At 35.7% G+C, this 72,089-nt stretch overlaps 1 protein-coding gene across 1 annotated transcript; it reads right to left on the bottom strand.

The window, feature by feature from the left end:
* Positions 1–26,378: 26,378 nt before the first annotated feature.
* On the bottom strand, positions 26,379–44,027 carry Spaca1 (sperm acrosome associated 1). Its single transcript, XM_047557186.1, has 7 exons — positions 43,781–44,027; positions 38,221–38,277; positions 33,187–33,288; positions 32,369–32,475; positions 31,425–31,560; positions 27,091–27,211; positions 26,379–26,535 (listed from the first exon to the last, which is right to left on the bottom strand). Exons 1-7 carry the CDS (start codon positions 44,025–44,027, stop codon positions 26,379–26,381), a joined length of 927 nt encoding a protein of 308 aa, XP_047413142.1.
* Between the last annotated feature and the right edge of the window lie 28,062 nt (positions 44,028–72,089).

The raw sequence follows: 72,089 nt of genomic DNA on the forward strand, positions 1-72,089 counted from the left end.
AGAGCAGTGTCTGGAAGTCTGAGGGACACTGCTGGCCTGCAGAGGAGGCAACCTGGTTAGGAAAGATATCAGGGAGGGAGGCAAGGGAATAAAAGTGACAAAAACTGAAGTTGAACTTGTATTTTTTTTAATGAACTGAGCTGTGCCTGGAGTCATGACAGAGTCTTAAGTCATCCACAAACACTGTTCCTGGAAAACTATAAACACACCAGGGTCAGAACAGCACTGTTACAGAGCAGCCAGGCAAAGGCTCATGTAATTGGAGCAGAGGGAGCCCCAGGAGAGGGATTGGAAGCAGGAGGTAAGGGGCAGCAGAAGCGATGTGGAACCACACAGAAATTGAGTCAAAATTCCATTTCTTCTCATTTTTTAAACCTACCAGTTCCTAATTGCAATGTGTTTCAGTGGGGCTTCCAAACTGCAATCCAATAATTTCAATATTCCTTCACAAAGGGAAATATTTTAATGTAAAAGGGAAAAGGTCAAAGATGAAACTTTCTTACTTTCTGCATTTCTATTATTTGACAGTTATTATTTATATCTATTAAATTTAAATATGTAGAATAGGTTTCATTTTCTCTCATCTCAAATATAGTGACTATGTTAACTTCTACACTACTTTATAGCATATCACCAATTATTGATGTGAGATTCATTTTTTAAAGTAATGAATAATAACCAGAAAATGAGTTTAGCTTGTTTTGTCTTGATGTGAACATTACTGCAGTACATTTTAACATATTAATCACAAAGAAAAATCTGATTATTTAGTATTTGCCAGAAGCAACCCAAAGCATTTATGATCCTATTTTTCAAATCTCTCTTCATTTTTGGTCTACTGAGATTTTTGTCAAGATTTTAAAGAAGTCAGAGTTACTTACATAGGTGTTTTTTAAATGATGCATAATTTTGGTTCCCACATATTCTTTATATTTTTTTTTTCTGGAGAAAAATATACCAAGTTTGCATTTCTTTGTATTACATAGAGATTAAACTAGATAACTAATGTCATTTAGAGTTTTAAACATGTATGACTTTATATGAGATTCTTAAAAAAAAATTCTTACATAGATGGAACTCCTTCTCAAAGCAATATAGTTTCTGCCCCCCCTTTGGGAAAATATTTCCTATATTGTTTACTTCATATTGATTTATATAAGAACTATACTCTTTAGGGATTTAAAAGACTACAATGTTTTCTGAATTGAGAAATACTTTTTTATTTGTTGTTTTCAGATATATATGACAGTAGAGTGTATTTAATCAACACATTACAATGACATTTTTATATGTAGTCATTTACAACATTCATATTCATACAAAGAAAAATGATAAAGGAACACAGAAAAATATTCAAATAAATAATAAATATACAAGCCCTTTGAAAAGAGAATTCCTAAATATGATGCATGAGTCACAAAAATCAGTGAGAATTATCAGGAGACATTAAAAATAAAATTCATAAGGAAATTAATGATAGTATTTTCAATGACTCCATATCAGACATTTAAACACAATTCAGTTTTATTGTATGTCTTGCAAGGTCCCTAATACTATGGAGACCACAGAAGTATATGTTTTTTTCCTCCTAATACCTATTATATCATAGAGAAACAAGATTACCAAATAAGAAATAAGTTGAAGAAAACATAATACTAAATTTTATGCTATTAGGTCTAGTCATCTACATAAGATTAAATGACTTTCAGAGACAGGTTTTTTTTTTAAAGACATAAAAATAATAATTTTCTCCCAAGAAACTGAACAAACCCTCAGAACTCTTCCAGTAGATCAGTCTTGTGTTCCAGAGGCACATTTGCTGGATTGTTGTCTGCATTAACTGTGCATTCCATTTTCATCTCCTCTTCAATTTTTAAATGAGAAACATAAAATAAAAGAACAACAATAACATTAAAAATAAGAAATATATTTATGCAGTGTTACTATGGATCTAATGTTGATTAATAAAGAAGTTCCATTGGAATTAATTTTAACTCCAAGTAATGGATTCACAGTAACAATGTTTTTCTAAAAATAGAAGTTTGTTTCACTCTAAACTAAAATCCCAAAGGTTTAAGAGCTTATGAATCTGCGCTATATGATTTTCAGAGACACCCAGGCTATCTCCAGTTTGCAGCCTACCATCTCCATGGGGACTCTGTCCCCATGGTTCAAGCAGTCCTAAGTTCAGTCTGATCCTCCCTCCTAGTGTGTAGATTGATGAAGAATGTATAGTTATCTTTCTTTAATCTTTCACAACTGTAAAGAATGCTAAATACTGGAATTATTTGAGTCTTATAGACATTATTCATGAAAACCAAAGACATTTTAAAGTTGTACTTGGAACAAGAAGACAAAGACACTATTTGATTGATTTGGATTAATGGCATGCACTAGTATGAATGACAGAAAGAAAGTAAAATATCTCAAATCCTATTTTGCTTCCATCTTCCCTGTCAAAAGGAAATGCTAATTTTCGAGGCAAAATTAATACTGATTTGAGGGAACTGCAGCCCAAGTTAAGCAAACAGACAATCAGGAAGAATTTAACTGCTTTAAATGACATTTCCCCTTTCATGAATGACTCAACTTTCAAGGCTTTGTATGCAACCAATCAACATTTATTTAGCACATAATATGTGTTAAATAGACACTAGGGGTTTGAGAGAGAGAGAGAGAGAGAGAGAGAGAGAGAGAGAGAAGGTGCAACGTGGAGAGGGAGCATGTTGTCTCAGACCTCAGGGACCTTACAGGTTAATAGATATATGCAAATTTCCTAGGCTGTCAGTATATCTGATGTCTGAGGATCACAAATAATAGAAACCAGGTTTAGCTGGATTGTTAGAGATCAAGGTGATCCCAACAGAAAGAGAAATTATACAGACACTTAGGAGAATGAAATTTAATAGTAATAAATAAGCTTCAAAAGCACAAACACAGAATATAAGAGAAATTACTAAATACATGTATGGGAAAGGGTAAAGGGTTTTAGCTTATTTCAAGTGCAATGTGGTTCACAAAATGGTAAGAGCAGAAAAAAAGCAATGAATTCCTAAATTACATTTAGATATAAATAGAATCTGGAAGTGGAAGAAAACAAACCTACTCTGCTTGCATATGATCAGAACAGCCAGAGCATTGTATTCAATGTCAAGGCCTCACTTTAAGTTCATTGTCCATATCCTGTAGGGATCTCTTGGAAGAGCATGTAGGAAAAGATGATGATAAGTTCAGGAAAAGGGTTACCTAAGAAGGGGATAATCTTTCTAGTCTGTGGGAAAGAAATTTTCCATGAGCCATATTGATTGTTTTCAAAACTTAAAAAGGTTGTATGACTGACTAATAATAGGAGGAACTTTCTAACATTTAGAGCTATTTGATAAATAAATGTATTTATTTATTTAGGAATTCTATAGGTTTTTAAGTCTCCTGATTAATTCTCTTGTAGGTTAAGCACAGAATAAATATGACAGGAAGAGAAACAGAAGACTATGAAAATAGAAATTATAGAGATAAAAAATTTAAAAATACATACACATGTAGATTGTCAATCAAGACTAGATCAGTTAATCTAAAACTATAAGAATAGAATTTATTGTAGAGAAAATGAATGGAGAAAATAATAAATGAAAACAAACTAACAGCCTATCGATGACCTGTAAGACAATATCAAATAGCAAAATATAAATGTAACTGGAGTCATGGAAAAGGTGGGGAGGAAGATGTGGATAAAAAAAACATTTGAATAAATAATGGTTGAAAATTTTCCAAATGCCTTAAAAACAGTAAATCCAAAGATCATAAAGCCAATGAACTTCAAGCCAAGAAACACAAGAAAGACCACACTATTACAATCATGTTGCTAAAAATCAGTGACTTAAACTGACTGGAAAAAAAGACATACTATGTACAGAGGAGTAAAGACAATATAAGTCTTACTAGGAGCTATCTGAATCAGGAGATGATAGAGCAAGATTTTTAGTGTTGGAAAAATAAAACCCTATTGACTGAGAATTTTACACATACTGAAAAATAACTTTCAAAAATGAAAACAAAATAAAGATTTTTCAGACAAAATCTGAGAAAATACATTGAAACTAAAAACCATGTGTTACCAAAAAAAAAAAAAAAAGTAAAGGAAGTTCTTTAATAATATAAAAGGGAAATTTGGAGCTATATAGAGGAATTATAAATGAATGGGTAAGTATGAGAACTTCTTCATGTACTAGCATGTATAGAAGAAGTAAAATATAATAATAAAAGCACAAAGGATAGTAGGGGAAGTGGAAGTATATAACTGTAAGACTCCTATATTATCTGCCCAGTGATATAAAATTATTTGAACATATATTATGATAAGTTAAATATGTATATCATAAATCAGAAAGCAACAACTAAAAATATTAAAACAAACAGAAATGGATAATTGGCAATTAAGAGATGAAATAAGCTCTCTCTGCCATGATGTTCAGTCTCACCTCAGGCCCATAGCAATGGAAATGGCAATCATGGTCTGAACAAATGAACCATGAGCACAAAATAATACAGAAACTGGTACTGAGAAATGTGGTTGTTGCTGTGATTAACCTGACCAGAAGCCTTTGGAACTGATTTGCAGGAGGAGATTGGAGGTTTGGAGATGCAGGATGGAGAAGTCTTGGATTGTAAGCAGAGCTTAATGGACAATTCTGGCATGAGCTCAAAAAACCAGACGGTCAATAGGCATGCAGACTGCTAGTGGGGTTTCAGAGGGAATTGGGGTTCCTGTTGGGAACTGGACTAGAAGCCATTTATGTTACATTTTGGTCTACCTTTTGCCTATGTACCGAGACTTTGTTTGAAGTTGAGTTTAAAAGTGATGGATTAATTAATCTGATAGAGGGAATTTCAAGGCAACACAGTATTCAGGTGGTGGCGTGAGTATTGCTGGTGGGTTTTAGCCAGATTTACTGTGAGAATTGAAACTGAAAGCAGACACAATTTTTAAAACTTGTAGTTTGGTCAGAGAATAACAGGTAAAACTAGGACCAAGGAAGTTGTGGTTGTTGAAGAGATTACTGTTACTAAAGAAAAGCTAAGTGCTTTGCACAGAGACAATAGGACAAATGCCTTAAGGAATCATCAAGATGACACCCACTTCAGGTTCAAAAGTGTAAATATGAAGGCTCATTTAAGGGAACTTGGGGATACATTGCTAACCCCAGGGGGCCTGGAAAATTGTTTCCCCAAGATTCATTTCAGCGTGTTCGGCCTCCCAGGCACTCAGATGCCACTGCAGTCATGTTCCAAAGGGCCCTGGCTGCTGCCTGAGCTGGCAGCACCTGTTGGTGTCATCTACATTCTGGCTCCCAGGAATGGGAGGTACTGGAGTTAGGGGGTCACAGAGGCTTCCACCAAGATTTCAAAGGAAAGCCCCAGAGGCCAAAGTGTAGCAGAGATAGAATCCCTGTGGACAGCCCCTAAGATGGAAATGCCTGAAACTATGAGAAGGAATCCAAAACTTCAGGGGAGACCCTCAGGATTAACAGACGTCATTACTGTGGAACATCTGCTGAGGAAAGTTGCTAGCTGTAGACTAAATCAGTCTGAGAGAGAAGCCAGGTGAGCTACAACCAGCAAAGCCATGATAGGTTTGGGGGTGCTGTCCAAGCCCTTTAGAGCTCACTTCTCACTGCCAGGTGCCCTAGAAACTGGATGTGGAGCTACAGGACTTGTTTGCCCAGCTGAATTTCAGTCTTCTGATCCTATCCTTTTTTATGCTCCTATTTCTCCCTTTTGGAATGGGAATATTTACTCAGTGTTATTATATATTGGATATGTGTAACTTGATTTTGATCTTTAACAGGGACTTATAACTAAGAGTTTGCCTTGAGTCTCAGATGAGATTTTGGACTTGGACTTTTGGGCAAAGCTGGAACTGGTTAAGACTATAGGGACTCTTGGAGATGGACTAAATGCATTTCACATTGTGAGATGGGCATGAGGTTTTGAAGACCAGGGATAGAATGTTATGGTTTGGCTATGAGACAACCCTGCAAAAGCTCATATGGCAATGCAGGTAGGTACAGAGGTGAAAGGATTAGATCATGAGAACAGTAACATAATCACAGTAACATTAATCCATTTGATGGATTAATAATTTAAATGGATTATTGGGTGGTAACTGTAGGCAGATAGGTTATGGCTGGAGGAAGTAGGTCACTAGGGGTGTTCTCTTTTGGACTACATTTTGTTCCTGGCTTCTGGCATATGTGTGCACACACACACAAACACTGTTTCCTGGCTACCTGAGCTGAGCAGTTTTCCTCCACCATGGTTTTATGCCATAATGTTCTGCCTCACCTCAGGTCCACAGCAATAGAATCAGCCAACCATGGGCTGAACCAATGAAACCATGAGCCCCCCCAAAACCTGTACTTCTCTAACTTGTTCTAATCAGGTATTTTGGACTCAGTAATAAATGGCTGACTACCACAAGCATAAAAGTGAAATGAAAGCCTTGCTTACATAATAAGATGTTGCTTAAACTTTGACCATGAGCCATTGAGTCTTATCTTTTTAGAGGTTTTTATTATGGTTTCTAACATTAAATCCAAGTCTGCTTTTTATGCTTTATTCTTTATATATGCTTAAGATGCTTACATTTATTAAACTTAATAAGATTTTTAAGTGAAAAAAGTAAACAAAAAAGAAAGTAAAATAGAATTGTAAGAAAAAAGGTTTGCTTGATCCAAAAATGCCCAGGAAATTAAAAACTTAGTAGATCCAAAGGGAAACAAATAGCAAGATGGTAGAGTCAAACCCAACCATAAAATACTTACATTCAATGTAAGTGGTATGGAACTCCAATTAAATTAAGGTAATTAATTTAAACTTTAATTAAAAAGCAGAGATAATTACATTAGATAAAAATAAGGTACAGCTATGGGTTGTCTATTAGAAGTCAACTTATAAATATAGAGATAGAATCAATATTAAAAGATAGCAAAACAAATATCATAAAGACATTAATCAAAGCAAAGTAGAAATGACTATATTGATATCATCCAAATTAGATTTCAAGAAAAAAAGAAATAACAGGGTTAAAGATATTTCATAATGATTAAGGTTCATCAAGAGAATATAGCAATCTTGGCCTGGAGCAGTGGTGCACACCTGTAGTCCAAGCAACTCGGGTGACTGAGGCAGAGGATCACAAGTTTGAGACTAGCCTGGCCAATTTAGTGAGAAATAAAATAAGTAAAATTAACAAAAAAAAGAACATGGGGTGTAACACAGTGGTAGAGCACCTCTGTGTTCAATCTCCAGTACCAGGGAGAGAGAGAAGAAAAAAAAAAAAAGAAGATGAGAGAGGGTAAGAGAATGTAACAATCCTAACTGTGTATAAACCTAATAACAGGGTTTCAAAGTACATGAACCAAAAACTTAAAAAACAGAAAACTCTACAAACAAAATTAGACATTTTAACACTCCCTTCTCAGAATGTATAGAATAGGCAGACAGAAAAGTTATTATCATTACTAAAGACTTCAAAAAAACTATCAACCAACCTGACCTAGTCTTTGATTTTTGAATATTAAAACAACTTTGCATTCCTGGAATATGCATTTCTCATGATGTAGAATCCTTTGTATAATTCCTAGATTTGATGTGCTAAATCAAATTTTCTTAAGAGTTTCTACTCTACCTAAAAATAAAGGTATACATTCTTCTCAAGAGCATGTGGAATATTCACCAAAATGGAGCATAGTCTGGGGAATAAAACAAGCCTCAGTACATTCAAATGTATTGAAATGTAGGTTTGTAGATTTATTTTCTGACCATAATGAAATTAAACTAAAAATTAATAACAGAAAATACCTTTAAAGAATTTTAAAGGTATTAAGCCACATACTTCTAAATAATTCTTAGGCCAAAGAAGAAATCACAAAGGAAGTTAAAAATACTTTTTAATTGAATAAAAATTAAAACAAATGTATTAAAATGTGTGAGATGTAGATAAAACAGTGCTCAGAAATAAATTTATACCATTAAATTCTTAAATTAGAAAAGAAGAAAAACCAAGTTCAGTGAAATAAACTTTCTCTAAAACTAGAATGAAAAGAGCAAATTAACCCCAATTTAATCAGAAGAAAGAATATAATATGGACTAGAAAAAAATCAGTGAAATAGTAAACCAAAAGTAATACAGGAAGTCAGCCAAGGTAGAAGATGGAAAGAAAACAGAATTGCTAATCCTCCTGTTAAAACTGAAAGGGGGGAGAGAGGAGGAGGGGACAGAGAGAAAGAGAGAGAGAGAGAGAGAGAAATTACTAATGTCAGGAATCCAGGAGGGACCATCACTAAAGCCTATACAGACAATTAAAAGAATAATAAGATGTTATGAACAATCTTATGTTCATGAAGTCAAGACTTCCTGAAACAAATACTTAAATTACACAAACTACAAAAGCTCACCAAAGAAGAAATAGGCAACTTGATTAACTCTCCACGTATTAATTAACTTGAATTCATAGTTTAAAAACCTTCCTGTAGAGAAAACTTGAGGTTCAGATGACTTCACCGACCAGTCCTATGGAAAGTAGATTAATGGTTGTTAGAAACCTGGGGAGATTGTGGGAAACTGACTGTAAAGGATCTAAACCAGAAAATTTCAAAAGTGACTTCTAAAATGCTGAAGTTTCACTGCCTTTTTTTTTTTTATAAGTTTAAATTGAGTTAATTTGGCAACGTTATTGTTCTCAACCTTACCCAGCCACCTGGTTGCTTTGCCAAGTGCATTTTCAAAACCATTAGGCAATATGCTGAATACTTTAGCAATTATAACGTTAAAATGTAGGTTATAGAGAAACAGAAATACTTTAGACTACAGCTGAGATACAGTATCTCAAGAACATATGTGAGATTCCCAGATGGCCCAGTCTCAAAGGAACATATGTAGACATACACTTATTATGAACCGTCAGAAAGTCTTTAAGATTAATCAGTTTTCAGAGAGACAGGGAGGGAGGGAGAAAGAGAGGCAAAGAGTGTACTGAGCTCTTACTGTTCAGTATGCCCCTTTTAAACCTTATTTTCTGTGTCTTAATGATTGTCTGAAGACCAAAATTATTTTACAGATTGTGTTAGACTCACTTTAAGGAACTAAAGTTGTTGGATTTTTTGTTTTGTTTTGTTTGTGTGTGTGTGTGTGTGTGTGTGTGTGTGTGTAAATGGGAGGTTGAGGGGAATGTTTTCTCTAAAAAGTTTTGTGTTGAAAGGACTTTAAATTTAAATTCAAGGCATATATAAGCAGATAAGTAAAACTATCTGAAGCAGATACTTCAGTGCTTTTTTGATTTACCCTTTAGGATGCAAATATCTTCCCTTATCTCTTGTTTCTCCAGGTCTTCCTAAAATTCTTTTTATTTCCATTATTCATCACAGTTTCAAGGATATATAACCTGTAGAAAATCCACTCTCTGAGACCTGAAATTAAAGTTACAAACAGGTATTTTACAAAAATCTGGCTGAATCATGAGTCTTTGTTTTCCTTTGATTCATTTTTCACATCTTAACTACTCAAATAGAGTTTATGTTTCTTATATTCCCACATCATTTGTGATAGTTTTAATTTTTTAAAAGTCTTTAGTATTTCTACCCCCACTCCTCTCTTTTGGTACTGGGGATTGAACCCAGTGGTGCTTGAGACATTGCCTTGCTAACTTGCTTAGGGCCTCACTAAATTACTGAGGCTGGCCTTGAACTTGCAATTTTCCTGCTTCAGTCTCCCTAGTTGCTGGATTACAGGGTGTGCCACATGACCATCTAATGTAATATTTTCTGTGAAAAATAACAAAATTGGTGAACATCTTAAAATTGAATAAAGATGGTATTTTCTGACTATATTTGTAATTCTCTGCAGAAAATGTAGAGTTCATCCTATGTAGAGTTAAAAACTTCATATTCATTTTCTTTGCTAAGAAGACATTAATAGGAATAATATATAGAAATAGTAGTAGTAAATATGCACATTTCCCATTGTACTAAACAAATTTTCTTCTCCCTTCCCATCTGTCCATCTCTTCTGTACCTGGTGTCACCAAATGACATAGCCAGACTGTGCCAGATTTTTCTGTGGGGTTGGAAATCCCCAGATGATTGCCAATCCAATTACCCACCCTAGTGATTATATAAGGGAGGAAAAACTGAGAGATTATTTTCTTGGCAAATTAAAATACTTTAAGCCTGTCATAAATAATGAGTAAAAACAGATACAGAGGTTATATTTCACAAATTTCTGATATCCTCTTGAGTACCATAATATGCCATAATGTATGTTGTCCATGACACTAGTGTGAGCTAGCTGTATTAGTTCAGGACTAGCATGATCTTAATCAAAACTGAATATGTAGTAAATGAATCTCATGTTTATAAAGTCAGGGTATTTGCAACAATGACTTGTCATGTTCAATGCAACAACTTAAGGACAGCAGATTTTGAGTCCATCAAACTGTCTTTCTGTATATTTAATTATAGTTTTGCATGCTATAACTGGAAAACTTTATACAAGAAAGAACAAAATTATACAAATGCCTGGGGGAAAATGTTATTCAATATTAGAAAAGAAATCAGGTTTGTCTAATCATCCATCATGTTGCCAGACTCACACTGTGCAAATGTATACTTAAGAATTAGATGTTCATTTCTTACCCTTCCTGTCAGGTTTTGTTTTTTGTTTTTTGTTTTTTTTTTACACTTCAGTTTTATTTAATATCCAGATGAATTCCACTGAAGTCAGTAGACTAAACTAACTTCTCATCATTGAAAGTGTAAAGATGCAATCCATAAAAAGACACCAAAGGAGACCAAATAGCAATGTCCAATTTGAAGGTGACTCCCATCCTGCCTTTAATGTAATTAGGATCTTTTACTCTCTTCCCTAGCTTTTCACCTGAAGTTCCTTGCCTTGGTCGAGTTAGAGAAGGAGTAAGACAGAGGGTTGTCTTCTGAGTATTCAATTAAGTATGCTACATTTTGAAGCTATTCCTGTTTTCTTTTACCCAAAATAAACATTAATCCAATCTAAGGAAATGAACACTTAAATTTTTAGTTAGTTTTTTTTTTTTTTTTTCCTAATTCAGGTATCACAGGAAACTTTTTTTTTCCCTTAAAGCCATGTGTAACTGTTGAGATAATAAATGCTTTATAGGGATTTTTCTACCTGGAATGTTTTGGAAATAACTCACTTAAATATTAATGGATTTCAAGGAAATGAAAAGGAGGGAAAAGGACAGAGGCGATTTCCAGGTGCTCACTGGGGCCAAAAAACAGCTTACTAGTCCTCTGATGAGAAAGGCAGCAGCTTCTGTAGACATGGCAGGATACAACTGGAGGTAGAGATGGACGCCCACCCAGGCTCAGGGGAAGGGTAGACACGTGAGAAACGGAAGCCGTCATCACCCCTATCAGAAATGGGAGTTAGCACAGTCACCTTCTTGACAGGGGATCTGGTGGGACCTCTGCTCCAGGATTAGAAATGAATACACTGAGTATTGGAACATCCGTGGAAACAAGAACTTTAAATGGAAAACTGAAGCATAAGGAAGCTGGCAGATTGTCCTTGGTGGTGACAGGGGAATGAAAGCTTCCACAGAGTAAAGGGCATTTCTGGGCGGGGAGTCCCTGTTTTAAGGCTGTTTGTTTTAACATTGTCTTAGTAGGGAAAGTTATTAAGAAAAATTAAACAGCTTCCCCCATTTTTCTGAGAAGTATTTGGCATTTTCAGAATGTTACAGTAATTTGAAGACTTCATGCCTAATCTTCCACCAGTACTAGAAATGAGGCTCTTTTTCCTATCTTCATTTCCCCTTCTGCCTGTGACCCTACACACCTGAAAGAGAAAGAGAGTCCCCAGAATCTCCTGGCAGTGATTGAAAGTGACTGATAAGAAGGAAGCATAATGGCCAAAATAGGGTGTGAAGACTGAGAAAGAATATAAAATACAGCTCTAAGTTTCCTGGCAGCCAACATAAAGAAGGAAACATAATAGTTGGAAGAAAAAGGCTTACCAATTCTTCATAATAGTTTATCCTCCTGTCATACAGAGGAAAATTTTGTTTCTAGACATTTACTAAGAGGCAGGGAGTGGGTCAATGAATGATATACGTAGTCAAAACCTTGCAGAAAATTTGAGGGGGTTCAGAAAGTCATTTGTACAGCAACTTTTGATAAAAATTCTACAGGAGGCACAGAGCATTGAGGTAGAGCAGAGAGAGCTTCAACATTAGTGTTGAGTGAAATTTGACCAGGCAAAAAGGAGAGAACTGGATCTTCTTGAAGCAAAAGCATAAGGTTTTGAAGGGCAATTATATGTCCCAGGAATCACCAAGAGTGTGATAATGATGGGTCAGAACAGAGAGAGCATAGGGAAAGAGGGTAGCAAGGACCAGAATACACATCTTGGGTCCCCTGTCCTTTGGTAGACTCTCTCCAAGTGTGTGTAAATCATGAAGAGTGGTGTCTGTGACTTTTTCAGTTCAATAGATTTTCCCTTACTATTCCTAAGTCTTCACTCAAATCTAAGACCAGCCCTGAGCAGCATGAGTCTTTTTGTGCATGGGCTCAGCTCAGTGTCAGTTGGAGACGCTCTTTGATTTGTGTCCCCCAATCTTTCAGATAAATTCCTGGTTTTCTTTGGTCTCTATGTGAAAAGATTGATGAGAAATGAGAAAGAGGACAACTGTTAGTAAAATTGAGTCCCCTAGGGACACAAATAGCCACTCTGCAGCACAGCAGGGATTCCCAAAGACGACCTGACTTGAGACACTGAAGTTGAGATAAATGGCTCCAGTGTGATTTCTCTTGAGATTATTTGAACCAGACATAGGAAGCTGGGGAGTACCAGTATGAAAATCAGACAAGTGTGTTTTATGTGGCTACGAGTTACGAGACCATCTTCATTAATGACCTAACAGAATGAATACGGCTTTGTGTGAGAAACCTTATGTGGGAAAGGGACTACCTTTAAACAGCATCCTCTGTGTGGTTTTGTGATTGAAGTTAGTTCTGTATATGCCCAATATCATCAAGAATTTGAAAATCACATCCATTAGAAAAAAACTAGAAAATACATCATCAGATTAGAACACTAACAACCCTCATCCTCAATAAAGCTTCCTCACCTCTCATACCTAATTTCACAGAAACCAAGAAGGATGCAAGATTGTGAGCTCAGCTGTAAACAGGCAATTTCAGCACTCCCATGGAAGTATTCCTGGGTTATCCTGAGCTTTCCTTTTACATTCCTTTTGTGAGTTTTCATTTTCAATATAAAAATTGTAGACTAGAATTGAAAATTCAATAACAGCATGCAATCGTCTAAAAAGGCTTGAAATTGTGACTTGTGAGCGATGGCTCTGACTACTTCTCCAGGGTGAAATTCCCACAAATCACTTATTGATGAATCAATTGCCCAAATGCCAGTTACCATTACAAGATGTTACCAAGAGATATGCTAATTTCTCTCCAGAACACTATTGCTTTATGTCCATTGCTAATCATGGAAGGAAAAGCTGTGCAAATTTCTTAGATAAAAATAATCCCAAAGCTAGACATATAATAATCCTTGCCCTGTAAATTCCATCCTAACAGTCACTCGTGTTCATGATAATAGAGTTTGAAGACATATTTCAAGCTGTCAGAGAGAATTCCAAACCACATGCATAAATATGAACTAAATATTCTGAGTTATTTCCTGAATATGTCAGAAACCTTTTGAAGCAGACTTAATACTTTTAGAACCCTCATGTCTGAATACAGCAGTGCAGTCTTAATGTAATGACTAGTGCTTGAATAATCTGAAGAAATGATCGTGTCCTCCAAATTTATCCAAAGGTTGAGAAACGTTTTTGCAATAGGAAAATCCATTTTAGCAGATAACTTCTGTTAATAAAAGCCTAATTCAAATCATGGTTATATACTGAGGCTAAAAATAAATGCAAATGTCTTTGTCTAGTTTTTAGTATACTTGGACAGAGAAAGCAGCTCTCTTCATCATATTATTTGAGGGTTGTTTTCTTCAAAAGTATTCACTATCTGAAATTGCTTAGAACTAAAACATGATATCCAAGAAATCCCTACAAATACATATCCTTGGGAGAGTGAGCACTTATAAAGTATTAATGTATTAGCATAAATTAGTTGCAGAATAGTTACACTTTCATCTTTGGGTTCTTAACAGTGATATTGCCTTTATTGCCTTCTAAGTGATTGTATTTTGTGTGTCTGTGTGTGTAGAAGCCAGGAGCTCCTCAAAGACTTTGAATGTCTTTATTTATCCCCTGGTCTTCTTGACCTCCTAGTGTCTGACAAAATGAGAAGCAAATGGTGCTTAAGAGGTAGTTATTGAACAAAAGAATTAATAAATAAATATAGCAATATAATTTATTGGTTCAAAAATTCAGAGGTAAAACTATAAGAGAGGATTTTTCTTTTTACAATTGAAACTATCAACTTACTTTAAAATAAATTATTTCAGTATAAAGTTAGCCCTCAAAGAAAGGTTAGGTTGTAATGGAAGAGAACATATTAGAACAATCACAGAAGAGTTATGAAACTTTATTCTAGTCCTATGTGGTCCATCCTGTCACACTTCATCCATTCTATAATTCCCAGATTATCTCCACTGTATACCATCTCTGCATTGAACATTTCCAGAAGGAAAGCAAGAACTACATTCAGTAGTTGCTTTGTACTTTAATATGAAAGCCCTGCTCCTGGAAATATTACTTTTCTTAGAATAAGCACAGTTATTTCTAAACTTATAGAGGTAGAGCCAAGAAACCTTTAATCTGTGATTACTTAGCTGCTTGTTGTCATAATGAAAAGAAAAAAAATTTCCCTGAGACGTTTCAGTGCACATACTACATATGGTCCAAGGCATCCAAGATAAGCTCGACATTTGTTGCCACTGTGGTTATCCAAGCTGTTTTGACATGTTTCTAAGTGAATATACTACTGAGGTGAAACCAATGCATGTCTGGTTGAGGCAGAACAAGAAATTGTACCGTCAAGCTAGGATGGTTTAAATCTATAAGTAATGGAATATGTTTAAAGGGGAAGGAAATGTGCTGTAGTGGATAGAATAACTGATAGCCCAGGGCAGGGAAACTTGAGGATTGGTATAACTTAGTGGATCTACTTTCTTTGCTCTTGGATTCTTTGTTTCTGAATATACCATATGTTAGCCTCATCCTTAAGTAAAATGACCACATTTAAGTAGGATGACCACAGCACTTCCTATATGTGCAGGACAATTACAGAGGATGACTGAATTCTTTCCTGAGATGCAGAAAATATTTCCCAGAAACTTTTCAAACTTCATGTGCCTTCTCCTGAACCAGTTTCATACTTTGGAATGTTCCATGCCCCAAAACTGAGGTCATTCCCAGTCTTGGGGCTTCCAGACATGAAATGCACATCAAGAAAAAAAACTATCATTCACCGCCACACCATCAGTGTGCCAACACTATACATAGCAAACTATTAAATACAACACTGATACTTTTAGCTACAATGAAACTTTTTTTCTTTTGAAACCCACCCAAAATAACAAAAAGGAAACAACAAAGAGAGGATAGCAGCCCTGAATTGCATACTATAAAATAGCTACCAATCATGATAAAATTGTTGTAAAAATAAAGGACATTGAGTGATAACATATACTTTCTCAGACTTCAAGCAAAATACAGATGAGCTTCTTAAGTGTCAGCGTCCAATAAGACCCATACAAGCATACTGTGATTAGAGAGGTGAGATTTGGTTCTATGTCAGACAACTGAATTGACTGCAGGAAAACAGGTTAATGTCATGTGAGAGAGGTTGATAAGACAAGAACAAGACACGTGAGCCAAGAAGATTCCACAAAATCTCTGAATAGACATTTTGAAGAATAAAACAAGACATACTGTTATGATTTGGATCTGGAGTGTCCCCCAAAAGCTCATGAGTTAAATTAAGGCTTCGTCCCCAGCTGATGGTGCTATTGAGAGTTGGTGGAAACTTTAGGAGGAGGGGCCCAGTGGCAAAATGTCAGGTCACGTAGGGTGTTCCCTTAAAGAGAATATTGAAACCCTGGCTCCTCCCCTGTCTCTCTTTTGCTTTCCAGCCATGAAGTGAGCAGCTTTGCTACACCTCATACTCCCTGTCAAAATGTTCTGCCTTACCACAGGTCCCCAAACAATAAGACCAACTAACCGTGGACTGAAATTTCTGAAACCATGAGCCAAAATAAATTCTTCTTATTTTAAGTTGTTTATCTCAGATATTTTGTCACAGTGATGGAAAGCTGACTAACATATATATGAACCAGAGAAAAGTATTCAACAGTATAATTTTTTAAAATCTTCTGAAATAGTTGATAAAATTGAATCTACAGGTTAGAAGGAAAACCTTAACCCAGAAAAATGGTACAGAATAATTAACATCAAGCTATATCCTGATAAAATTATCCATCTTCAGGAACCAAAAAGCACTGTATAAACAAAAAGAAATTTTGAGTTCACCCACAGGTAGAATAAGTTTCCTAAAAGGCAGAAATAATCAGGCTGACCTTAGACTTCTCTTCAGTAACAAGGCCTTAATAGTGGATCTGTATCTACATGCTCTCTATTCAAGAAATGCAAGAGGAAATGGGGCTTTTCTTTAGATTAAATGCTGCCAGGAAGCAGCATTTATTTTGTAATTGGGTATCCCAATAATTCTTATCAAAAAAAGTGAAGAGAATGAAGTTTAACTAAAGTTGTTACTGGTGAAGAATCAGTAATTACTCAGACAGAATAATGGAATGTTGACCATTTTTTTGTGACATGGAAAATATTCACTTTTGTCAAATGCTTTTCTATGAAATGATTAATGTTCAAAGAATACAAATGATCTAGTTGTAAGTATCAGATCAGCTCCTGGACATCAAGCACTACCAGCTTCTTACTTAATAGTCCATTGTAGAAGTTATATTGTGAATGCAAAAGCCTAGGTATCTTCCTAGTCTTGGGAATCCTGGTACTCCTTAAGAACCTGAACCCTGACAACAAAATTAATACCTGAAAGTTGCTATAATGGGCAAATATGGTTCCAAGATTTCATTATGTTATGTTTCTGATGTTCTAATTTTGTGAGTGTGGGTGCAGTGGTTATAGAAATTATTATACAGTCATAATAATAACAGCTATCATTTATGATATCCTAATATGTACCATACAGCTCATTAGGTACTCTATATTTGGATTCTATTTACCTCTCTCCAAACTCAATGAGGTAATTATAATTATAGATAATGAAAGAGAAGTTCTGACAGTGTACATAACCTCTCCAAGGACACACACAAAATAAGTGTAGAGAAATACATTTCTACATCTCTCTAACCTCAAATCCTATGGTTTTTCTATTGATAAGTGTTAATAAAAGGTTTCAGAGCCTGCTATTTTCTATTATCTAAACAGTATGGGAAATGCTAAAAAAAGACAGCAGCAACAATAACAGAGAAGGTAAATTTGTTAGAAACAAAAACATTTTGAGACCATCTCATTCCCCAGTGTAAGGTTTTCTTTCTTCATCTTGAATTTACTGGATTACCCTGATATATGCATAATGTTCTTCTTGTCATCCCAATAAATTGGTTTAGAATGAGTTTCTCTCCCCACCCACTAGTGGGTAAAACTTAGGTAACAAGTTTCTCCAAAACACAGTGAGGATCCCACCTGTGATAATGTGAATCAGATTACCTCAAAGAGCAAAGTCCTTGACTGAGATAGCAAGAGAAAATTCTCTTCTGTTTCCTTTGATATATGGACTGATTAGCTGGGGAGGCCAAGGCACTTTGGGTTGACAATTCTTTTAGATTTCCCTGTCTTGAGTTGCCCTGGAATTAGAATATCACATGGAAATCTAGTTGATAAACATTTCCCAAGAATCAGCTCACCAAAGAGACTTTTTATCTTTTATTAATTTTACCCCAGGTCTCTAGGAAAATACTATGACTACTAAAAGAGGGGTTGAGTCCTTAAGGTGGTTGCACACTTTCCTCTGCAACTTTCCCTGGATTATAAATCTCTGCTTGCCTTCTAGAATGGAGAAGACACAGCAGAAGAGAGCTCAATGGTTACATTGGATTAGGGGTTGGGATGAAGAGGTAACCTGATCTCAGAGCTTGTAGCCTTCCAAGTGTCTGCAGTGTCCAAAGGAGATCCACAAGTTCCAGGGAAAGACACTTCAGGCTGCAGAGGAGATGACCATCTGACTGCAGCCAAAGCCTGGATGAGATCCTTTGTTTAGACAGAAAAGAATAAAGGAAAAGGATGAAAGATGAACTATCTCAAGAATTGTGTGAACCAATCAGCAGTAACAAAGAATTATTAATATTTTTCCATTGGGGCTGATATTGACATATGAAGTTTTGACAGAGAAGCAAAATCTGACATTCTTAATCAAAATTTTAACCGAACTGTCACTCTTCCCTGTTTCACTGACGGTACTTCTTTTCACACCCTGCACAGCCATGCCTCAAACTCCCCATCCACTTGACTAAAGGAGTCCAGTCCTTGACAAGGCTTCCCTCATTGATTATTTCTAGAACCCACAGGAATGCTTACAAGTTCTGCAAGCCTGTCCTGCCTGTCCCCTATGGTCTCTTGACCCCTCATCTGCTCCATTTCCTGCAACTGCTGCCCTCCTCCTCTCACCACTTCCCCTAAGTGTGAACACAGGTCTATTCCTCAATATCTGAAGCTCAGACAAAGCTAGTCATGTTTACCCAAATCTTACTGTCAGCTTAGGAATCACAAAAGGGAATTAAAGTACTGAAAATTTTTAAAATTTTATGAGGTTGGATCATGGTCCCCAGACTGTGCCCCATAGGGTCCCATGTTAGTCTCTCTGTAGGTCATTTCCTTCTTCCCAGTGCCAGCTCCAGCTTGACCTTATCTCTACTATCTAGTTCAAGCCCTTTCCACAACCATCACAGCCTCCTCTCTCCCCAGCTCAGAACAGCTTCTGCTGGGATATAGCTCTTCTCAGAGGGAATGAATTTGAGCCTGAGCTATAAACCTCATTGCCTCTTATGCTTATTACTTAAAAATTTTTAACTTCATTTTCGTTTAGTCATAAAACTAAAATAGATGTTTTCTCAATTCAAAAGGGGGGCAATTTTCTCTAAAAAATAGAACTTTGATGGAAGTTTGTGAATTTTATCCCCAAAGTGTCAAAGATCATGGAGGGTGTGTGTGTGTGGCTTCATGGGGGTCCAACCTCAGGCAGAGTACCTTGCTAAATGAAGTAGAAATAATACATTATTGACATTACCATAAATGTTATCATTGCCATTGTTGATATAAAAAAAAAGTTGATCCTGTATATCAGATTTAAATAAAATGATGGTGTACTTCTCCCAGTATCCTCTTTTCTGTAAAGAAAAACCTCTGTGGGAGATTATTATGGAGTTATATCAACAAAATAATAAATTAATAGCATAAAGGCAATTTTTTCCCCTAACAAAAATATTAAAGCCTGTTGTAAACCCTGCATAATCACAGAATGGTCAGTGTTTTTTGGTTCAATCAACACAGCAGAGGAATTGGGACTCAGTTGCTTCCTGAGGGAAATTAGCACCACTTGAAGCCAAGGTCTTTTGTCCAAAATTGCTACCTAGAAAACTTCTTTTGTCACCCAGCTTCATCTGACTTATTTTGCCAAAACCCTTTCAATTATTAAGCAATCAGACACAGTGGAATGAATCCAAAATAATTTTCCTATGTACTTATATGAATCCCACCATCACATACATCCTCATTATGTCCATAAGAATGGGGTTCTAACTAGAATAAGATATATTCCATGCTTGTATGATTATATCAAAATGAATTCTACTGTCATGTATAACTAAAAAGAACCAATTAAAATTTTTCTGACTAAACCCAAGAAACAAGTAAAAATAATAAGGAAAACTAAAATCTTGTCCCCTTCTCCTCAAAATACATCTTTATGAGAAATCTTTGACTTGCAAGGTCTTTTTTAAAAAATATTTTCAGTTGTAGATGGACACAATACCTTTATTTTATTTTTATATGGTGCTGAGGATTGAACCCAGGGCCTCACACATGCTAGGCAAGTGCTCTACCACTAAGCCATGACCCCAACCTGACTCTTAAGTTCTTTAGAACATGGATAAAACTAATTTCTAAATAAGTCCCCATCTATAAATAACACAATGTTACAACTGGCCTAAAGATCATTAGAGTTCTATTTACTTGTATAGATTTTTCTAATTGCAATTTCATTTCTCAAATAGATTTTTCTACAATAGTAACATTTGTATATTGTAATTTTAACTGATATTTTTTTCTTGTAATACATGTTTTAAAAATACAGTACATAAGTTTAATAAATTGTCTATAAATTTTTATAAAAACTTAAATAAATATGCAATTATTTCTGTATCTCATGCTTCTTTTACTTTTTCATGAAATGAGCTTGGAGCTGGTTTTGCCAATTTCATTCAGTGTGATTGTGTTTATTAATGATGTGAATCTTAACCATCAGTAGTAAGTTATTTTCTCATGCTCCAAGTTTCCATTTCCCTTGTTGAGAAGGTCATATCTTTATATTTACATAACTCCTTCCACATATGCCCTGACCTTTCTCTGTGGGGTTTTGCATCCCAACCTAGTACCTTACAGAAAGGGTCACAGACCCCTGATTATTCACATAATTCCTTTTTTCTTTTTAGTAATATCCTCCCACCCTCCTCCTGCTTCCATAGTCACCTCATGCTGCTCATTGTAGCTCTTCAGATAGCTGAGAGAATCAAGGTAACCAGCCGACAGTGTGTCTGTAGCAATACAGCATCCAGAGCTATGACCTCCAGACTTCTGAAGTTATGAGGGGGTTTTACTTCATTTGCATTAAAATGCTACAAAATGGTTTTCATTAGGTCTCTCACCCAATTTCTAACCTTAGAGCACATTTGGCAGCACAATCTCATTGGGTTCAATGCATTTGCCTACTACATTTTGTCTTCACTTTTCAAAACATCTCCCCTACTTCAGTTCAGAATTTCTGTTCATTTATGTCATCTTGAATGTAGCATCCTCCTTCTTTGTGGTATGTATGAAGGGGGCTGGACTTAATGTCAGAAAATCAGGGTTAAAATATATCACCAACTACTCACATAATATTGTGAGGGTGAGATGTTCAACTCACCTCAAACTTGTTTCCCATCTTTAGAAGAAGGTTTTACACAGATATGGTAAAGATTCAATGAAATCATTGGCCAAGCATATAAACTCCTCAGGTCTGTTGATTATACTTGAGCACATCTCATATGGCACTAGAAAGGTTTGTCAAATCTTTTTTAGGTTAAAACTTAATATGTGTACAAGCAATAGCACAGCCAATTCTTCAGCTGTCTCAGAGTTTGTAACACTCCTTTCACCAAGTCATCAAGTACCATTAAGAGCAATTCTTCTCTCCCAGCTTGTGCTACAAATTCCAACCATGTTAAGATCTGAAAGCACCATCATCATCATCATCATTTGTGAGGATTATAATTTTTACACATCCACTACGTGCCAGGTACTGTGCTTGGTGCAGTTACAATCCTCAAGGAGTTTATATTTTAGGTGAAAACACAAGAAATAATAAATCAAGGAAACATAAATGCAATGTGAGAAACCAGTAGAGAAGATTAAGGGCAGTAGAGATTGCTGTGGGGTTTGGTGGTTGTGGAATAGAATGTTAACTCTCCCTCCTTCCCCACTTTCAGCATTTCCCCTTCTTCCTTTCAATATTAAGACTTCTGAGCTCACTGGCATCTAGGTGTGGGCAGGTACATACTGCCCAACCAGATGTGTTCTGTGCTGAGCATAATTTCCTAGTCACACATTTTGGAGGAAGCTGCTTTGTTCTCAGCTTTCTGTTTTGTCTGCAGGTAGAATGTGGACTTTTACATTTTGCCGGTATTAGTGTTCTCATCATGAGAGCAGAATGACAGGATAGATGATCTGAGTTCTCTCTTAAATAAGAGTGGGCTACCTATCACAGACTACCTGCCTAACTGTAGACCATTACACAGTAGAAAATAAGTCTCTGTCTTATATGAGTCTCTAAATACTTTGTTCTCTTTAGTGTAGTGACTTAATCTGTATAGTGGTAAAAGGAAAAATTCATGAAGAAATGCCTTGAAGTGTGGCTAGGATTGAAATTAAATAAGAAGTGAAGAGTGAGAATTATAAGGAAAAAGAAAATGAAAGCAAAGATGTGGGCATAGCACATGACACACTTGAAGGGGAATTGATGGATTGATTTTGTTGAAACTTAAAATACACTCACAGAAGGGGCTAAAAAGACAAAGTTCAAGTTGTGTTATGGTTTAGTTGTGTTATGGTTTAGTTGTGTTATGGTGTGAGACAATGCAAAAAAGTTTAGAGGCAAAATGACTGGATTATTAGTGTTTTAACCTAATTAGTAAATTAATGCCAAAAGGGATTAATTGAGTGGTAACTATAGGTAAGGTAGGGTATGGCTGGAGGAAGTAGGTCTCTGGGGTTGTGCCTTTGGGATTTATATTTTATCCTTTTTGAGCAGAACTCTGATTCCAGGCATGATGTCCTGAGACACTTTCCTCCACCACACTCTTCCGTCATGATTTTCTGCCTTACCTTAGGCCCTGATGAATGGAGTTGGCCATCTATGGACTGAGACCTCTGCAACCGTGAGTCCACAAATAAACTTTTCCTCCTCTAATTGTGCTTATCAGGTCTTTTGGTCATAGCAACAAAAAACTGAAACACTATAGAAGAATTGAATTAAAGCTAAAATTCTTCACATAGAAAATGGAACCAATGTTTTAACCAATGTTAAAACCTGTATTCAGGGTACTAAATAGCCAGAGGCAGCCAGCAGAGATATGATCTATGATGGTTAAGGACAGGTGAGCCTGAACTGGGATGAAAAGGAAGAATGGATTCTGGGGAGATCTTGCTGGCCTCAGTGACTACTTGCATAGGTAAGGGTGAGATTTTGAGCTTGGATGATGGAGGGGGTTGTATTTATTTATATATAAAGGAAATTTCCATTTTATATATTCTGAGATGAAAACTATGCATCCATGAGGAAATATTCATTCAGCAGAAATGCAAAATTAAAGCTGTAAGGATCTGTTCAGTTTGGAGATATATAACTAGAGACATCCAAAGGAAAGATTGAAACCATTGCAAAAGGGATGACAGAGAGATTGGTAGAAAACAGTGCTATTGAAGGTCAAGGAAGGATCTTAGACAAAACAGTTGCTATTTGACATGGAAGTTGGTGAGGAGTTTAATTTGGCTGTGGGGTTCATGTTCTCTTTATGTACATATCCTTCTATCTAGCTTTACTTCAAATCTTTTTTCCCTTAAATCTGTTTTTTTATTTCTTTCTCTTGCCAAGATACTCATCACATCCTGCCTTGATTTACACAAAACCCTTCTCACTGGCCTCTTTCTCATCAGTTCTCAACTCCAATCTTTGCCAAATGCTACTGCCAAGTCCATCTTCCTTTCCTGCTGTTCAGTCTATGTTTCTCCCACTCTGCTTTGGCTTCTTTTCACCTTCCAGGCTCCCTATGACTCTGCATCTGCCTATAACTCTTCCACACCCCCATCCTACACAACCATCCCCTCTTCCTCTGACCCTCTCATCACTTCTGGCATCCTTAACCATCAAATTCAACCTCTCAAAATTTAAGGTCAACACCCCACATCATCCTCCAGTGCAGGTCTCCCAACTCATGCACATCAACATGGCTCCTAGTCCTGCTGCAAAGAAACCCAGTGTATTTGCTTCCTTTATGAAGCATGCTAGTTCCAATAACGATGGACTACATGCGGCTTTCCTTCAGAATTTACGAGAGAGTATAGCTTGCACTGTACTCTTTCCTGTCCCTGCTACCTCCAGGGCCTTACTTATATTGTTTGTTCTGGAAGAATATGATTTCATTCCTGTCAGATGATTTCTATTCCTTGTAAAGCACATATTCGAGTTACCTTGGGGTACCGCATAAATAATACAAATCTTACAATGCCTCTCTGATGAGAGGGCTTAACCCCAACTGGTTTGTCCAACAGTACCTTGAGTTTTGTGTCTCAGGAATGCCTGGGAGAAAACCATATCTGTCAGAAAAGGGAGAAGATTAATGTACAGAAGGAAAGCTGTGATGTTCCTATTGTCCTCAACAAACAATGCTCATGGAGAAAAAAAAGAATATATTTGAGTGAATAAGAAATTCAGTGAGCATTATAGGTAGCTCTACATAAACTCCTCTCCAGCTATGGAACATTCTCAAGGACATATTCTACTGTCATCATAGAAAGCAATCGTTTGTATTTCCACCCTTGAAACTTTTCTCATTCTAGGTTCATTTAGCATATTACTATAATGTAAATAATTTTTTAGTGAAGATACACACTATAGAACCAAAATGTTTAATTTCAGGACAGTTACAAATAGATACAAAGAATAATAAACTAGTATATATGTCTCTAAGAGCATGATTTTAAATAATTGTTGCTTAATTTTAATTTCTCATAGGCAGAACTACTTGAATACCTACCATTTATTTAAATACACTTGATATTTTCACAAAATGTTAAAGTTGAGTATCAGAGAAAGGTTCCTTTTTTCATTTTATTTCCTTTAAATGTTAATAAAACTTGATACTCAGCATCCAAGTTTTATTTTCAACAAGAATCAAAAACTGTCAAAGATAAACTGTTTTCCATCATACAAATGATGTGATCACAGATAATAAAATTGCACAAACCTCAAAGCCTAAATAACCATATAAATGGATTCTATGTTTTTTGAGACAGATGGTGGATCACAACAGTGATGGGTTATAAATTCCAAAAAGATTGTCCTCCAGAATAAAACAAAAATGCCTGAAGAAGCAGATTTAAAATATAAAGTGGAACCAAAATAGAAAAATGACATCAATTTTTAAAAGACCAAAAAGACAGAAACAGAGAACATATAGATTATAATAAAAGTACTCTGGGAAGAAAATCATTTTGAATTGAAATATTATGCTTATGTTAACAGAAGGAAATGTGAATGTATTTCAACAAGGTGAGTAATGTTATCTGCTTCATTCTGTGTCACATCCAAGAATGCAGAAAATTGTAGGCCATGTCTATCAACCACCTTATCACCTCCTGTTGGCCTACGATATGCTCACCAACCTTGGTCATTGTTGGGAACTCTTGACTTCCTTACGTAGTTCTTTGGCCATATTACATTACAGTGAATTAGAAACCATTATGGAAGGGAATTAAGTTCTTTTTGATGGGTCATTTCCTTACGCAGCCTATTTCTAGAATACAGAAGGGAAGTATACCATAAATGCTGATTTAAAAAGTCTTCTGTGCAGGTGTGCAAAGAGTTAATGGTATCATCAGATAAATCTCAAAATAACATCAGTGATATTGGCATAGAACTCATCTAAACAGAAAAAATTAAAAGCATTTTATGCTACTATCACAGCCAGTGAAACTCAATTTCTGATGAAGTCTACTGAATCAAATTATCTAATATCTGGGTATCTTGTGTGCTAGTTGATCATGACTCTGTCAGCACAAAAAGGCAGTGATCATGTTCCAAAATAAGTATCTTGGCTCTAAGATGTTATCACCCATACTAAGTGCAATGAAGGCACTTATCAGCAGTCATTCAAGAGTTCTTAATTCACTGTTCCTGTGAGAAATACAGGTTGTTAAATTCATATCATTTCCTTAGCTACTTGCAAGTTCCTGTCCAGTTCTTTCTTAGATATTTCCTTTATACAAACACAATTAAATTATCTAATATACATAAAATGCTTTGAGCAATGCTTGGCACATAGTAGTCACTAAGTCTCAGTTATCATCATTATTATTTCATGTCTTACAAGTGATACTTTGTATGTCACATGCCTTGCAGAGACTCTTTAGCAAGTTCAATCCAGTGCTCCCAAGGAGGAAAAACTCTAATATCCAAGGCATGTTTTACATTACAGTTTTCTTATTTAGAGTAGAAGGGCAAATGATTTTAAAAGTGATCAAAAATATATATACATATCCACCTTTAGATAAATGTCCCCAAAGATATTACCTGACGTGGTAAATTTTGAGAACAAATTAAAAGTAAATTTTGATAACTGTACCACAGATTAACTGTGCCACTGATTAAACAGCCTATCCTCACATTGAATTAGTTCCAGACTGTGGTAAATTTGTTGCAACATTATTAAAGTAGTTCAGTATATATTTTATTTTTATAATAATGAATCTGATATGCTCTAATATCCTTTTTTGTCATATGTCATCCACACATCATTCATTCCATTCACTTAAAGCATCATCTTCATGTCCAGGTATTTCTGTTGGTGACTGATCAAGAGAAGTGGAGTCTTTGTATCTCATAGAACTCAGCTCTGAGTGTATCTCAGTTGTAGAGGCTTTCGCCCCCCAGAAAGCTTTCACTGCTGCCCTAGGGGAAAAAACAAAAATGAAAACAAAAACCACAATATGAAGTGAAAACAAAGACTTAATGTTTTTTACATTTTCTCTATATAGATGTTCCTTTTATTCACTATTCAATTTTAGTTTGTAATGCATTGAGCTAATAGATGAATGCTTGGACTTACCAGGGTATAATGCTTATAGAGATATTATACATATTTTTATATAAATGAATTGGTAGATTACAATAATCAAGTTTTAAAGTTGTGAGAAATACAACTGGATAACACAAATATTCATTAAATAAATTTTTAAGCAATTGCTTTGTAAAATCCTAATAATTGCATTTAAATGCTCTCTCATGGCTAGGGAAACAAGTCATGAGATCATTTTTAAAAGTATCCACATAAGAGATGGGGTAGCCTGAGCTAGCATTGTCACAGGAGGAATGACGGGAGCTGGACAGTTTCAAGACACGTGCCAGAGATATCATGGTCAGGATTTTACAATTCACTAGATGAGGGAGGGGGAGATGAGGAGGATGTTAATCAAAGGTGACAATGCATCCTGGTCATTCGCCTACCAATTAATAATTATGAAGATCAATACGAAGATCACAAACACACAGATAATGACTCCTATGGTCAGCACAAAAACTAGGACTGCATCAGTGTCTGGTCTGCTTGATCTTCTCATCTGCAATTCTAAAGAAAACACACCTGATGATTATTTCTACTGGAAACAAAGAAGGAAATTAAAATCTAAATGGAAATTTTATATTTGAAAAACAACTGTAGGAAAATACAAAAAGAATTAGTAGAAAGAAAATTGTTAACCTGACCTTGTTGTGCATGTTCAAAATATGCATGTTCAAACATACAAAAAAGTTGAAAGAATATAACAACAGACACCTAGATTACCACCACCTAGATAGTCCCATTAATATTTTACTGTTTCCTCCATCCATTCATTCATCCATTCACTATTAATCCATTAACTTATATTTTCATGTAGTCTAATATAACTAGCAGACATCTGCACAATTTCCCCCAAATTCTACAAGTGACCTATCATTAGCTAGAATTCAAAATTTGCTTTTATTTTTTCTTTGAGGTAAAATACATGTATAATGAATTGCATAAAGATCTTAAATGTACATTTGCTTAGATTTGGCAATGGCAAACACACATATGTAATCAAATGCTGATCAAGATGAAGATGTTCCCATATCCCAGAAAGTTCCCTTGAGCCCCTCCCAGGTTAATTCCTGTCCCAGCCTCCAGAAGCAACCAGTGTTGGATTTGATCTTGTTTCCCACCAAAATTAGTTCCGCCTTTTCTAGAACTCCCTGTGAATGGGCACATTCTGCAAGTGGCCTATCATTAGCTTTGTGCTTTTTTGTGTAAAGCTTTCTTCACTCAGCACAAGTGTTTTAGAGATTCACCAACACTGTTAATATATAATTACTTTTTCTCTTTTTTATTCAGAGTAATACTACAATTTATTTATCTTGCCACCGATGAAATGTTTGAAGGTTATTATAAAGTCCTGTGAACATTCTTGTAGAAGTCATTTTGTGAATATATATTTTCACTTCTGTTGGATAACTAAGAGTGGAATTGCTGAGTTGTAGGGTAGATGTATACTTAGTCTTCTAAGAGCTGGTGAAGATTTTCTCAAACTGATTATATTGGCTATATACGTGTTGTGAGTTTCTCCCAGATTTTGGCTTGGCTATTCATTTTCCAAGTGATTTTTTTTAAGTGAGCTTAAGTTTTTAAATTTTAATGAAGTCTTACTACATTCAATATTTCCTTTTACGGTAGTCATTCTGTGAGTCTTGTCTAAGAAACCTTTTCCTACTACAAATCATGCAAATTTCCTCCAATGTTTTCTTCTTAAAGCTTTATGGGTTTAATTTTTATGCTTAGGATTATGATAACTCTCTAATTTTTAATATATGGTATAAAATTGAGGTTGAGGCTCATTGTTTTCTATACAAATATCCACACACCACTCTTAAATTAAGCCTTCTCTCCCATATCTGTCTACTCTTTCTTCAAAATCAGGCTATTAAAGAAACAAAGCTGGTTTATAGAATGTGTGGGAACACTGCTACACCACTGCTTTCAACAGTGGAAACTGTTGAAAAGTCAATTTATATCAAGGATAACTTGTTTTGTGAATTAAATTGCTTTCTTATGGCTCTTTCTATTCCCCAAATTCTAGAATCATTAAAAAAATAATGCTGAAAAGGACCATAGAGACCATCAGACCCAAATATAATTTTATACAGTTAAGTAAAGCAAGGTCCAAGGAGATGTAATGATTTGCAAAAATTATGTTTTGACTATTTTAATATTTTTATTTTGGTAAGTGTCAGTCAATCAGAAGTAGTCTCCTCTATGGGAAATCTCCATTGATTATTTTTCTGAATATTTTTTTCCTGTCCTTTAAACACCATGGATTATTATAACTCTCCATTTTTCCTAGTAATTCTAGCGTATAAACTCAATATGATGATATTAAAGAGTTCCATGTATAATCAAGAAATTATATCCATGTTTGTATTCCTATTTTGATGGATTTAAAAGTCTTTTTTATCTTGAAATAATTTTAGATATACAGAAGTGTTTTTTTTTTTTTTAACGTAAAAGACACCTTTGTGGAGAAATGCAAAAATTAGTTTCAATTTCTGTACTACCCTTCAACATTAGCCAGGAGAGGGTGGAAAGTGAAGCGTATAAAGATTTTAGTTCATTACAACAGTAGTCTCTCCAGAGTTACCTAGGCCGTTTTTACATCTAAATTTTTTAAAAGGTTGAAATTTTCTAATGAAAAATAGGTCCAATTTCAATACTCTCACTCTTTAGATATAAACGAAGCTTATGTGTAATGTCCTAGGGACACCATAACAAAGCACCACAAACTAGGTGACTTAAAAACAACAGAAATTTATTGTTTCATAGTTCTGGAAGCACAACATAAGGCAGGGGATGTGATGTAAGAGCATGATCCCTCTGAAGGATCTAGGGGAGGATCGTTTGCTGCCCCTTCCAGCTTCCGGTAGCCCGACGTTTCTTGGTCTGTGGTAGCACACATCCAGTCTCTGTCTCTGTTTTCATGTGCCCGTCTGCTCCTATGTCTATGTCTTCACATGGCATTCTTCTGCCTTTCCCCTCCTCTCTCTGTCTCTGTCTCTTTCCCTTCTCCAAATTTCCTTCTTATAAGGACACCAGTCACATTGGATTAAAGTCCATCCTACTCTACTAGGATCTCATCTTAACTAATTACATCTGTGTTGATGCTATTTCCAAAAATGGCCACATTCTGAGTACTGGAAAGGCAGGACCCCAAAGTCTCTTTTCTGGGAGGAGGGCACACAATTTAACTCATAACAATGCCTATATATGAAAGACAACTCTTCTGGGAGTGAAAAAAGGTGATATATAAAAATGGAAGCCAATACAATGTTGTGTGGACATTTCTGTGATGTCCAGTCAAAAGGGTCTATTGCAGTGGTATACCCAATTGTCATTTTTGAAAGAATCCAATAGTGTGCATGTACTAAGACGACAAAGCTACACCACCCCGGGCTCTACAAGAGAAAGAAGTCAACTTTGCCTCAATAAAGGACAGGTATTTTGAGGTCTGTGTACCTGTCCTTAGCTTACACCCTAGCAAATTGCATTCTCCTTTCTAATCATGAGAGGAGTATGTACTACCTTGCAACATTAGCCAAGAGAACGTGGAGAGTGAGGAGTTTGAACTACAAACTACTTACCAGTCCTCCCAGGGCCCAGTAAGTGCACACAAAGGCCAAGAATGGTCCAGTTGCACTTATAATATCATAAACTAAGGCTAGCTGAGATATTTTTTAGCTTGATGCTTTGCTCCTGTTTTGTCTTTCTTTGGTACTTTATTGAAATTATTTTTTTAGTGTTATTAGCTTTAACCATGAATTTTTTAAGTTGCTAAATAGCACATCAAAAGAAGTTTAAATAGTAAATAGTTTATTTTTTAGAATCACCCCCAAAACACTTTGCCCTGTTTTCATTTGAATAAAGATACCACATTACACTATGTGGTATCTCTAAACAAAAGCAGAAGCCATTTACCTGGGCTTCAAAAGTAGCTTTGAGAAATCCACAAACTCTCTTAAAATTACATATAACTTTTCCATGTTTGTATATTGGACATTTTTTCTCTTAAGAAGATCCAGAGCCTTGATTGGATTCTCAAAAGAACTTGTGACCAAATCCCCCATGCCCCTAACAAAAATGATAACATTATAAATGGTTAAGAGCAACTACACAAAAGGAAATGATAACCTGGATAAAGAAGACATCATACATTAAACCGAAAGGACATACATGCAGATCCATCTTACAAGGGAAACAATTTATAACATGGAAAAGTACATTCAGAACAAGATTTGCCTTTTGTGATATATTTTGAGAACTAAATTATTGCATTCTCAAAAAACATTTTCTTCGAATGGATTTTTTTAAAAAAGTGCTCTGACTTCATGTTTCTTAATTTTATTATTTTTCTGTGCCAACAGTTTTATAAACATTCTTGAGAATTCCATTAATCCACTTTCGCGTTTATGATGGAAGTAGATGCAAGAATATATTTCAAGTTAAAAGACTAGTCATTAAAGACCAGTTTCCCAAAGTGAGCCACATTTGACTTTACATTGTGAAAAAGAAGTTAAGTATTAGTTGGTAGAAAAGCTTCAATTATATAAACCAGTGATACTCAGTATAGTCACCAGCAGCAACAGCATCACCTACTCAAAAAGAAGCTCTAAGTTGGGGCTGGATAGAGACTTGTGTCTTACCAAGCTTTCCAGGTGATTTTGATGCTTTTTGAAGTATGAGATATAAGCAAACCAAAATTTTGCTAGGCACTTACCATTTGTTGTATAGACTGTGAATTTAACAGATGCTACTAGTTCAGAATTATCCAAGGTATCGCACTGGAAAGCCAAGGGGTGAACATCTCTTTGTACTTCCAGGATTGCTGAATCATTTCCAAGTATAACAGGTTGCTAGTAAAACAAAACAAAACAAAACCCAAACAAAGTATCAATGTTCTTCACTTAAGGTCAGAAAACCATTTATTTCATTCAAAAAAACAAGAGTCACTGACTCTCTAAGTCCAGTATGTTAATTAATTGTGCATGTGGATTTTGTAGTCAGAAAATCCAGACTTCAGCTCTCAATGCTACCACTTCCTGCCTGTGTGACTGTAGACAAGTTATCCTGTACACATCAGTTAGTTATCTATACAATGGTATAGCAACCATAGGGTTGTTATATACTGAAGAAGAGATTCTGACCAGGTGTGTTGGTGCACATCTGTAGTCCCAGCTACTCGGGAGGTTGAGGCAGAAGAATCGAAAGTTGGAGGTCAGCCTCAGCAACTTAGTAAGACCCTAGGCAATTTAGCGAAAACCTGTCTCAAAATAAAAAAAAATGCAAAGGGTTGTGACTCAGTAGTTAAACTACTCTGGGTTGAATCCTCGTTTCTTGGTAAAATTCTTTAATTAGTGTTAGCTACTGTCATTAATATACAACTTCCTATATAAATCAATGAAACCCTCATTTCCAAAATAGAACAGTTTATATAAAGTGAATGTTTTAAAGTTCTATTTATAGTTGACTTTAAGACATATAGAATGTCTTAAATCTCACTCAACAGTGAAAAATTTTGAAGTCCAATAATAATAAAGTTGCATGATTTTTAACTTCTCTTTTGCAAACTGATTTTAAAGAGTTTTCTGAGAGTTATCTGAACTGGGATACAAATGTTATCACTTACTAGCAAGCACCAGATGACATATGTTCATTACTTACTTGGTCTGGCCTTAGAAGTTTCCACATATATTTGAAACGATTTACAGGAGAAGTATGAACACATGCCAGTCTAACACTTTCAAGACTTTCTGAAATTGGTTTACCCCCTGAACAAAAGAAAAATTAAATGCATAAATACTATTGGGCATTACAACTTGCTTTACATACAACATTACTTTTAAGTCACTCCCAGTTTTAAAGAATCAGTTAGATGCTGCAAGTTATCAAATCTTATAATTGGAAGCTGGAATATAGTGGGGTAGGGGAGTGATGAAGGCAATGATAAAGTCACTGAAAAAAAAGACACCTTGTCTCTCTTTTTTTAATGCAGAATAGATTCTGGAGAAGAAGTAAGGGCAATCAGTGATCTGTTACACTGAACTTTGAGGTCTGTTAGTGGCTTCCAATTTACTGGTTAGGAAACCTCATTAGAGATATTGAAATGTCAGAATAGCATAATTGGATGCAGAACAGACCTCAAAGTTCCCAATTTAAGGTTTACCAACCCACCGATAAAATGCCATGACCAAAACATCAAAAGTGTTCCACTTGAGGACAGATTCAACCACAGACCCCAAATATAGAAGTTCCAGTGTACTGCGGACAATATATCTGTTAAATTTTAGACATCACTGAAAAATGTAAAGCCAAAGCAGAAAGTTACTCACAGTTATAAGTGTCTTGAGATGTGAAAATTAAATTTTGATGATTTCCTTTCAACGTACCCCTTGACCGTTTCCTTGCACTCAGTGGCAATCTAAGATTAAGGATATGTCCCCAGAGTCAACTCTTCCCCTCTGTCACCCTCCAATACTTACAGCCACAATCTGTTGGTCCACGGCATTCTTCCACTCGAACAATACACTTGGATTCGCCTCCAGGGCATCCATTTGTTAATATAACTTCTCTAACACCAACACCTTAGGTAGAAAGAAATGGGCAAATGTTAAGGAAAAAAACTAATTGAAGAAGGTATTTACTTTCTCACCCAGGTCTAGCTTCTCTTTTCTTGCTTCCATCTATTTACTTATTCAGCCTTTTTTTTTTTTTTTTTTTTTTTTTTCCGGTGCTGGGGATCAAACCCAGAGCCTTGTGTTGCAAGGCAAGCACTCTACTGACTGAGCTATCTCCTCAGCTCCTAGACTTTTTTCTTAATTTCAGAAATTTAACTCCTAAACTCACAATGATAATGTTTAGAATTTTCTGTGGCTCCTTGTTCTGAATAATTTCAAAAAATAGTATTTTCTCAAATTAATTACATAAAACACTAGTTATTCTACAATCATATATGCATTTGAAAATGGTACATTAAGTAAAATGAAAGGGACCTCTTTTTTCTTTTCCTTTTCTATTAGCCCATTATAGCTATACATAGTAGTTGGGTTCATTCTGACAAAATTACACATGCATGGAATTTTATTTCACTCCCTGTTCCTCAGCTTTTCCCTCCCCTCCTTTCCCTCCATATACTACTTCCTCTACTCTACTGATCTTCCTTTCTCTCATTTACTTATTTTTGATTGATTCTTTCTACTTCTATGTAAAGGTGAAATTCCATGTGGTGTATTTATATATGTGCATAACATGATTTTGTTAAATTCATTCCATTTTTCCTCCCCTTTTTATGTTCCCTCCTCCCTCCCTTTTGATCATCTTCTATTCCACGGATCTTGCCTATATCTTTATAATATCCAATTTCCCCCTCCTTCTTTCCCTTATTTTGCTCTAGCTTCCACATATGATAGAAACTTTCCCAATCTTGATTTTCTAAGACTGACTTTGCACAATGTTCTCCATTTCCATCCATTTACCAGAATATGCCACAATTTTATTCTTCTTTATAACTGAGTAAAACTCCATTGTATATCTATACCACATTTTCTTTATGCATTCACCTGTTGATGGATACCCTGAGCTGATTACATTATTTGGCTATTGTGAATTGTGCTGCTGTAAACATCAAGGTGGCTATATCACTACAGTAGGTTGATTTTAGTTCTTTTGGGTAAACACCAAGAAACTGAATAGCTGGGTCATATGGTGGTTCTATTCCTAGTGTTTTGAGAAATATCCACACTGCTTTCCAGAGTGGTTGTACTAATCTGCAGTTCTACCAACAATGTACAGTGTACTTTTTCCTCACATCCTTGTCAGCATTTATTGTTTTCTTAATAATTGGCATTCTGACTGGTGTGAGATGAAATCTCAATGCAGTTTTGATTTGTATTGCCCTGATTGAGAGTGATGTTGAACATTTTTTCATATAATTGTTGACCCTTTGGGTGTCTTCTTTTGAGAAATGTCTGTGTAGTTCCTTTGCTGGTTTATTGACTGGGTTATTTATTGTTTGTTTGTTTGTTGGGTGTTAGGTGTTTTTAGTTCTTTACCTGTTCTGGATATTAATCCCCTGTCAGAGGAGCAGCGGATAAAAATGTCCTCCCATTCTGTAGGCTCTCTTTTCATGTGATATCTTTACTACAGAAGTTTTTGGAAACTTCTAATATACAAATAAATTAATGTACTATTATGATCAATTCTCATTGATCTAAGATGCAAAGATTTTACATTTTAACATCTTTGAAATAAGAATATATTAATATAATTGTGGCATGGCAGCATTTTTCCTTTTTAGAATACATAAAATGTGCTTCTTACAGCCAATAAAATCAGGTTTGATGACATACAGTAGTACACAGAATTCTCCAAACTTATGTGACTATGGAACTTTTCAGAGTGGGGGCACTGAACTTCTGGAGAAAAATCCAAAATCATATTTTACCATAAATGATTTTTTTAAATATTTAGATTGATAGTCTGTATTAAATATAGACAGAATAAACTATTAATAACAAAATCTCCATTTCCAACAAGATACTTTTTGTTACAGGAAATCAAATCTTTATTAACAATCCTACAGCTCTACTGAGTCAGTCTTTAATTGTCATAATTGAGGGAGATGATAAATTCTGGATCGGCAACATTGCTGAATACATCCAGTGATAAGATTGGCTTATGACAGTTAAGGAATAGACCTTGATTTTCTTGTCTACCAGATTCCCTCTTGCAACCACTACAAGGTGTTAATCATAAACCCATTTTGAAGGTATAGAAAAGCTAAAGATGAGAGGTGTCTTACAACAAACAGTGCTTCTCAAATTTAAGAATACATGCAAATCACATGGCGGTCTTACTAAAACGCAAATTCTGATTCAGTCTGTCTTGAGTACGTTTAAGCCATTCTGTGGACCATACTGAGTAGCAAGAAAGAGGACTTCTATAGGACAGGAGGTTAGAAGGCAAAAGCTGTCTTTTGATTAGGAGGGAGTTGAGCCAGACACAGTGGTACATGCCTGTAATCCCAGAATCTTGGAAGGCTGAGGCAAGAGGATCACAAATCCAAGGCCAGTCTCAGCAATTTAGTGATACCATCTTTTTAAAATTAATTAATTAATTAATTAATTAATTAATAAGGCTGGAGATGTAGCTTAGTAGTAGAGCACTTGCCCAGCACGTATGAAACTTTGGGTTCAATTCCTAGTAAAGGCAAAATAAATAAACAAATTAATTGAAAGAGGTGGCTGAGAATGGCTTTAGTATGGCTCCACATGAATTTATGATAGGTGCGCCTCTTTAGAGGCACAATCTTATTCTGAAATGCATAAATATTTTCCAAGCAGATATTTTACATATTTATTTAGCAAAATACAGCTCATTGAGATATATGTAGGTATGCAATTTTCCAGGTAACACCTAAAAACCTGCCAAAATGTAAGAAAAAAGTTTTTGAGTGCTAAAATAATTTTTAGGAGTTAAATAGCATTTTCATTAAAACCTTTCTCTTTTCTATGTAGTTATAAACTGAAAATATTTTTAACATTTTATAACCGAAATATTACATTTTTGGTTTATTTTTTCTTTAGAACATATTACATGTGGCATATCTTTAACATATTATTTGTCTGTCTTTTCCTACTAAAATATACATTCTTTGAAGACAAAGAGTTTTGTTTTCTTTTGTTGGTTTTCACTGTTTATCCCTAGGACCTATAACAATGCCTAATATATAATAGACCAAAAAAATTAACATAACAAAAAATCAATTTTTGATTGGATATACAATTCAATATACAATTTCTAAAGCATGCCTTTAATTAAAAAAAAAGCAACATTAATTACTGGAGCTGTCATAAAAATAATTTTTTTACCTGTGAAAAATTTCAAGCAAGCAGCAAAAGAAAGATATAAACTACAAATGAGTAATCACAGGTTTATTACATAGATTCCCCTCATTTTGACTCTGACTTATATAAAGTTATGGTAAAAACCTGGTTTAAAATCACCTTTAGAGATTGAAAGAATAGTGGTTGCCAGGAACTGGAAGGAGTGGAGAGTTTGAGTTTAATGGGTGTGGAATTTCAGTTTGTGGTGCTAAAAAAGTTCAAGATGGATAGTGGTGATGGTTGTACAACAATATGAATATGCTTAAGGCCACTAAATTTTACACTTAAAAATAGTTAATACAGTAACTTTTATTTTGAGTATATATTTACCATAATTTTTAAAAACTCTACCTCAAATAAAAATAATTCAAATATAATTTTTGACCAATAGTTTGCTCCCAAAAATTCTGATCAAGAGCCACATAAATTTTTCTGTCTTCTTACCCTCTTCATACCCTTCTTACCCTTCTAAAGCAGACTACTTTGGATAACTTAATTTCATTGTGAATCATCTAATGTTTCTCTGTACCCTAGTTTATGGCAGTGTTATCAAAGGATAGTCCTCTATTTAGCCATCAAGAATGAAACTATGTCATTTGCAGGAAAATGGGTGGAACTTGAGGGCATTATGTTAAGCGAAATAAGCCAAACTCATAAAATCAAGAGTTCTTTTTTTTTCTCTTCTGTGTAGAAACTAGAAAGAAAAAAATAAAGGTGTGGGTTGGGGGAGAATCTCATGAAACAGAAAAACAGAGGAAAGGGACCAGGAGGAAGGAAGAAAAGAGGAAATGGGGAGGTACTAGGGACTGAAGTTGATCAAATTATATTGTTTTATTGTATGTATGTACAAATATGAAATAGTAAACTCCAATATTATGTATAATTATAATGTGCAAATGAAAATATCTAGAAAAAATTAAAGGATGGTCCTTTAGCTATCAGGCTCAGCTTCATTGTCAATTGGTTAAAATGCAAATTCTTAGGCCCATTCACAGATCTAGAGAGTTAGAAACTATTGAGTAGGCCCCACAATCTGTTTTAATAAGCCCTTTAGGCACTTGGAATGGATGTTTGAGAAACACTGACCTATAATAGCATATTTAGCCTTAATCCTACCCCCATGTAAGAGATTTTTTGTCCAATTTCTGTCCATGGAATGATCAAAATAAGTCTCATTCTTTAACATCCTCTTCCCCACAAAGCCAATACTTTTTTTCCCCAAGACGTGACGTACAAATTGGAGAAATTGGAATAGACAATTACAAATAAGCATATTTCTTGATAGATTTGCCAACACATTATGTGGGAAGACATCTGTGAGATGCATTGGAAAATCTCTCATCTTCTGAACATCTGTGAAATGGAGAAAATTTCACTTTGGTGAAGACAGTTTATGTGCCAAAAAAATAATAGGGAGTTAGCTTAAAATAAAACTTAGGGGTTGCAAACTGGAAATATCTTGCCTTTTGAAGCAATCAGCTGAGTGTTGTGTGTAAATTATAGTTGTTAGACATAGAAAGCAATGAGAGATGAATGAAAGTACACAAATTACAAGTAAACAATTACCACATTATCTGTCTTTACCTTCCCTCCCCGCAAAATTGGATTATTTGCCTACTCTTTTCTACTTACCACACGTGACCGTGCACATTCCAAATTCGACTTCTTTGACTATTGTTTTATTCGGAACTAAATATAAAGCATAAAGATACAGTAGTTAATCATATGAAGACTTTTCTAAGTGGAAAACCTCTTACTTGGGGATGGGGGATACAAATACTTATCATATGGATAGCAAGTTATTAAAAAATTTTTTCTATTAAACCAGAGAAGTAAAACCATTTCTCATGTATCTACTATTTTCTAAATCAAAAGAAGCCTGAACTTTTAAAGAAGTTCATGAAACTAAGGAAATAACCTGCAAAGAAGGTTTGTATTTAAAACATATATAACTTAAGGTTTTTTCAATCAGTTAATGCACAGTGAGTTAAAATTCTTTTGAAAGTCACAAAAATATAAAAAGGTCTTAGAATTATAAGAAATAAGGACAATTTTTCTATTCTCTATTTTTAAAAACTCACAAGTGTATAATTTTCATCCAAAATCTTTATGCCTACTATTCATTAAAATTATGTGATCGATTGGTTTTACTCATTTTCCAGATTAAAATGAAAAATTTCAATATTCTAAGAACATATTTCAATGCTTTCTTTAGCAGGATAATTAAGGAGCATATAACTTTGAGAAGCTAAAAATTCTTGGTTCTAAATCACGTTCTTTTTCTAATCATTTAGAAGAATTTGGCATGAATTCCACTAAATATCTTATATAACCAATTCTTTATAGCTCAGATTAAGACTGAAATCTCTCTATAAAAAAACAAAATGAGGTATTAGAAAAAATTTATAAAAGGCAACGTATCTCAGGACAACAAATCACATGGAAAATTGCACTGAACTTCAAATCCAAAAAGCTGCTTCTATCACTAATAAGCTCTTTGAGTTTGAGCAAATTAATTCTGTCAGACCTAGTTAACCCTTGCTAAATTTGGAAAGGAGACTCTACCTTATTTGATGTTGTAGGAATTAAATAAGATAATGTGTACAAAATCATTCCATAAATTGTTTAGCACTATAAACATGCTTAAGATGTCATAATTACCCAAATTAAACTCATGGTATAGTTATTAATGTCATATAATTTGATTTTTTCCTATTTTGATTATTGTAAAACCTCAATAGTTCCATAGACATTTCATTCTGTACTCACAAGCATCAAATACAGTACTTTGAATACAGTAGGTACTCAATACATATAAGTAAATCAATTATTGAATTTGTTAAATAAATGATATAGACTATCATGACTGGTTAATTTGAACTGATATTTTAATGCTTGGAATGCTTAAATACTTTCAACTGGCACATTATAAGGGATAAGTTAAAAATCTAAGTCCTGAGCATAGAAAACATAGGTAAGGAATGAGTACTGGACTACTTACAGCTTCTTTACACAACCCATTACTCGATTAGATCTACTACTTTACTACCTATGCTGCTTTGAGAAATTATTTAATTTCTTCTAACTTGAGCTTCCTTAGAGGAAAAGAATGAGGAGATTGAATCAGATAGCCTCTATAATCCCTTTCAGCTTTAAAGTTCTTTGATGTATTGAATGTCCATTTTGTCACTTTAGGGAATTTGTGTGTGTGTGAGTGTGTGTGTGTGTGTGTTTGTGTGTGTAGGAATACTACAATGGTGAGCCAGGGGAATTATATGTATCTGGACTTCTGAGTGACATTTGAAAAAGTTTCCCATTATATACCGATGAATAAAAAGGGAAAATATGATCTGAATGTCAACAAAGTTTCATGTATAACTGGTTAAAATGGTATAATGCACAGATGCTAATTAGTCAGTTGGCTAGAATGTAGTAGAAGCCATGTGTCACAGGGCTCTGTCCTGTTAAATATTTTTATTAATGACCTGAAAAAGAACCCTGATATCATGCTGACTGAATCTAGAATTCTGCAAAGCTAGGAAGGATAGCATATATGTTTCAAGGTAAATCTGTATCTAAAAATGACAGGGTGGAAGAAGGGGCAAATGGAAAAGGAAACCTTAGGAAAATATAAAGTCCTATATAGACAGCTTAAAAGTTAACTGTCAGAAATATTGTATGGATTGTCTTAATTTGATAGAAGAAAAGGTTAAAAAAAAAAAAAGAACAGAATTCAACAGTTTGATAAGAGGCAAGAATGTGGTGAGGCTTCTCCAAAAGTCTCCTGGGCCTTATACTATACTGATAAAACCTGCATCCACAATGATACAGGTAATGATCCTGCTTTTATTTTTCTGACCAGATCCCACATTATTCCCTTTAGTTCTGGACAACACTGTAACTTTCGGTATACATCATCCAGGCACAATTGTAATCTTTGAGTTTCTTTTTTGAGAGATGATTCGTAAAGTTGATATTTTGTGATTTATTTTCTTTCTTGGAATAAAGAGAAAGAAAATAGTGTATTTTTGATATTGCAGTTATTATGTAGGTTTATTGAAATTTTTTTTTTTTTTTTTTTTTTTTGGTACTAGGGACTAAACCCTGGGTCACTCAGCCACTGAGACACATCCCACATCCCCAGCCTTTTTTATTTTTAATTTTGAGACTAAGACTCCCTGGGGCCTCACTAAGTTGCTGAGTCTGACTTTGAACTTGTGCTCCTCCTGCCTCAGCCTCCTAAACTGCTGGGATTACAGGCATGTGCCACTGTGCCTGGCTTATTGGACCCTTTTATAAATCTAAGACAAATAAATAAATAAATATATATATATATACATATAGATATAGATTTAAAGGTATATAAAAGGATAAAAGGCATAAGGATACAAACCTAATCTTTGTGGTTTTCCTTTATTTTGAAACATTTTATTTTATCATCTGTAATGATGTTATTTCATCATTTCTCATTAATTATTTGCAACTATTTTTAAAAGGCTAAAATAATAAAATTGAAGAAGGATTGGCATTGCCTAAAAACATGATGTAATTATGAAGCAAACCATAGCTATTACATCAGTCTGTTTTCTTATTGCTTTGCCCAAAGCATCATGTAACCTCTCAGGAATATATGGAAAAAGTCTAGAGACACCCCCCTTATAGGTTATTTCTGGTTTTCATTAAATAAAAGAGACTTCAGGATTTTTCATTTTTTTCCCATTATGACAGAGAAGAAATTGATGGAGAAAAACATTTCAAAATTATTAAATGAGTCAGAAGATGAACAAAAAAGAACTTTAGATGGAAATGGTGATGGTGAAATTGATTGTATGATTGTATAAACAGAATCTCAGTGAAAGATGATGGTATCTTAGGTGACCGTGCTGGATAAATTTTTTTTTACAAGGAGTGAGTATTGTATTTCTAAGGATGAAAGAATATATGGTATTCTCATCCAGTTATATCTTTTGATAGGAAAGATTTGATCTTGAAATATTTTGTGACAATAACCATTTTCTAAAAGGATGTGGACAGTATTATTTTCTTTTTCATGATGTTTATGAACAAAGATTTACTTGACAAGACTTGAAAATGGACAAACTATGATGAAATGTGTGTATATAAAGGTGACTGAAAGAAAATATATGGATTAGAAATGAATAAAACTCCTTGAATTAATTATTTCAATTAATGTTTATGAACTGAAAATGAAAGTGTTCTGCAATTATGCAGCAAAAGGATAACATTCTTCTCTTCAACAAAATATGTACCTTCAAAGTTTTCAAAAGTATCGTTTTGACAATATAAGTGCAAAAAGAACCAGAGTAATGATAACCCAGATTTTATGAGAGATGTACTTGAAATTTGTAATCAGTATTTACATGATGGACTATGTTACAGGTTCATGCTTAACAGTTTGAACATTTAGTTTTATTCAAATTACTTTGCCAAGTTACGCTTTTTTTCCATCAAAACTAGGATGTATAGAATAAAATTTTGGGTTTTGGTGTGTTTACATTCTTATTAAAATTTCTAACAAAGTTGTTTTCACTAATCCTTTATTCTTACTTTTGGAAATTATTTGTAAAATTATTATTATTATTATTATTATTACTATTATTATTATTTTGCAGTGCTGGGGATCAAACCCAGGGCCTTGTTCATGCAAGGCAAGCACTCTACTGACTGAGCTATCTCCCCAGCCCCTGTAAAATTATTTAAAAGTGAAAAAATAATAGTCCACTAGAGAGTAATGGTGATGCCTGGTTTTACTGGTCCACTAGAATTAGAAGGGCTATGCAAATTTTGACAACAGTCCTGAACATTTTCTGGTTGTTTACAGTTCCCAATTCGCAATCTCCCCAGAGAAAAAACCCATGCATGAAGTCCACAGAAAGTCAACAGATGAAGAAACTGAGACACTGAGAGAATAACTTACCTACAATTGAATTTGAATTAAGGCATTGCAACTTCATCACCTGAGTTTAACCTAATAATACTTATCACTTTACAGTTAGAAGCATCCCTTCACTAGGGATGAACAATACTAAAATTGTTCACTCAATTTCTTTAAAGTATAGAATGAAGCAATAGCTATGCTGCTTTAGAACAGATGCTTTTCTTCTCTAGCCATCTTCCTTTTTCACATTTTCAAAGTCAAGGACCTTTTCAAGCTCTATAATGTAATCAAGGCAGTTCGAGTCTGAATCCCACTATTAACCTCAGATAGTCAATTTCTTTCCATGCTGAGGGTCACTATCTGTCATTGGGAAATAAAAGAAAGGTTGATAGACACAGCACCCACTCTGTACTTACAGACTGAGGAGACAGAAGAATGCGAAGGACACTAAAAGAATTTCAGCTGGGTCATTTATGGGAGAAAGGAATCATCCTTTTGAAGACTGCAAACCTGCAACTGACCTTTTACCTACCAGCATGTGAGTTACTAATCAATATAACATGTACAACAGCTTGTCAAGTTTTATTACTTAATGAGCCAGCAGTATGAGGCAAATTTATGTACCAAGCGCAGACTCATTCTCCCTTGGTTAACACGTTATCATCTAACAATGTCATTAGTTGGATCCCCTGAAAGATGTTTTCTACTGTCACCATTCTTTTGTTGAAGTTAAATATACAAATAAAACACTACCACAGTGTGAAAATGCTCTGTGGTCGAGGCCGCACAAAGGTGACATGGTGCATACACGGGCAGTTTGTAGGCTACTGAGATGTGTTACAGTAAAGGGAATCACGAATTCCACTGAGTTCCCCTTCCAGGGGCAAATGTGGAAAGAAAAAGGGCTACAAGCAATTTGAACTTTAAAAACAACAACTAAAACTACAATGGGAAGGGGAAATGACTGCAAGAAGAGTCAAAACCAAGATTCCCCTTGGTGGAAGGCTACCTACACCATTAAAAAAAAAATGTTTTTCTTTCTCAAAAGCAATATTTAAAACTATTTCTGTAGCAGTTCTACATATGTTTATTTGTTTATCTTGCTGTAGCCTTGGACAAACAGCACATCCTTCTTCAAGGCCATAAGATGCACAAAATGGGATAAACGCAGGGCAGATGTTTGCAAGAAAGCTCTACAGATGGTAGCACGGTAATTATGGTTCCCTAGGCAGAGTCAGCCTTTGCCCTCAACAGGTGCCTCTGCGCCCCCAGCAAGGAGCATCCTGCTCTCACCAGCTTCCTCGGTCTCGGGCAGGGTGGCCTCGTTCTCCACCACTTCGCTTTCGTTGTTGTCCGTGGTGGTGTCCTCCTCGTTATCATTGTCGCCCTCGCTCTCGCTTTCCCCCTCGCCCTCGCGGGACAAGCTGGGATCCTGGATGGCGGTGACGTTGGTCCCACAGGAGGACTGGAGGCCCGCCAGGAGCAACCAGCCGACTGTCAGTAGCAGCCCTGCGGAGCAGCCCGCGCCCCCGGGGCTCATGGTTCCCGGCCCCGACGGCCGCCCAATGCACACTCACAGCCCCGGCTCCAGAGGAGAGGGGCTTCGAAAAGACCTGCCACGCCGCGCTCCACTACGAACCCCTGCGTCGCGCCCAGGCAACCATTGAGTCGTCACGGCTCGTCACCGCCATCCCCTGTGGGGCCGCGCCCGGGCAGATGCCTGGAACCGCGAAGAGCCGTGCGGGTGCAGCAGGGCACCTGCGTTGGGTGCGGGGACGCGGGGGCGCAGGGTACTTTCCCGCCAGCCTCTTCTCACAGCTTTGCTTGCTTGCTTGCTTGCTTCTAAGACATTCCCTTTGCGTGCTTCCTACGTTTACTCTTTTCAAACTGGACTCCTTAGACCCTCAAGTACTATTCATGTGACTTGGCTGCAAAAATTATCTATCCAAAATAACCAACTAGGGACGACGTATCAAGAAGGATTTGCCACAGCCTTATTAAGTATGATGCTCTAAACTAGATACGTAGCTGCAGGTGAGGTTTGCTTTGTAGGAAATAGAGGGGAGCATTTCTTTTCTTTGATTTGTGCACCATTATGACTGCCATGCAAGCTCATATTCATGTTTTAAGATTTTGTGCAGCACCATCAGCTCCGTGTAGAACTTGAGTTAGACTGGAATGAGGGGGTGAGGAGGTAGGTACTCATGCAAGTTTTCAAGCTATTTGGTCTCCAATCCTTTTTTTGGGGTGGTGGGTGGGGAGTGATATCTGATAAGTTGGTTACCAAATGTGAGGCTTGGGACTTAACCTTCATTCCTGATAATTTCCATCTTCTCGGTTTGGGGTTGGGGGGGGCGGGATTGTTTGTTTTGTTTTTTGTTTGATTGTTGCTATTTGTTTTTTGCCTCATTGAGAGATTTTTTTCTAGAATGCTCCTGATTATTAATTCTGTTGTCTTAACACATTAAATGTCCTTCCCAAGTTTGATTTGGAAAATATATCTCCTTCAGGTCACTGTCAAAACTGTTCAAAGTGCAACGGGTGAAGGATGGAGCCCTGGGATGCTACTCTCTGACAAATTTTCCATTAATCTGTATGTTAATTTAAACCAAGACTCTCTTTTTACCAAAAAGGAATTATGTCTTCTACTAAGGTTGCATCAGTCTAGAAGCAAGAATACCTTAATACCTTGGCATTTCCACCTGAATCGGTAGAAAATCTTAGAGCTTACATATAACTCCCCACTGCCTTATTCAGTATCAATATGTCCAATTATGTTATAGAAAGAAATGAAATTTAGTTAAGTTCCTTCTATTGACAGTGTGAATTTCAATGGTCTAATTAATTCAGATTTCTTCTTTAGGAATAGAACATAGAATTGAGTCAAACAAACTTAGATATCATCTAAACACTCCAAACCTCTTATTATTAAATGAGATTAAGAGCTGGAGAGATTATGACAGACCCAAGATTGTTCAACAAATTATTTGCAAAGCTGGATCTCACATCCAGATCTGCTGACTGCTCATTCAATCCTCAGTGATTCTTATAATGCAAAATTAACAATGAATATGTATTTAGTGGAGTGATTGGGAGGCAAGAGTTCAGGAACTAAAAACAAGTTAGCATTGACATTTTTTAATTTTGTTATTTCCAATTTGATTTCAATGTGGTAGCTTGTGATTTTTATGATTGTTTTTGAAAAGACAGAGGGCGTAATCCTTTGAGGCTCAGTGTTTAAATTCCTATGATACACAGGATGGACAGTCACACCACAAAGTGAACCTGAGGCATAAACTCTGGCCTTTGGAGCATTTGTACATCCAGTCTCAGCAGAGTAACAAGTAAGATGGTAATGGAGATTCTTAAGGGCCATTTATTTGTAACAAAAGTAGATTGTGTGAAGCAAAAGTAGACATTTTATTTATGTTTTTTCTCTCACAAAGGCCTGTAGTATTGAAAAGATAAGAACTGCAAAAAAAAAAATGATTAGCATTAAAGTTTGAATTGATATTGGTAAAAAGTCTCAGGATATTTTTTAGAAATTCAAAAACCATAAAGCACCTGACAAGATCATGAGGGACATTAAGGGGAGTTTTTTGATTCTTGGCAAGAATAAAAATAATCTTTTGAATGCTGATAAGAATAAGAAAAAAAGTCATGCTTTCAAACATAAACTTTAAAAGGAAGATCTAAATTATTGTCACGGGCAAATTACTGGATGTTTCAAAATCAATTTTAGGGCCTGTATTCCTAAAGATAATACCCCTTTTGAGTAGAGGAAGTTCCATAAACCCTAAAGAATACAGATGAATTCAAGGAAACTTAATGCCCTAATATATAAGCAGCTCCAAAAGGCATCCAAATGGATCTTAAAGGGGAACTGAAATATATGACTCTGAAATAATGAAATAGAATTATATCTACAGTATAAAAATCACAAATGTGTGGCTTGTATACAAATTTTGTTCTTGTATAAGGAAAAACATAGTATCTGTCTTCAAGAAACATATAGTGTCTACATGAAGCCACAGTAAGTGAAAGGTAAATTTTTAGCCAGAGTGTCCAAAGGGTTTAACCCTGCTCTGACCTGGGGATACCAAGGAACAAGAATTACAGCCTCAATCCTCAATATGCAGCCCTGACCCACCCCACTAGTTAGCTCTGCTCACTTTTCCCTCCAGACACTAAGTATCTCTGCCCCCTTCCAGTTTCTCAGAGGCTGGGAGGAGAGCCATTCCACACATCCCATCCCCTCATTCCTGAGCTGATCTTGCTCGAGCTCACTTGGCATACCTAGATGCAGCAAAGTCATCCCTTTCCCCTGTCTCCACTGTACCCACTCTAGAGGACCCCATGCTCTAAAAAGGAAGGCTAGTTTGAAGGTTTTATGATACACACACAAGATAATCAAGGCCTGATTATAAGATTACCATGAAAATTTAAAAAGAAATGAATGTGAGAGAAATTATGAAGGAAGGACTGATAAAGTGGAGTAACTGCCTTAGTGAGATGAGGGAGAGGAGCAAATGAAGGGAACTGGAAAAGTCAGTAGATGTTTTGGTTAATTGGGTTTAGTTAGAAGTATCAACAGAAGTCAAATGGCAATATCCAGTGGACTGCACACATAGAAAAATCAGAAGATGAAACCATTGACACATGCTACATGTGTATGTGCAGTTAATAAAGCATTCTAAGTACCATTCTAATATTAGAAACTTTACAGCAGTATTTGTGGAAATATCTGTCCAGGAGAGAAAACTTATTTTGGTTTTAATACTCTTAACCTGGTCAAAAGTATTCCCCATAGTCATTCACCATAGAGAAGGCTCTCACAATACTTTTGTGATACATCCACATTTTAGAGAAAAATAATTTTTCTTCTTGGAGTTAGATCTCAGGAGCAGGATTTCTCCGGTTTCTTCTTCCTCCTCCTCCTCCCCCCCCTCCTCCTCTTCCCACTCCTCCTCCTCCTCCTCCCCCTCCTCCTCCTCCTCCTCCTCTCATCTCTCCTTTTTTTGCACCCTTAACACAGTTGGGTCTTCTCTGTCCATCCATTCTCTGTCAGTTAAAACCATATTGCTACACATTGGAGGAATTTTGTGATAGAAAATAGGAAACCTCCAGGTTTTTTGAATGTAGGAACAGTGGTTTCAACGAGTCATAGTACATCCTCTTAATCCATTTTATGGTCAGTAGCTTCTTGCTCTTATTCCAGCCCCAGCCTCTCCTACCCCTTTATTTTCTCATCTAATGCAGCTGCCCACAAAGGCCCTCCTCTGTGCAGGCATTCTTAGGGTAATAAGAATATACAAAGTGTTAAGGAAAAAACATATTAAACTCTCTTTCTATTAAACTTCCTATTTTAATAGGAAGAGTTGAAAAGCCATCAAAATTAAATAATATTCTAGAGAAATGTGGTCAGCATTTTGTGACAGCAATAAATATCACATTGTGCATGAGTTTTGATAGAAGGCACATAGCACTCTCAAAGTCTTTTATTCACAGGGTGGTGTAAACCATATTTTCTCAGTTTGAATAAGGTACCCTATCTGTGGTTATTCAGGTTATAAGTGCCCAGCCTCACTCAGCTACATGTGCCCAGATTGATAGATAAAACAGAATTTTAGAATTTATGCAGATCATTGGGTTTCCCCTGAAATTTTTATGATCCTAATTTTTGCTTATTTTACTTTTAAGTTCATGGTAAGCATACCAAATATGTACTCTTATTTTCCTTGGTTACTAAGGAACACAGTCCCATTCCAGTACTCCTTTACCCACGCCCACTCCAAACCCAACTTGACTGCTTTCTTCTTTCATTCATCTGATTCCTCCAAAATAGGTGTGCCCCTCACCCTGCTTTCTAAACACAAATTCTCAGGAAACAAGCCTACTGCTATCCTAATTTCTGAACTTGGTTTATCCTGAAATCTCCAGCTTCTTTGTAACTTTCCTTCTAATTCTAATTCTACTTCCTGCCACCACCACCATCTAACCCTACAGACTGTGACAACTCACACAGTTCAGGATATATATTAATAACATGCTTATATAAAAGTATACTATCTTTTGATGTATTTAGGCCCAGTTATCTTTTCCCACATGTAGGTTGAGAATCAAAGAACTGGATATCTTTAGGCTTTAGGAAATCTTCCCTGGGACCACTAAACATCATAAGCACCTAAAATAACCTCAGATTTCCATTTCACTTTCAACTGGCTAAGAGCACAAGATGGGCATTTTGAGGAAGAGTGCTTCAGATGTACGTAGAAAGAAAAGCCGTGTGCTTCCCCAAACTCATACTTACCTTAAAATATTCTGGGTGCTTTGAGATGCAAATAAAGGTTTTTGTCTCCAAACGAGACTTTTTAATTTTTTTATTGTAAACAAATGGGATACATGTTGTTTCTCTGTTTGTACATGGAGTAAAGGCATACCATTTGTGTAATCATAAATTTACATAGGGTAATGTTTGATTCATTCTGTTATTTTTTCCCTTCCCCCCCATCCCTCCCACCCCTCTTTTCCCTCTATACAGTCCTTCCTTCCTCCATTCTTACCTCCTCCCTAACCCTAACCCTAACCCTAACACTAACACTAACCCCTCCTACCCCTCATTATGTGTCATCATCCACTTATCAGCGAGATCATTCCTCCTTTGGTTTTTTGAGATTGGCTTATCTCACTTAGCATGATATTCTCCAATTTCATCCATTTGCCTGCTAATGCCATAATTTTATCATTCTTCATGGTGGAGTAATAATCCATTATATATACATATATATACCACAGTTTCTTTATCCATTCATCAACTGAAGGACATCTAGGTTGGTTCCACAATCTGGCTATGGTGAATTGAGCAGCAATGAATATTGATGTAGCTGTATCTCTGTAGTATGCTGATTTTAAGTCCTTTGGGTATAGGCCAAGGAGTGGGATAGCTGGGTCAAATGGTGGTTCCATTCCAAGCTTTCTGAGGAAAGCTTTCCAGAGTGGCTGCACAAATTTCCAACCCCACCAGCAATGTATAAGTGTACCTTTTTCCCCACATCCTTGCCAACACCTATTGTTGCTTGTATTCTTGATGATCGCCATTCTAATTGGGGTGAGATGGAATCTTAGTGTAGTTTTGATTTGCATTTCTCTTATTACTAAAGATGTTGGACATTTTTTCATATGTCTGTTGATTGCTTGTACATCTTCTTCTGTGAAGTGTCTGTTCATTTCCTTAGCCCATTTGTTGATCGGATTATTTATATTCTTGGTGTAGAGTTTTTTGAGTTCTTTATATATTCTGGAAATTAGTGCTCTATCTGAAGTATGAGTGGCAAAGATTTTCTCCCACTCCATAGGTTCTTTCTTCACATTACTGATAGTTTCCTTTGCTGAGAGAAAGCTTTTTAGTTTGAATCTATCCCAGTTATTGATTTATTTCTTGTGCTATGGGAGTCCTGTTAAGGAAGTCTGATCCTAAGCTGACATGTTGAAGATTTGGACCTACTTTTTCTTCTATAAGTTGAAGGGTCTCTGGTCTGATTCCAAGGTTCTTGATCCATTTTGAGTTGAGTTTTGTGCAGGGTGAGAGATAGGGGTTTAATTTCATTCTGTTGCATATGGTTTTCCAGTTTTCCCAGCACCATTTGTTGAAGAGGCTATCTTTTCTCCATTGCATATTTTTGGCACCTTTGTCTAGTATGAGAAAATTGTATTTATTTAGATTTGTGTCCATGTCCTCTATTCTGTACCATTGATCTACCTATTTTTTTATAGCAGCATTATTGAGATATATTGTCATACAAGAAATTGCACATACCTAAACGTATACATTTTGGGAAGTTTTGACATGTAAGTGTACACCTATGAAACATCATCAATCAAGGACAATGGATACGGCCATCACCCCAGGAAGTTTGCTCACCCCTTTCTCCTAAGAACCACTGATCTCTTTCTGTCACTAATGGATTAATTGTATTAATTTAGAGTTGTGTAAACAGAATCATACAGCATATATTCTCCTGTGTCTGGATTCCTTCACTCAGCAAGATTATTTTGAGATTGATATATGTTGTCCTATGTATGTTACTAGTTTATTCTTTTATATTAGTGTGTAGTAGTCCATTGCATGGATAATAACCATGGTGTGCTATTCATTCATCTGTTAGTGGACATTTGGGAGATGTTTAAATTGGGGCTTTTTATAAATAAAGATGCGGGGCTGGGGATGTAGCTCAGTGGTAGAGCACTTAGCATGTGGGAGATCCTGGGTTGGTTATCCATAACACCAAACACCTATAAATAAAATTGTTATAAACATTTCAGCACAAGTCTTTTTTAGGCATATGCTCTATTCTTTTGGGCAAATATCTAAGAATGAACTAGCCAAATCATATGGTTGGTATATGTGTAACATTTTAAGCAACTACCAAACTGTTTTTTAATGAGGTTTTATGATTTTTACAATACAACTAGCAGTATATGACCAGTTGAATTCCTCCACATCCACCCCAAACACTGATATGGTCAGTTTTTTACATTTTGTCCATTCTAAGAGATGGAATGGTGTATAGAAAGTGTATAGAAGTATCTTAGTGTAGTTTTAATCTGCACTGTTCTGATGCCTAATGATGTTGGGCATTTTCTCATGTGCTTATCTGCCATTTGCATACTTCTATGCAATGTATATTCAAATCTCTTGCCCATTTCTTGTTATTGTAATTCTTAGTATTAACTTTTGAGAGTTCTCCACATATTACTTTTTCAGATATGTACTTTTCAAATATTTTCTCAGTCTGTATTTTGGCTGTTCATTCTTCTAACTTTGTCTTTTCTGGAGCAAAAATTTTTACATTTTTGTTTAGTTCACTTTATCCAGTTGTTCTTTCAGGAGTTGGCTTGGGTTTGGAGTCCTACCTACAAAATTGCAAGGTTGTTGAGATTTTCTTATATTTCCTTCTAGAAATTTTAGAATTCGCATTTAGGTTTATGATTCATTTTGAGTTAATTTTTGTATGTGGGCAGAGGTATGGATTAAAGTTAATTTTTAAGACATGGATATTCAGCTGTCCCAGCATTTGTCGAAAATTAATTTCTCCACTGACTTGCCCCTGCACCATTGTCACAATCAATTGTTCAGAGATGTGAGAGTCTTTTTCAGAACTCTCTTCTGTTCAATTAATCTAATTTTATTCTTTTATTTTATCATTGTGATTAATGTAGCTTTATTATACCTCTTGAAATCAGGTAGTTTTTCTTCCCATCTTTGCTCTGAGTCTCAAAATTATTTTGGCTATTCTAAGTCTTTGCATTTCTATATGAGTTTTATGTTCTATATGAGTTAGTATGTCAGTTCTGACGAAAAAAAAAAAAAGTCTCCTGACATCTTGGATGGGTTTGTATTGAGTTATAGGTTAATTCAGGAACAGTACACTTACTTGCATTAGCAAGTGTTTGGACTCAAAGGTAAATTCTTTAGGTGTTATTTAAGATTTCTCAGCAAATTTTGTCATTTTCAGCACACAGATCTTTAACATCTTTTGTCAGAATTATCCCTAAGTAGTTCACACATAATAGTTTTATCAATGGTATTATTTTTATGCAACTGATTATTTGTTGCTACTGTATAATATGAGGTAAACTTTTGTATATAATGTATCCTACAATTTGTTAAAATTATTTATTAGCTCTAATACATTTTTGATAAATTCTTTTTGTCTCCATAGATCATCAGAGTCATCTGTGAATAAAGATATTTTTTACTTATGTTTCAGTTAGGATGCAGTTTATTTTTCTTACTGCAATTACCACAACCCCTTGGTTGTGAATGAGGGCACTCTGTCTTTTATCTAAGGGGAAAAGCATTCATTCTTTCACCATTAAGTACATTATCTTTAGGTATTTTGCAGTTGCCCCTTATCTGATTGAGGAAGTTCTGTTTCATTCCTAGATTGCTGGAAAAAAAATAATCAGAAATAGATCATGGATTCTGTCAAATTTTTCTCCTATGTCAGTAGAAGTGGATTTTTTAGTTCAATAATGTGATATATTTTATTGATTGATTTTTCTAATGCTAACCCAACTTTGCATTCCTAGGGAAAAAATTCACATAGTCATGATGTATTAGCCTTTTTATGTTGTTGTGTTCAATTGGTGTTTTGTTTAGAATTTTCAAATCTTTATCCATAAAAAATATTGGTTTGTAGTTTTCTTTTCTTGTAATACTTTGTCTGGTTTAGGTATAACCACAACATGAATTAGTTGAAGGATACTTTTTCTTGTACAGTTTTTTGGAAAAGTTTAGGTAGAATTGGCATTATTCCTTCTTTAAATGTTTGGAAACATTCACCTGTGAATTATTGTCCTGGATTTTTCTTTATGGGAAGAGTTTTAACTACAATTTCCATTTCTTTAATATATATGATGCTCTTCAGGTATCTCTTTCTTCTAGATTGAGCTTTGGAAATTTACATTGTCCATAGGATTTGTCCATTTCAGGGAAATTATAAGATGCACAGGGATAACAGTGCCCATTATATTTCCTTATTATCCATTTAATATATGTAATATCCATAGTGATGTCACCTTTCTCATTTCTAATATTGGTAATATATGCCTTCTCTCCTAGCCTCTCTCCTATAAGTTTATCAATTTTATAGATATACTCCCAAAGAACCAGTTTATGATGTCAGTGACTTTATGTTTTCCAGTTCATTGATATACGCTTTAATTTTTATTTTCTTTCTTCTTCCTGCATTAAACTTAACTTTCTCTTCTTTTTCTAATGTCTTAGAACATGAAGTCATTGACTTGAGACCATTCGTATTTTTTAAATATGGTCATATTATAAATTTCAACCGAAATACTGCTCTACCTCCAGCCCAGTTTCTAACATGATGTAATTTCATTTTCATCTGCACAAAATAATTCAAATTTTCATTTTGATTTCTTCTTTGACTTGGATTATTTAAATATGGCATTTAGTTTCTAAGTATTTGGGAATTTTCCTGATCATTAAATTTCTAATTTAATTGTATTGTTGTCAGAAAACATACTTTATATGAGTTGAATCCTTTTAAATCTATTGAAATTAATTTTATGGCTTAGAACATGGCCTATATTGGTAAATATTCCATGTGCCTTAAAAAGAATGTAATTTTGCTCTTGTTGAGTGGAAGGTCCTATAAATGCTAATTAGATCAAGTTGGTTGATAATATTCATCAAGTCAACTGTCTCTTACTGATTGTATTTTCACTTGTTCTATCAATTATTGAAATAAGGATACTGAAATCTCTAATTATAATCATGGATTTGTCTTTTGTTCCTTCCAACTCTATCAATTCATGTATCTTGAAGCTCTATTATTAGGAGTATACATATTCAAGATTTTCATGTTCTTATGATTAATGACACTTTTGTCTTCTTAAATAACCTTTTTTCCCCCTGATGATAATCCTTTCTCTGAAATCTAATATTTTGGATAAAATAGTCAATCAAGCTTTCTTTATGTTTTTGGTAGGCAACATGTAGTTGGTATTTATTAAATTAAACTTTTTATTTTGAGATAACTGTACATACAGTTTTAAGAAATAATGCAAAGAAGTCTTCTGTGCCCTTTACCTACTTTTCCCCCAATGGTAACATCTTGCAAAAATATAATAATATATCATCTGGGCATGGTGATGCATACCTATAATCCAAGTGACTTCAGAGGATGAGGCAGGAGAATCACAAATTTTTGTTCAGGTTCATCAACTTGTGAGACCCCATCTCAAAAAAAAAAAAAAAAAAAAGGATGGGGGGATATAACTTAGAGGTAGAGTATGCCCGGGGTTAAATCACTAGTACCACAAAGAAAGAAAAAGAGGGAGGGAGAGAGGGGTGAAGGAAGGAAGGAAGGGAGGAAGGAAGGAAGGAAGGAAGGAAGTGAGTGAGTGAGTCACCCAGGATCTTGACACTGGTATAATCAAGATGCAGAGCATTTGCTTCACCTCAGGAATCCCTCTTGTTGCCCTTTTATAGCCACACCTACCTCTCTGCTGCTCCAGCCTCTTCTTCAAACTCTGGCAACCACCCATCTACTGTACATATCTATAATTTTGTCAGAATGTGTAGTAATGGAATCATATAGTATGTAATCTTTTGGGATTAGCTTTTCTCTTTTTTTTTTTAACTCAGTACATTTCTCAGTATGTGTGTATCCATAGTTTGTTTCTTTTTATTGCTGAGTGGTATTTCATGGTATGAATGTAATACTGTTTGTTTAACATCCACCTGTTGAAAGATATCTTTTTTTTTTTTTTTGAGTTTTTGGTTGTTACAAGTAAAGTTGCTATGAACATATATAGTTTTTATAAAAAATTATTTTATTTGTTCTAATTTTTTGTACATGACAGTAGAAGGTGTTCATATATTTTGATAGATCATACATAAATGGGGTGTAATCTCATTTTTCTGATTCTACATATTGCAGGATCATGTCAGTCATTCAGTCATATATGTACATGAGGTAATAATGTCTGTTTCACTCTACTATCTTCCTACCCCCATACCCCTTCCCCACCCTTCACTCTCCTCTACCAAAAGTTAACTCCCTTCTTCTCTATCCTCCCCCCGCCCCACATTGTGAATTAGCATCTGCATATCAGAGAAAACATGTGGCCTTTGGTTTTGTGGGTTTTGCTTATTTTGCTTAGCATGATAGTCTCTAATTCCATCCATTTAACAGCAAATGCCATAATTTCATTCTTCTTTAAAATTGAGTAATATTCCATCATATATATATATATATATATATATATATATATATATATATATTCACACACACCACATTTTATATTTTATCTATTCATCTGTTGAAGGGCACATAGGCTGGTTCTATATTTTAGCTATGGTGAGTTGAGCTTCTAAAAACATTGGTGTGGCTGCATCCCTGTAACATGGTGCTTGTAAGTCCTTAGGGTATAAACTGAGGAGTGGGATTACTGGGTCAAATGGTGGTTCCATTCCAAGTTTTCTGAGGGATCTTCATATTACTTTCCATAATGGTTGCACCATATACAGATTTTTGAGTGTATGTAAGTTTTTATTCTCCCCAGGTAAATGTTAGGAGCACAATTACTGGGTTATATGATAAGTGCATGTTTAGTTTTTAAAGAAACTGCCAAACTCTTTTCTAGAGTTGCTATACCATATACATTCCTATCAGCAATGTGTAAGTGATCCAGTTTCTTCACATCCTTACAAGTACTTTTCTTATTTTAGCCATTTTGGTGGGTATGTTTTATAATCTAAGCACTAGTCCTTTATAAGACATGTGGTTTGCAACTATTTTCTCCCATCTGCAACTTGTATTTTCATCCTCTTTACAGGTCCATCACAGACTTCTGGAATGTGTTGGGAAGTGTTTCCCCTCTCTGTTTTCTGGAAGAGATGTAGAATTGGTGTTAATTCTTTAAATATTTGATAGAATTCTCCAGTGAAATCATTTGGACCTGAACATGTCTTTTGGAAGAATTTTTAAATTTCAAAGTAAATTTTCTAAATACTTATAGAGCTACTCAAATGCTCTACCCCTTGATGGGTGGTTTATAGTAGTTATGGTTTTTAAGGAATTGGTCCATTTGGTCTAAGTTATTAATTTTATGACTATAGAGTTATTTTGTAGCATTTTTTTATTATCTTTTGATATCTGAAGCACCTGTAGTGACATCACATTTCATTGCTGACATTGATAATTTGTATCTTCTTTCTTTTTTGTCAGCCTCGCTAGAGGTTTCTCAATTTTTAAAATGTTTTCAGAGTGCAATTTTTGTTTCATTTTTTATTTTCAGTTTCTTTGAGTTCTTCTCTTGATTATTTCTTTCCTTCTGCTTGCTTTGCATTTATTTTACTCTTTTTTCTCCCTATGTCCTTAAGGTGGGAACTTAGATTCTTGATTTGAGACTTTCTATTTCCTAGTGCATTTAGTGCTATAAATATAACACTACTTAAGGTGTATCCCTTAAATTTTGAAATGTCATATTTTCAATTTCATTTATTTCAAAGTATTTTTAAAATTTTTAAATTTGTTCTAATTAGTTGTACATGACAATAGAATGCATTCATACATTTTAATGGATCATACATAAATGGAGTGTAATCTCTCATTTTTCTGATTATACATATTGTTGGATCACATCAGTCATGTAGTCATACTTGTACATTAGGTAATAATGTCTGTTTCACTCTACTATTCTTCCCACCCCCATACCCCTTCCCCTCCCATCATTCCCCTCTACCTAATCTAAAGTAACTATTCTTCCCTATCTCCTGCCCCTGCATTGTGAATTAGCATCTGCATATCAGAGAAAACATTTGGTCTTTGGTTTTTTGTGTTTGGCTTATTTCAGTTAGCATGATATTCTCTAACTCCACCCATTTACAGCAAATGCCATAATTGCATTCTTCTTTTTTTTATTATTTCTTTTTTTTTATTATTGTACACAAATGGGATACATGTTGTTTCTCTGTTTGTACATGGCATAAAGGCATACCATTTGTGTAATCATAAATTTACATAGGGTAATGTTTGATTCATTCTGTTATTTTTTTCCTTTCCCCCCACCTCTCCCACCCCTCTTTTCCCTCTATACAGTCCTTCCTTCCTCCATTCATGCCCCCCTCCCTAAACCTAACTCTAACCCTAACACTAACTCTTCCCACCCCCCATTATGTGTCCTCATCCACTTATTAGCGATATCATTTGTCATTTAGTTTTTTGAGATTAGCTTATCTCACTTAGCATGATATTCTCCAGTTTCATCCATTTGCCTGCAAATGCCATAATTTTATCATTCTTTATGGCAGAGTAATACTCCATTGTATATATATACCACATTTTCTTTATCCATTCATCAATTGAAGGACAACTAGGTTGGTTCCACAATATGGCTATTGTGAACTGAGCAGCTATGAACATTGATGTGGCTGTATCTCTGTAATATACTGATTTTAAATCCTTTGGGTATAGGCCAAGGAGTGGGATAGCTGGGTCAAATGGTGGTTCCATTCCAAGTTTTCTAAGGAGTCTCCATACTGCTTCCAGAGTGGCTGCACTAATTTGCAGCCCCACCAGCAATGTATGAGTGTACCTTTCTCCCCACATCCTCGCCAACACCTGTTGTTGCTTGTATTCTTGATAATCGCCATTCTAATTGGGGTGAGATGGAATCTTACGGTGGTTTTGATTTGCATTTTTCTTATTACTAGAGATGTTGATCATTTTTCCATATGTTTGTTGATTGCTTGTAGATCTTCTTCTGTGAAGTGTCTATTCATTTCCTTAGCCCATTTGTCGATTGGATTACTTGCATTCTTGGTGTAGAGTTTTTTGAGTTCTTTATATATTCTGGAGATTAGTGCTCTATCTGAAGTATGATTGGCAAAGATTTTCTCCCACTCTATAGGCTCTTTCTTCGCATTGCTGATAGTTTCCTTTGCTGAGAGAAAACTTTTTAGTTTGAATCTATCCCAGTTATTAATTCTTGCTTTTATTTCTTGTGCTATTAGAGTCCTGTTGAGGAAGTCTGGTCCTAAGCCGACATGTTGAAGATTTGGGCCTACTTTTTCTTCTATAAGATGCAAGGTCTCTGGTCTGATTCCGAGATCCTTAATCCATTTTGAGTTTAGTTTTGTGCATGGTGAGAGATATGGGTTTAGTTTCATTCTGTTGCATATGGATTTCCAATTCTCCCAGCACCATTTGTTGGAGAGGCTATCTTTTCTCCATTGCATATTTTTGGCCCCTTTGTCTAGTATGAGAAAATTGTATTTATTTGGGTTTGTGTCCGTGTCCTCTATTCTGTACCATTGATCCACCTTTCTATTTTGGTACCAATACCATGCCGTTTTTGTTACTATTGCTTTGTAGTAGAGTTGAAGATCTGGTATTGCGATACCCCCTGCTTCACTCTTTCTGCCAAGGATTGCTTTAGCTATTCTGGGTTTTTTATTCTTCCAGATGAATTTCATAATTGCTTGCTCTATTTCAGTAAGGTACATCATTGGCATTTTAATTGGAATTGCATTGAATCTGTATAGCACTTTTGGTAGTATGGCCATTTTGACAATATTAATTCTTCCTATCCAAGAACATGGGAGATCTTTCCATCTTCTAAGGTTTTCTTTAATTTCTTTCTTTAGTTTTCTGTAGTTCTCATTGTAGAGGTCTTTCACCTCTTTTGTGAGATTGATTTCCAAGTATTTTATTTTTTTCGAAGCTATTGTGAATGGGGTAGTTTTCCTAATTTCTCTTTCTGAAGATTAATCGCTTTTGTATAGAACTGCCTTAGATTTATGTGAATTGATCTTATATCCCACTACTTTCCTGAATTCACTTATGAGATCTAAAAGTTTTCTGGTGGAATTTCCTGGTTCCTCTAAGTATACAATCATATCATCAGCAAATAGGGATAGTTTGAGTTCTTCTTTTCCTATTCGTATCCCTTTAATTTCTTTGGTCTGTCTAATTGCTCTGGATAGAGTTTCAAGGACGATATTGAATAGAAGTGGTGAAAGAGGGCATCCCTGCCTTGTTCCAGTTTTTAGAGAGAATACTTTCAGTTTTTCTCCATTTAGAATAATATTAGCCATGGGCTTAGCATAGATGGCCTTTACAATGTTAAGGAATGTTCCCACTATCCCTATTTTTTCTAGTGTTTTGAGCATGAAGGGATGCTGTATTTTATCAAATGCTTTCTCTGCATCTATCGAAATAATCATGTGATTCTTGACTTTAAGTCTATTGATATGGTGAATTACATTTATTGATTTCCTGATGTTGAACCAACCTTGCATCCCTGGGATGAAACCCACTTGATCATGGTGCACTATCTTTTTAATGTGTTTTTGTATGTGATTTACTAAAATTTTGTTGAGAATTTTTGCGTCGATGTTCATTAAGGATATTGGTCTGAAATTTTCTTTCCTCAATATGTCTCTGTCTGGTTTAGGTATCAGGGTGATATTGGCTTCATAGAATGAGTTTGGGAGGGTTCCCTCCTCTTCTATTTTATGGAATACTTTGAGAAGTATTGGAATGAGCTCTTCTTTAAAAGTTTTGTAGAACTTGGCTGAGAACCCATCTGGTCCTGGACTTTTCTTTGTTGGTAGGCTTTTGATGACTTCTTCTATTTCATTACTTGAAATTGGTCTATTTAAATTGTGTATGTCCTCCTCGTTCAGTTTAGGCAACTCATATGTCTCTAGAAACCTGTTGATGTCTTCGAAATTTTCTATTTTGTTGGAGTATAGATTTTCAAAATAGCTTGTAATTATGTTTTGTATTTCAGTTGTGTCTGTTGTGATATTTCCTTGTTCATTCTGAATTTTGATGATTTGGGTTTTCTCTCGTCTTCTCTTTGTTAGTGTGGCTAAAGGTTTATCAATTTTATTTATTTTTTCGAAGAACCAACTATTTATTTGTCAATTTTTTGTATTGTTTCTTTTGTTTCAATTTCGTTGATTTCAGCTCTGAGTTTGACTATTTCCTGTCTTCTACTACTTTTGGTGTTGGTCTGTTCTTCTTTTTCTCGGGCTTTGAGCTGTAGTGTTAGCTCATTTATTTTTTGAGTTTTACTTCTTTTATTAAATGCACTCCATGAAATAAATCTTCCTCTAAGTACTGCTTTCATAGTGTCCCAGAGATTTTGATATGATGTTTCTTTGTTCTCGTTTACCTCTAAGAATTTTTTAATTTCCTTCCTAATATCTTTTGTTATCCAGTCATCATATAATAGCATATTGTTTAATCTCCAGGTGTTGGAGTAGTTTCTGTTTTTTGCTCTTTCATTTATTTCTAACTTCAATCCATTATGATCTGATAGAATACAAGGTAGTGTCTCTATCTTCTTGTATTTGCTGACATTAGCTTTGTGGCATAATACATGGTCTATTTTGGAGAAGGATCCATGTGCTGCTGAGAAGAAAGTGTATTCGCTCTTGGTTGGATGGTATATTCTATAAATGTCTGTTAAGTCTAAATTATTGATTGTGTTATTGAGATCTATGGTTTCTTTGTTCAATTTTTGTTTGGAAGATCTGTCCAGTGGTGAGAGAGGGGTGTTAAAATCACCTAGTATTATTGTGTTGTGGTCTATTTGGTTTCTAAAATTGAGAAGGATTTCTTTGACATACATGGATGAGCCACTGTTTGGGGCAGAGATGTTTATGATTGTTACATCTTGCTGATTTATGCTTCCCTTAAGCAGTATGAAATGTCCTTCTTTATTCCTTCTGACTAACATTGGCTTGAAGTCCACATTATCTGAAATGAGGATGGATACTCCAGCTTTTTTGCTGAGTCCATGTGCATGGTATGTTTTTCCCCATCCTTTCCCCTTTAGTCTATGGGTATCTCTTTCTATGAGGTGAGTCTCTTGCAGGCAACATATTGTTGGATCTTTCTTTTTAATCCAATCCGCCAGTCTATGTCTTTTGATTGATGAATTCAGGCCATTAACATTCAGGGTTATTATTGAGATATGATTTGTATTCCCGGTCATTTGGTTCATATTTAAAATTTTATTTATTTATTTATTTATTTTTGACACACCTTGGTTCCTCCTTTATTTGACAGTTCCTTTAGGATAATTCCTCCCTTTGCTGATTTGCTTCTTTGTTTTTTATCTCTTCCTCATGAAATATTTTACCGAGAATGTTCTGTAATGCTGGCTTTCTTTTTGTAAATTCTTTTAGCTTTTGTTTATCATGGAAAGATTTTATTTCATCGTCAAATTTGAAGGTAAGTTTTGCTGGGTATAAGATTATTGGTTGGCATCCATTTTCTTTCAGAGCTTGAAAAATGTTGTTCCAGGCCCTTCTAGATTTTAGGGTCTGGATTGAAAAATCTGCTGATATCCGTATTGGTTTCCCCCTGAATGTAATTTGGTTCTTTTCTCTCACAGCCTTTAAAATTCTGTCTTTATTTTGTATGTTCAGTATTTTCATTATAATGTGCCTTGGTGTGGGTCTATTGTAATTTTGTGTATTTGGAGTCCTATAAGCCTCTTGAACTTGATTTTCCATTTCATTCTTCAGATTTGGGAAATTTTCTGATATTATTTCATTGAATAGATTGTTCATTCCTTTGGTTTGTTTCTCTAAGCCTTCCTCAATCCCAATAATTCTCAGATTTGGCCTTTTCATGATATCCCATAGTTCTTGCAGATTCTGTTCATGATTTCTCACCATCTTCTCTGTTTGTTCAACTTTGTTTTCGAGGTTAAATATTTTGTCTTCAATATCTGAAGTTCTGTCTTCCAGGTGTTCTATCCTATTGGTTATGCTTTCTATGGAGTTCTTAATTTGGTTTATTGTTTCCTTCATTTCAAGGATTTCTGTTTGGTTTTTTTTCAGTATCTCTAACTCTTTATTGAAATGATCTTTTGCTTCCTGAATTTGCTCTGTTAACTGACGATTGGTGCGATCGTTCAATGCCTACATTTGCTCTTTCATCTCATCATTCAATGCCTGCATTTGCTCTTTCATCTCATCATTTGCTTTCCTAATCATTTTAATTATGTACATTCTGAACTCCCTTTCTGTCATTTCTTCTGCCATGCTGTCGTTGGATTCTATTGATGTAACATCTAGATTTGGTTGGGGCATTTTCTTCCCTTGTTTTCTCATATTGTTCAGGAATCAGTGGGTCATTAAGATATTGCAGATTTCCTCTATCGACTTATAATGTCCCTGAAGATTGCTAGTATATCCCCTCTTATCCTTCAGTAGCCTGAACTCTTGGAGGAAGTTGATAATGCGGAGCTCCACGAAGAAGCTGCCTCCCTAGGGTGGTGACCCTCAGGTGGCATATATACCCTGCTAGTGGTCAGAGGTGTCTCCACTTGTTGACCAATGGTCATCCAACGGGGAAGTAGGCTGCGGGCTGAGGCAAGTCCTGTTTGTGCCTGTGTCTCTGGTTTTACCATCCCTGTGGGAAAACCTCTCCCGGTAGGGAAGACTCACTTGGTGGGAATGTCTCGCTGGTCAGTTCCCCTCCTAGAGGTTCCCCTCAATCTATAACTACCACCTGGGCTGGGCTGTCTTCCTCTGCAACGTTCCCATGGGCCCGGACCTACATCCTGGGCCTGGGATCCTCACCCTTCACAGGCGAGTCTCCTTAGGCTGCCTCTCCCAGAGAATCTGCTTGCAGTCCTGGAAACTTCGCTCCACCCCTAGGCGTGTCTCTGTGCGGCTCTTCCAGCAAGAAGCCACCTAGGTCCTGGGACCCTACTCTGCACCTAATCGCCTAGCTATGCGGCCCCTCCTCTGAGCCGCCACCTGGAGCCCTGTACAATAGCTCCGATACCCAGAGACCCGCCACACACCTCCTCCACCGGACAGCAGCCGGGTTTCGACGCAGTCACTAGGAGTCCAAGCACTCACTTCGCGTCTCCTCCTCCCGCCAAACTCCCGTAGCCCTAGGCAGTCACTCCAAGCCCAAGTGACCCGCCCTGTTCCTCCTCCTCCTCCTTGGGGTAGCCCCCCGGGTGTTCAGGGGCAGTGGCTCCGAGACCAAGCGACCCACCGCGCTCGTCCTCCAGGCAGGCCACGGGTGTTCAGGAGCGGTCGCTTTGAGTGCAATCAACTCACCACTCACCTCCTCCTCTGGCAACCGCCTGTGACTCTGATGCAGTCACTCCTAGACCAAGCGACCCACCGCGCTTCTCCTCTTCCTCCGGGCAACCCCCCGGTGTTCAGAAGCAGTCGATCTGAGTCCAAACAGTTCGCCATGCAGCTCCTCCTCAGGCAGCCGCCCAGAGCCCCAGTGGTTGCTCCGAGTCCAAGCGCTGTTCTGAGCCGCCTCCTCTACAATGATCCCAGTTGTCCGTGTTTACCGCTCCAGCGGGGGGAGGGACGTCTCGCCGAGCAACTCCACTTCACAAATTCCCTGCGTTCCGGGGCTACCGCCCCATCCGGGACACCTCCCCAATGGGAGAGACTCACCCGGTGGCTTTGAGTTGGTCCCAAAGTCTCTCACTATCTCCTCTTTTGAATCCTGCGTCCTGGAGCAACGTGAAATGCAGCCACCCTCTAGTCCGCCATCTTGAAACTCCGCATTCTTCTTTTAAGCTGAGTAATATTCCATCATGTGTATGTGTGTGTGTGTGTGTGTGTGTGTGTGTGTGTGTATACAGCATTTTTCTATTCATCTGTTGAAGGGCACCTAGTTTGGTTCCATATTTTAGCTATGGTGATTTGAGATGCTGTATACATTGATGTGGCTGTGTCACTGTAGTATGCTGATTTTAAGTCCTTTGGGTATAAACCAAGGAATGGGATAACTGGGTCAAATGATGGTTCCACTCCAAGTTTTCTGAAGAATCTCCGTACTGTTTCCATAATGGCTGCACCATTTTGCATTCCCACCAACAATGTATGAGTGTACCTTTTCCCCCACATCCTTGCCAACATTTATTGTTGTATTCTTGATAATTGCCATTCTGATTGGATTGAGATGAAATCTTAGAGTAGTTTGCATTTGCATTTCTCTAATTGCTAGAGATGTTGAACATTTTTTCATATATTTGTTGATCAATTGTACATCTTCTGTGAAGTGTCTGTTCAGTTCTTAGCACATTTATTGATTGGGTTATTTGTTTTTTGGTGTTAAGTTTTTTGAGCTCCTTATGTATCCTACAGATTAATGCTTTATCTGAGGTGCACATGGTACAGATTTTCTACCAATCTGTAGGCTCTCTTTTCACATTATTGATTGTTTCTTTTGCTGAGAAGAAGCTTTTTAGTTTGAATCTGTCCCATTTATTGATTCTTGATTTTACTTCTTGTGCTTTAGAGGTCTTGTTAAGGAAGTCAGATCCTAGACCAACATGGTGAAGATTTGGGCCTACTTTCAGTATTTCTGTTCTAGTGCCTAAGTCTTTGATCCACTTTGAGTTGAGTTTCATGCAGGGTGAGAGATAGAGGTTTAATTTCATTTTGTTACAGGTGGCTTTCCATTTTTCCCAGCACCATTTGTTGAATAGGTTATCTTTTCTCCAGTGAATGTTTTTGGTGACTTTGTCTAGTATGAGATGACTACATTTATATGGATTTGTCTCTGTGTCTTCTATTCTGTACCATTGGTCTACATGTCTGTTTTGGTGCCAATACCATGTTGTTTTTGTTACTATAGCTCTGTAGTTTAGTTTGAGGTCTGGTATTGTGATACCTCCTGCTTTGTTTTTCTTGCTAAGGATTGCTTTGTCTCTTGCTGGGTCTCTTATTTTTCCAAATGAATTTCATGATTGCTTTTTCTAGTTCTATGAAGAGTGTCATTGGGATTTTAATAGGAATTGCATTAAATTTGTATAATGCTTTCAGTAGTATGGACATTTTGACAATATTAATTCTACTTCCCCAGAAGCATAATACATCTCTCCTTCATGTTCAAAATGCTAGAAAAACTAGGGATAGGAACATACCTCAACACGTAAAAGTCAAATATGCTAAACCCAAAACCAACACAATTCTAAACAGAGAAAACTTGAAAGCATTCCCTCTAAAAACTGGAACAAGACAGGGATGCCCTCTTTCACCACTTTTATTCAACATCACCCTTGAAACTCTAGTCAGAGCAATTAGATGAAAGAAATTAAAGAGATAAGAATAGGAAAAGAAGAAGTCAAACTATCCCTATTTGCCAATGACATAATTCTATATCTAGAAGATTCAAAAAATTCCACCCAAAAAACTTCTAAAATTAATAAATTAACTCAGCAAAGTAGCTGGATATAAAATCAACACCCATAAACTAAATGCATTCCTATACATCAGTGGTGAATCCACTGAAAGAGAAATTAGGAAAACTACCCCATTCACAGCAGCCTCAAAATAAAATAAAATAAAATACTTATAAATCAATCTAACAAAAGAGGTAAAAGACTTTTACAATGAAAACTACAGAACACTAATGAAAAAAATTGAAGAAGAGTTTAGAAGATGGAAAGACCTCCCATGCTCCTGGATGGGAAAATACCACTTTTGAGTCAGTGACTAGAATCTTTCTGAATGTTTATCATCAATACACTAGTAGGTAGAATAGTTTCCTTCTAGGAACCGAGGTTTTAGGAGAATGTGGCTAATAAATGTTATCAGTAAAGATCATTATTAGATATCATTAATAAACATTAGATGACTTCCCCAAGGGATAGGAAATAGATGGAAAAATCTGTGTATCTCCCCTTTAATTTTTCCATGTATTTAGATCTTCATTGATTTCTTTCATCAATGAAAAGAGTCTTGTATGATTTTATTCATATAGATCTTATACATATTTCATTAAATTTATACCTATTGCTTTTTTTCTTACTGTTAATATAAATGACATTGTGTTTTATTTCAAATCTTAATTTTTCATTGCTGGTATATAAGTAAGCAATATTTGTATTTAACTTTGCATCAAGCAACTTTTTCTATAATAACTTATTTTTTTTAGGGCTTATCGTGGTTGTTGATTCTTTGAGATTTTCTACATACACAATCATGTCATCTATGAACAAAGATAGTTTTATTTCTTCCTTCACTCTGTGTATGCCATTTATTTTCTTATCTTATTTTACTAACTAGGACTTCCTAGAACCATTTTGAACAGGAGTGGTAAGAGCAGACAACCTTCCCTTGTTCCTATTTGATCTTAAAGGAAAGCATCTAGAGTCTCACCATTAAATATGACATTAAGTATGCACCACACAAATGAAAGATATATTAATAATGGGGGAAACAAGGGAGTGGGGTGGAGTCAAAGGAGTATGTGGAAACTCTGTACTTTTGGCTCAATTTTTCTGTAAATCTAAATCCACTCAAAATATTAAGTATAATAATTTAAAAAAAAAACTTTTCAGGAGCAAATTTAGACTTACAGCAAAATTAAACAATAGGTGCAGAGATTTCTGATCTGTTTTCTAGCCTCCCACACATGTATAGCATCCCCCACTAGAGTTCATTTATTACAACTGATGAACCTGTATCAACACATCATTGTCCTTCAGAGTTCATAGATTACATTAGAGTTCGCTGTTGGTAGTAAACATTCAGTGGATTTGGCTTCAATGGCATGCATCTAGGCATATACTTTCAGAGTATTTTCTCTGCCCTACATTTTTTTAAAAGAATTTAAATTAAATTTATTTTTCCACTGATATATTAAAAAAATAAAAATTATACATATTGATGGAATGCTGCTGTATGTTTCCATACATGTATACATTGTACAATGTTTAAATCAGGTTAAACACATCTATCTCTTCAAACATTTATCATTTCTTTATAGTGAAAGCATTCAAAATCCTTTTTCCTAGCTTTTTGAAATGTTCAGGACATTTTTGTTATCTGTAAACTTCCTACTGTACAATAGCACTCCAAAACATCTTGCTCCCATCTAACTAACTCAGTACCTGCAAATCAACACTTTCCTGTCCCTTCATCCCTACCCTACAAATTTTAATTAATATTTTTTCAAAAAAGAAAGCCAAAGTGGGGAAAATAGTGATTCTAAGCCTGCCCAAACATTTCTCAACCTATTTACAGTAGAGAGTGACCATCCAGAAACTTAACTCCAGCCCTACTCAGATCACGAAATGCAATGTTTCAGTACCTCAGCTGACAAGTTACCAACTGGGCAACAGAACATCTCTTGGGAAATTTTGCTTTGAGAAAGTGCATTTCAATTATAGTTTCAGCTATATCTTGATGAATTAATAAGTTTGGAAATATTTATATTACAAGATGTGGTAAAACCAGAATGCTCAAAATTCAAGATTCAAAATTAATTGTTATAGGCCTTTTCTGTGAAACACCTTATCCATAATTTTTCATGTACTTGTATAAGCACTGTGAAAAAGATTCCCTCTACTTGAATCCAAAATTCTGTTATTGGTAATTTTTGCTATAGAAATGAATTTGATAGATTAAGCTATTATACACAATTATTTATTATTACATTATTTATAATGACAAAACATGGAAATGATCTAAATATTCATTTAATAGCAAAATTATTAAACAATATTTGTGCAGCAACACAATGGGATTTGATGCAGCTACTACAAATCATGATTAGAAAGTCTGATTATACTTGGAATTATTGTTGCTAGTTAATTAAGATTACAATAATGAACTCAGTATGGCATTCTCCAAAAAAAGAATGAATATAAAAGCTTCAAACATCACATGCTTCCCATCTAACTTCCACAGCTTTGTCCATCCTCACCCCTTAACTTGCAGTAAATGAATCAGTATATAAATACAACTATGTAAACGTGAATATTTCAATGGTGGGGCATTGAAATTAAAAATCATATGATGAGATTTAAGATTTTAAGTTTTAAATTTCTAGTGTTGTTTATATAGTAAATAATTTATCTCTAAATGATGAACTGTCTTTGGTCTTTCCCAACTTGTCAGGGATTTAAGAGACATGAGTGATTACTCTTGTGCAGTCATCATGAAAGTAACAATGCTGGCAAAAAAAAAAAAAAAAAAATCTGAGAATTAAGGTACTTATACAGTTAATTCAACATCCTGACCATCCCCTCCTTCACCTCCCAAATAATCACTTTTTTAAAATCACATAGATGATTCCCTACTTTGGCAATTGTGTCAACTTGGCTGGTTGAAATCTGTTAAAGCAGCGCTTCTCAAACTTGAATTACATACAAATCACCTGGGGATCTTGTTAAAAGATAGACTTTGATCTGGTAGATTTGAGGTGGGCCTGAGATTCTTCATTTCTAACCAGCTCGCAGGGAATGCTGATGCTGGTGGTCCAAGGACCATATCTGACACACAATCCATTTATCTAGTGAATCCAGATTATTCCTATGCTGATATGTTTGTGTGCAGATGTGTACATATATATAATTCATATATCTACATGTGCATATATACTTATATGTATACACACACACACATATAAATACACATAGCATTCTGTCAGGTTTGGCCATCAGTTTGAAACAACTTATGGAAAATGCCCAATTTGTGCTGTACAGTCTAGTTTCCTTAGTTTTCTCATTTTTGAAACACAGATAATAAACAGTAGTTAACTTACCTATCATTTCTTGATTGTGTAGGGAAAAAAGGAAAGAAATGAAATGTGGTTGAGTAAGATCATGGTTTGCAGAGAATTGACTTGTTGAGCAATAAAAGCACAATCTGGTTGTAAATGTTTTAAAAGCATCCATAAACTCTAGTAACTCTTGCTGACAGAATTGACAACTAGCAGTCTTCTTTCTCATAGACTATGCTCAATAAATATTTGCTCTGTAAATGCCACATGAACAAATTCATGAACACCTACAACCATACCTTTGTAATGTAACCTATGCAGCAATTTCAGTACTGGCTAAAAATATTCTTTTATTTTCATTGTGTTTTCAAATAGTAACCTGATTGACTCCAAGTATGATTAAAGTATTCATTTTTGTGGAAAGTCTTAAATCAAGGAGATGCTATTTTATGTGGTATAGTATTTGAATTGATGATATCTTCCCGAGTCAGTGAGTAACTCTCAACAGATTTTTATTTTCTAGGCATTGTCCTCTGCAAAAATAATGCTGAGAGGTCAGAGCACATCTGTCTGCAAGGCAGAAAAAGCATTATCTGAAATACTTTTTTCTTACATCTTTCTTTGCATAGATAATGCATTGCTTTCCCCTACTGAATGGGAACTGTTGCCATAGTAATGTTTTAAGAACACTAATAGATCAATGTTAGAACAGCATAAAGTATCTGAGGTATTCTATGCAATTTGTGAGTCTAAGGCTATTCCCCCACTCTTGTTTATTTGCTCAACTGTAGAATAAAGCTTCAAGCAACTCCTTACAACCGGGCAGTTCTGGGCTGTGAAGAATTAGTCAGTCAATCAACCAACAAGTTCCCTGTGACTGCTTCCCAGCCAAAGACTATGCTAGACACTAAACAATAACAACAATGTCAAATGCAGAGACTGTGTGTCTGCCAGCTGGAAAGAACTGTGCTGAATGCACCCGGGTGCCAGGATTTCAGCTGTCTCTTGATATCTGCACTCTGCTTTTCCATATTATATCTCAAAGTTTACCTAAGAAAATTAAATATCTTTCTGTTATCCTATTCATCTTTGTCTTCCCATAATAATTCCCATCTTATCCATATAATATCTCACACACCTGCACAAAATATGAGAAATGAGTTGCAGTGTCAAATATTACAGAATAATTAGAAACATTCAGATGGTTTAGAATGAAGATTTAGAAGAAAAAAATATATATTGTGTCTGCTTCCTTCTGTAACAAAGCCACACACTCACAGGCAGTGCTTATTATGCCTAGATGTAAACATTTATTCTAAGAGAGCCCATTATCTTGAAGTGCTGTTGCACAGGGCTCCTCAAGTTATCCCAATAATGAGTATATTTCTGAGGAGCTGGGTAAGGAGAGGCCTGGGTACCAGCTGCTGCTCTGCTTCCAGCTGTAGGTCCCTGAGCAAGTCATTTCACCTTTCCTGAATCTGGTCTCACATGTGTGAAAAAGACAGAGCTGTACTTGACAGAGTTTTCATCTGACCTTGAAACCACATGGCTCCATGAAAAAGAATTGAGTAAGGGATCCTTTCATTTTTATTTGTTTCTTTGTTCCACTTTTATATTCCTTGCTGATATTGTGCAGTACTCATATCTCTTCTTGCTGAAATTGGCAGTAAACACACCCTGTTTGTCAAAAATATTTTACCGTTTTTTCCCCAGTCATGAATATTATTAGAAATGAATTCAAGTATTCTGGGAGACTGAGGATATTTATTATTTCATAATCAAATATACATATATATGCATATAAAATATTTTAGATAACTAAAAGATGAGCTTTACCAATCATTGGTCAAATTGCCATAATAGTTCAAACATTCATATTTTGAAATAAAACAAAACCCTGATATAAATGTCTTCTAACTATCTGTCCTAAGTTCTTCCTCCATTGTGACTTTGACTGAAATTACATGAAGTTAGTTCATTGACTATAAAATCATATTTGGCTTTTAAAATGCTAACTATTCCCAACGTAAATAATTATTTGTTTTAATTAGTTGTAACAAGTCATTTCAGTAATATGAAAGATGCTAAAAGTGTGGATTCAGAATGCTAAATTATCAGTTAATTTAAACATTATTTAGCACACAGTTGGCTGTGTCACTCAGTACATTCCCGGTTATCTGCAAAGTGCCATGTGCTCAGATGACTGAAAATTAACTCTATTTTTATTAGTCAGAATTTTCCTTGGTCTCATCCTTTTTTCCCAGGTATCTCTGGCAACTTACCTTTTCCTCACCAGAATCTATTCCTTTTGCAGGGGGTGGTGGGTACTGGGGATTGAATTCAGAGGCACTCAACCACTGAACCACTTCCCATCCCTTTTTTATACTTTTATTTAGAGACAGGGTCTCACTGAGTTGCTTAGTGCCTCATTGTTGCTAAGGCTGGTTTTGAACTCACTATCCTCCTGCTTCAGCCTCCTGAGCAGTTGAGATTACAGGCATGTGCCACTGCACCCAGCTTCCAGAATCTATTACTTTAGTTGGAAAAAATCTGAAACAACCTTGTACAAAAATCTGAGGTGTATGCATGGTAGAGAAGTAGTGATACTACATAGATAGACCTTTCTATCTGCTTAAATTTAAGTGAAATGAATAATTATGGCAACTTCCATAATTAAACAGAATTTTGTTCTATCCTATAACGGTCAGGCAACATGGCTGAATGAGCTGACATGAGCAGGTTCCCTCCTGGCACCACTATCCTTTCACTCAACTCCCAAAACAGAAATGCTGGAGAAAATAGGACGACGGTGCAATATAATTTTAATATAAGCTAAGCACAAAAGAAAGGCATAAAGTTTCAGGAAGTCCAAGTCAGAGCAATGCAGCATGCGGTGGCAGTGTGACCCAGTGATGGCCTACAGGGGTCGGGCAGGATGGAGGCCCTCGGGACTCCTGACTCAAGAGCAGGACATTCAGCCTGGGCTCCACAGGAGGCTGGGAATCAAACTGGGTCCTGGGCATGAAGGTCAGAGCTGTGAAGCACTTCCTCCTCCAGAGAAAAGGGGTCAGGAAATCTTTCCACACATTCAGGCAAGGCCTCAGGAAGGTTGTCCCTCTGGGGCTGTGGATTGGAAAATAGCCACCAAAAATCAAAACCCCAGTTATGTAGCATAACTTGAATTTATACTCCCTGCATGGTGAGGGAGCCCTGGGCCAAGAAACAAGCCCAGTACCACTGGGAGTCTGAGACATGAGGAAGGAATTCCAATTGAGAGGATCTGGAAAGATTTTCCAGTAATAGTGGAGCCTGAAAGGGTTATTTAATACTAGCTAACCTCCTCTGAGTTTACTTGGATGAACTGCTACCTGTCATTAGATAAATAAATCCTTTAGGGGCTACCCCTCTACAGTTTGCTGTAGAGAAGGCCAACTGAGAAGCAGCTCAGTTTTCCTATAATTTGGAGCATCAGTCCTTGTTATTTTCAATCTGGGACTTTTATTTGCAACCATTGTTTGTCTAGTACATTTCACTCAATCATAAATACTCTCTCACTG

The sequence above is a fragment of the Sciurus carolinensis genome, chromosome 7 (assembly GCF_902686445.1).
Source record: "Sciurus carolinensis chromosome 7, mSciCar1.2, whole genome shotgun sequence".
NCBI classification, from domain to species: Eukaryota; Metazoa; Chordata; class Mammalia; order Rodentia; family Sciuridae; genus Sciurus; species Sciurus carolinensis.

Excerpts from the sequence above, each read along its gene's own strand:
- Spaca1 (XM_047557186.1), bottom strand. The coding sequence starts at position 44,027 with ATGAGCCCCGGGGGCGCGGGCTGCTCCGCAGGGCTGCTACTGACAGTC. Across the intron at positions 32,476-33,186 it reads TGGACCAACAGATTGTGGCT|GGGGTAAACCAATTTCAGAA; the intron begins GTAAGTATTGGA and ends TCTTTTGTTCAG. Across the intron at positions 26,536-27,090 it reads ATCTTCATAATTATTAATTG|GGCAGCAGTGAAAGCTTTCT; the intron begins GTAGGCGAATGA and ends TTTTTCCCCTAG.